General features: G+C 35.9%; 1 long non-coding RNA gene across 1 annotated transcript; it reads right to left on the bottom strand.

The window, feature by feature from the left end:
- Positions 1-47,669: 47,669 nt before the first annotated feature.
- Positions 47,670-64,987, bottom strand: LOC110208853 (uncharacterized). Its single transcript, XR_002324675.2, has 6 exons — positions 64,909-64,987; positions 60,043-60,327; positions 58,262-58,370; positions 57,352-57,387; positions 55,313-55,380; positions 47,670-47,959 (listed from the first exon to the last, which is right to left on the bottom strand). It is a non-coding gene; the product is annotated as an uncharacterized LOC110208853 (long non-coding RNA).
- Between the last annotated feature and the right edge of the window lie 7,102 nt (positions 64,988-72,089).

Raw genomic sequence — 72,089 nt, 5'->3', positions numbered from 1 at the left:
GCTGTGTGATCCTGGGTAATTCACTTCCCTGTTTGCCTCAGTTTCCTCATCTGTAAAATAAGCAGGAAAAGGAAATGGCAAACCACTCCAGTATCTCTGCCACAAAAAAAAAAAATGGGGTCAGGAAGAGTTTGGACATAATTGAACCACAACAACACTTAATTATTTACATTCTATCTTGCTCTCTCCCCCACTAAAATGTAAGGTCCTTATGTGCAGGGAGTAGTCTTGGTCTTACTTTGTATCCCCAGTATTTAGCACAGTGCCTGGCCCACAGTAGGTGTTTAATAGGTGCTTGATGATTAACTGGTAAGATGGAATCCCTGCCCCCAAAGACTTTATTATATAGTGAGGTGGGTGGGGGATAGCAGTAACATCTATTAAAACCTATACCAAAAACCTATACTACTAAATGAAATATGAAAGTTCAGTAACAGAGACATAAATAAAGTGCCATGGGAGTTCAGAAAATGTAAAAACCACAGAATCTTCGAAACCCTGTTTTGGACATGGCCTTAGAAGCTTTTTAGACCAACCATTCCTCAACAGACCTTATAATGGCAAACAAGTGGTCATCTAGCCTTGAAGACTTTTAGTTGAGTTCAATCCACTACTTCTTTAGGTGGGCCGCCTACTCTACGTGGGTATAACCTTAGTTTTTGAGAGGTATTTTCCTATGGTAGGTCAAAAGCTGTCTTTCAGTTACACTTTGCTCCTCACTCTGGACTCTGGAGCCAAACAGAAGAGGTCTGATCCTTTTTCTATGTGACAATCCTTCAAGTACTTGAACATATCCATCACTCCTGTGGCTACACATTTTCAGTCTCTTCAATTGATCCCCATATTTCACAATCTCCAGATCTTAATCACCCTGGCCTCCCTCCTCTGGATGCTCATCAGCTGCTCCTTCTTAAAATGTAGTGTCTACAACTTAACTTAATATTAAAGATGTGGCAATCAGAACAGAAGACAGAAAGACTCTCACCTCCCTAGATCTAGACAATATTATCACCTTAATGGAATGCAGTAATGAATTCATTTTGGGGGCTGTTGGGGCATATTCTTCCTACAAGCACAAAGGATAATAAAAAATTATCCCAAATGATGCAAAGGTTCCTCCATGCAATTTGAACATATAATCTAATTTCTGTTCATTTGCATTTTTGATCCATATTTAGTTTTTAGTACACTACTGGCTGAATTATGCCACTAAATCTTATTAAGACGCTAAAAATTTTGTATTTACATGTGGCCTATCTTAAGTCACATTTCCTCCTTAGACATTTTAAAGGCATTGCCATTTTAATACAATATTAAAATCCAATGTTCTTTGTGACTGCTATATGAGAAATTCAAGCACAAATACATTTTCAAGAAAGACAACAAGCACGTAATGTTTTGGTTCAGTAAGTAGGTGTATTTTGCTAATTGATGAAATATTTGGTCAGATCTTCAAAGCATGATCACTTATAAACACAAATAGTTTTTCCCTATTTTTTGCTACATGGCCCCCTGGAAATTGTTATGAAGCAAATTATTGTAATATGTATTTTCCCATATGTAAAATGAATTAAGACTCACCAAGAAATAAATTGTAATATGATATCATTAACAACATGTCCTTTAAAAATCCCAATGATAATAGTGACTCTGAGCTACTATAATAATTTAAAAAATAAAACTCTCTATGCTCTAAGGCCTATGAAATGAAGATAATTGTACTATGTATATTGATTATACAAGGGACTCCAGTGTATTACAAAATGTTCATCTAACACATAAGAACACACTCCAGTATATTATAAATTTGTTTTAATATTAATTTGATAGTTATAATGAATACTAATTAAAATCCATTTTATAACTATTTTCTTTGCATTAGAAGAATTTTAAAGGGGATTATTTGGTTAAAAAAAAACCCAACAACTCTCTAGATGAGAGGCAGTGTGATATACAGGAAGCACAATTGGCCTTTGATTCAGGAAGATTTTAATCCAACCTGCCTCCTACACACATTGGCTTTGTGACCCTGGGCAAGTCTCTTAATCTCTCAATGCCAAGGTAATTCTAAGACTACAAGTTGCAGAAAAGGTACCAATATGCTTTGGTAGAGGAAATTCCTTACCACGAATTAAATGGGTAAAAATAAATAGAGGTTATTGTGTATGTGTGCATGCATGTGTGTGTGTGTGTGTGTGTGTGTGTGTGTGTGTTTTAAGGGAGAAAGGGGCTACATAGGGAAATGGGAAGCAAGTTTAGTCTTTCTACCATGATCAGCAAAGACAGCCACTGATGAACTTCATGATAGGCCTTTTATCTCTCTCTCTCTTCAAACAGATATCAATTCTGGCCCACAAACATGAAACAAGACTTATCAAATGAAGGAAGAAGACAGCTAACTTTAATCCCTAGTTCTTTAGTTATAACCTTGGTCATAGAATCTTGGAGCATTATTGCTGGTCTCCCAGTCTAAAATCATTTTTCAATCTGTTCCCATTCCTTGACTACTCTCCTCTGATTTGTCTGGACCCCTGGGCTTTGACACAAACAATTTATTTGGAATTATTGCACTTAATATCCTTTTCTTTCCAGCTACATAAGATCCACAGGCTCCTCTCCAGAGTACCTGATATTCTAGCCAAGTCTCTAATATAGAATCATAGCTAAGTGTTATTAACCAAAACTGTCACAGGGTAATGAAATTTCAAGTGTGGTGATGCAGCACTTGTCTTGCACTATGGTGTAAAAACCAATTAATTAAGAACCTCATTAGCAAGCATAATTAATTAAAATGAGAAGTAATCCCAGTTATTACCCTTTCTACCTTGCTCCATCCTATCTTTGAATTTCCTAGCAGCAGTTGAGGGGTAAAGGTTGATATCCCAGCATGTAAGGCTATTTGTTGCCAGAGTAGCTAGTTATAACTCAGCTGTTAGACTGTATTACATAATGAAGCAGCCTACACCGGTGGAAAGATCACTAGAAGACCACGAAACAAATGACTTAGGTTCTAGTCCTTTCCCTGCCACTAACTTTGCATGTGACTTTGGGCAAGTCACTTCAACTTTTCCTCTGGACTTCAATTCATTTATAAAATTGGGAGGGTGGTGGGAGATAGGATAAGATAATCATTGTTTCCTATTACTTCTAAAAATCACAGGAATAACTGAAACTCAACACTTTACATATTTTCTAGTCTATCTCAATTCCCAGTTGTGATCATTCCTGGACAGTCTAATCTTATGACTTCTCATGTCCCAGTAGTGATAATGGATTACTTTTCTTTCCAGAAAGTGGATTCAAATAAAACTTTTCTATTGTGAAGTTAGGACTATTGCCAAGCAAAACAAACAAAACAAACAAAAACCAATTTTAGGTGCCTAAATATTAGAAGCAGTCATTTAGGACTTTCATTATGAGGAAATCTCCTCATAGAGCAGAAATCTCCTGTATCTGGACATTTTTTTCATCCTTTTTCCTTTTTTGTGTCTCCTTTCTCTCAGCATTTCTTAAAGGCTGTCTGGAACTGGGAAACAAGACACAAAAGAACCACCTCAGGAGGCAGAATGAGAGAGGTTTGAATTAGGGAGGTAGTGACAATCACTCTCTTTTATCATGTGGAAGAGAAGGGATGGGTATGGACTGATGAAAGGATGTGAAGTGCAGAGGTTTAAAGCAAAGAAATTGGTAGACTCTGTCTTCTCCCCTCTCCTGCTGCTTCTTTGGCAGAAATCATCAACATAACAACAGTCCCAAAAGGATGGAAGAACTGAAGTATAGCTGTTAATTAAGGAGGACTAATGAGAGACATGTTGAAATTCTGAGCATCAAAAATTAGAGACTACTGCTTATAATTCAGACAATAAGCTCTGCTTTTACCCATATAATTGAAGCAAATGAAGAGTGTTTGGGAATGAAAGTATTGAGATAATGCCTCAATTCTTCACATTACTATTTAGTCTTTGTTTATTTCATTTTGTTTTTAACACAGATGTAGAGAATTCCCATCTAGGAATTTCCTATACCAGTGCAGATTTTCCCCTTCTCTATAATTTAGAAAAGTTGCCTAAGGCACAGAGAGATTAAGTGGGTTCCACTGGATCACACACACAATATGGGTTACAGGCAGGATTTGAATCCAGATCTTTCTGACTCTAAGATCAGCACTTTATCCATTACAATACTTCTCTGTCTTAGATTATAGTTTTAATGACAAAAAAGGAGGAAAGCCTTTCAATGCAAGTTGAACTTAGAGGAATGGAGTTGCAAAATATACATAAGGTCACATCTGTGCTTGCTCAGGAAAGTCAGACACAAAGTGCATCTGAGTTACTCTGGTACCTCATTCATAGGCATTTCCTTTTAAAAATCAAGCTAAACCAAATCAAATAAGCAAACAAAAATAAATCTTGCAATTGATTGCTCACCCCACAACTTTCCATGCAGAAGGGAGAAATTCTATTAGTTAAGCCACATTTTTGGTGTACAATGGAAAGAAAGTGTAGACATGCCTTCAATTCAGCCAGCTCCATGATGTTACTATTTGGAATAGACTTAAAAGGTCACACAGCTTAGTCAGGCTTCTTTTGATTAAGAATTTGGGTTAACAAGTCTTAGGAGAGTTGGGGGCTGAGCTGTAAACATGGCAAAAAGATAATGGCTGGCAGAACTTCATGATTTTGATCCCAAAACAAGAAAAACAACAACAACAATCTGAAAGGGTTACAAAGAATTTGTCATTGAAGGCAAGCAGCATAATGCAGCCAGTGAAAAGAATATTAAATTTGGAGTTAAGACCTGGGTTCAGATGCTGACTCTTCTAATTACTACCTGTGACTTTGGGCTTATCATTTAATGTCTCTGAGCTTCTGTTTCCTCAACTATAAAATGACGGTTTTAGACTAGATGACCTCCAAGAACCCTTCCAGATATGGTAGTCTATAACCTGGTAGTCTAGCAATGTATGAAATGTAGTCTAGCAATGCCATCAACACGGTGTCAAGATATCTAAAGGAAGGTCTCCATTTGTCCCTTAGATAACTTATGAATAAACCTATACAAGAGTTTCATTGAGTGAGAAGTCATGGAGCTGTTGGAGGGAGTACTCCCATTAATAAGATCATAGAGCAGAGGTGTACTGATAAATGTTTAACAACCAGCTCTCCAGGGAAAAAATGTATGCATAGCACACATTTAAATTTAATCTGCATCATTAACATATCCTTCATCACTTTTTTAAGTCTAGACAATCAACAAAACAATAAATCAATCCCTGATTTGTACCACTTGCCAATTACAAAGATATCAATGCTCACACTGGAAATTTAACAGTTGACTTTTCTAACTATAAGAGCTGGCTCCAACCCACTTTTATCATAGACCCATTAAAATAATAAGTATCAATCACTAACTAAGCATCATGATTAAAATTTAAAAACCTAGTTAAAGAGGAGAATAATGGCTTTTCCAAAATAACATGATTAATTTTTAATCAAACAAGGACATTTAGGGTTTAAAAAACACACCAAGAATCATATTAACCAACTTAGTCCTTTAAAAAGTCTCCCTCTTTGCCCATCTCCCTGCCTTGAAAATTCACAAAAATAAGTTAAAATTAAAAAGCTCAAAATTTTAATTTGGAATCATATTTTTGGAAATAAATCACACTAATGTTTCTTCTCTAACAGTTATTCACATCTAATCGCCATGAGCTCCAGTATGCTTTGGAATGACTAAGAATGTCATTCTTTGGAATGAGTCATGATCCCTGTGCTCTTTCAAAGCTTCAAGTGTCAGTTGGGACCAATTTAAGGATCCCTGGCACCTCTCAGAGAGTATTAAATGAACACTTTTTTCTTTGTTAGCATCCCAGGGACACAAAATGATTCATTCAATTAATTTCTTGTCCTAGGTTAATTTTTGAATTATTATTGAAACATAAAATCTCATGCCAAAAATGGATAAAGAAAGCAGATGCTCTAAATTAGCATTGGGAGGAAATAAAAAAAGGTATAGGGGTGTGGTGACATGCATAAGAATTTAAATGTTATCCAGCCTTCTTAAGTTTAGAATTTCTTTTGAGGTTAAGCTCTTGTATGGTATTTTTGGAGCACCATTTTTTTGGCCTACTTAGAAATTCAGCAGTAAAACTTCAATCCATCAGCATGGCTTTGTGCCTTAGTTCAAGGGTGATTTGGAAGCAAAAAAGAGAGCCTCGATGGACAGAATCTTCCATATCAGACAGAACAACAGCAAGGAATAAAAGGAGTACACATGTAGAAGAGAAAACCAAGAAGAAATATGCAAACAATCCTTGTAGCTGGATGAGTGTCATCACACACGTTGTTTGTGTTAAGGAATATTAAGTAACCCTGCACAGATATGCAGCTTTGGCACTTGTCAAATAGCTGAAGCTCCAAGAAAGACATTTATGAAAATATTATGCTTACATATCATAATTTCTATTTCCATTCCCCTCATAGTTTCTCTTTTGGGACTTCTGGCCTAAAAGCAGTCTTATTAACTGTTCATTCTCCTACACTTTTCCTTACTTTCACAATGGAAGCTTATGGCATCATCCTTATCTATACCTTAACAATTTTATGACCATTTGGCACTAAAATTTAGGAATGCAATACTGTAGTTTACCTTTAATATTGAACTCTAAAGTGCAAGGCACCATATAACTACATATTCCACCTCAGTCAGTGATTACTTGTTTGATCAATGGACAAGTCAACCATAGAGGAAACTACAAAGCTGTAGTTTCTTCATGTGTTAAATGGTGCATGTGATCCTTGCATCCTAGCTCCATTATCCAGAGATTTGCAAATCTTAAGGCATATAATTATCAGCTTTGCTATCATTTTTGCTGATGAATTTAAGTCTCCAGATTTATAAAGAATTTCAATAATCCAATAAAGTTGTGTTGGCTTCCCCATGTACCTTTCCAATTTTATCTATTCCAATTATTCCTTACTATAGGATAATAATTAATGCTTATACTAATTTGCCTTATGTTTTCCAAATAAATTTCATCACAACAATCGTGTTGAGTATGTAGTATAAATATTATTATTCCAATTTTATAGAATAGTAAACTAAGATTCAGAGAAGTTAAGTGACTTGACAACAAAGCTGATAATCATTGAATCAGAATTTGAGCTCAAGTGTCTGATTCTAAGTGGAAGGACTCTTTCCACTAAAATATAAATTAACCAGTATCTACATAGATTGAAGTATTACAGGCGATGGGGTTATAAGGTCAGGTTTGGAGTAAGGAAGACTTAGATTCAAGCCCTGATTCTTCCAATGCATACTAGTTGTATGATCATGAGCATGTTGTTAAATTCCCAGTTGCTTAAGCAACTCATTAGTATCTAAGCACGTGGAATTCCTCTACATCTTCCCCATTGTCTATAGATAGATTCAAAGCATTATCATTAGTATCAAAACAGATAAGAAAGTGAAGCACTTTGTAAACCTTAAAGCTCGATATCAATGTTACCTATTTTTTATGCTTTTTAATTAGGTCTAAAGCAGAAGTGGGTGTTCCCTTGATTCTAGCATAGTCACCTTTTGATAGATGGGGGTTATAAGACAGGCAACTATCTAGTACAGTCTCTCCTTCATGGTTCCTATATTACCCCAGTTACAAATGTCCCTTTTGAAGATGGCCACACTGCTTCATCCTTTCACTTCCTAAGCCAATGCTCTTAAAGAAAAGAAAAGAAGGCAATACCGTTTAGTTTTAATTTTGTTTTTTTTTCCTACCGAGAAGAATAAACATTAGACTGAAAAAATTGAACAAAAAAGTTGACAGGGAATTAAAATCAGAGACGGTAAAGTGGTGGTAAAGGGACCTGGAAAAGACAGAAAAAACTGATTTATGGGGAATTAAAATCATAGGATCATATTTAGAACTGGAAAGTATCTGAATGGTCCAAGATAGTAAGAGAGCATCTTTCTGAGCTCAGTGAGTCCAAGTCATCAAGTTTGGATATATACTGAGAGAGTCATGGATATGACTGTGGAGCCATTGCAGCCCTAATAAAAGGCAGTAGTTCAAGGATCATGGATTTAGACATGGAAGAGCCCTTAGAGTTTCTCAGGTCAAACTCCTTCATTTTCTTGTTTTCCTCATGAGGAAACTGAGGCCCAGAGAAGTTGAGAAAATTGTCCAAGGTTACTCAGGAGTAAATATCTAATAGAGGATTAGAACCCAGGTCTTCTCAGCTCCAAGTCCGATGCTTTACCAACTATTACACACTTCCCCCAATGTAGATCCTCCACCAATGAAGACCACAAACTCTTCTACCACTAAATAATTAATCTATCAAAGTTGATTTGGCCAAATAATGCATAAACCTATGGCAAACATAGGGATGAGCTTTTCTGAATTTGGCTAACTAGATCTCAGAATGCAGAAATATAGGTCATCAAGAGGTTGATAATCAAAGATTTTCCAGGGTGACAGGATTCACTAGAAATCACTTTCTGCTATAATAGTTTTTTTAACTGAGAGTCACTCTCATTTTAATGAAGCCTAGGAGTAGATCTTAAATGGAGAAAAGCATGTCAAGGTAGCCACAAATAGACTATCTAAATGAATGACTCAAGTAAATAAATTAGTGAATGGATAGATAGATAATAAATTAGATAGATAGATAGATAGATAGATAGATAGATAGATAGATAGATAATTTGATTTTGACTGCCTGTTTTAGGATTTTGATGTTCCTGTTGTTCCGTCATTTCAGTCATGTCTGACTCTTCATGACCCCATTTTAGGTTTTCTTAGCAAAGATGTTGGACTGGTTTGCCATTCCTTTCTCCAGCTCATTTACAGATGAGGAAACTAAGGCAGAGAGGGTATAATGACTTGACCAGGTTCACATAGCTAGTAAGGCCAGATTTGTCTGAGACCACATTTGAACTCAGATCTTCCCTACCCAAGATCTTATTTTCTATCCACTGTGCCACCTCACTGCCCCATAGCAAGAAACCATTTAAAGCAGTGCCATTATTATGATGAGGTGACTATAAACCATGCTGTCTTGGGATCAGTTGAAGAAAAATTGGGGATTAAGTGGAACATGATAGTGGCCTTTAAGTATTTGGAGAGTTGTCAAGTGGAAGGAGATTTATTTGTTATTTTGGCTCCAGGATCCAGACGTAAGAGCATTAGATGGAAATTGCAGAGAGGCAAATCTTGACTCAATGTGAGGAAAAGTGTCTTTATAAAAGCTGTCCAAAAATAAGATATGCTACCTCAATAGGTAGTGAGTTATCCATCCCTGCAGTTCTTCAACTTGTGGCTGGATTCAACTAGGTATATATTGTTTTTAGTACTTTTTGGAGTGCTTCAATGAGAGAAATAAGCTTTTATTTTCCTGAGGCCTAATTCCTTGAGGATAGAGGGTACTTTTTTTAAATTTTTGTATCCCACTCAGTACTAAAAACACTGCTTTTGAACATAATGGCCATTTAAGAAAAGTTTATCCATTTGAATTTCATTGAACAAAGTATTCTTTCTGAGATACACACATCAAGAAAGTCACACAGAATCTAAGAACCACAAAAGGTAGGGAACAAAAGAGAAATAGTCACAATATAGTTGGTTTTTTTAATGCAATAACAGCTCATACCTCAAAATAGCAGGAGGAAAAATTATTTGACTTGCTATTGGTTGACAAAAATTACGAGCAAGATGTTGCCGAGGTAAAACTTGGAAGAGAGAATGGTTTTAACATGTGGTGTGAAGCACTGGAGGATAAATTGAATCTTTCCAAGACATGGAAGAGAGGCAATATTTTTCTTACCATAGCAAAGAAAAAAAAATCTTCATGAACTTTTCATACCAAGGAAAGGGGAAGAATATTTTTAAATACAGATGGAGAGAGAATATTTATAATGGAAGAAAAAAAAGCTCATTTTAAGAAGCATAGAAAGTTGCAGATTTAAAGATGATATTCTCATTCTTTGACATTAGCTAGTTTGAAAAATTAGTTAGCCTAAAGGATGATTGTAACAAGAATTCACAAATTAGTATAGATTTCATGGCTTATCATTGATATTATTCAGTCAACTTGTAGCCAAGGCCCTATATCTGAGGATGACAGATTCATGTCACATTTTCCCATTTCTAAAACTTTACAAAAATCTTATTTCTCAGGGGCTCCCTGACATCAGAGTCAATAATTAAAATTCATATCCTTTGGAACTCTGAGAGAGGGGGCCATAATTCAGGGTCTGATATCCTGAATCTTAAGTCAGGTTTCTTCAAGACACATCTGTACACCAAATGAAAATGTAAGGCATCTCAGTGGACTGTACATCATTTGGCTTGGGAAACTTAATAGAATATTTATTCCTGATTAGTCCCTTTTCTATTGAAATTAAAATACTCTCTCAATTTGCACAATCCAAGATGGAGTTATGAGCTTCCCAAACTCACATTAAACACTTAAGTTCAAAATGAGACATTTTGAATTTACAAAAAAAAAATTGTCTTCATTTCTTCAATTTGAAGTGAAACACAGAAATGTTTGCCTTAAAATTATAATATATATCATAATAGTTATGATGACACATTTTTATGTAACACTTCAAGGTTTACAAAGCACTTTATATACCAATATATATATATATAAAACATATATATAACATATATATATATATTTTTAAACCTCATAGAAACCCATTGAACACACCTGTTTCCTGATGACGTTATAGACTATGCATATAGCACCTTTGTCATCAAGCTGAGAGATTCCTAAATTCCTATTTCTGTGTTTTTATTCTGCTTCTTGGGTACAGAAGAATGCCCTTGAAAAGTGTCTAATTCATAGAAAATTTATGTAGGCCTGCCAAAAGAAGACAGAGTAGAAGAGGACAATATCAGAGAAGCTAGAATTTTAGATCTGAGAAGTACCATATAAGATCATTTATGTAAAGCTGAATGAGACTTCTATGGTCATTTAATAAAATCCAGACTTGATTTCAGGGGTGTGCCAGTTAATTTAACTACCCGCTTTCCAAAAACATATACCCCTTTTAACTTTAATCTAGATTACTGATATTTTCTCCATCACTTTCTTAAGTTTATGTAATCAACAAAATAATAAATGAAGGCCTGATGTACAGCATTTGCCAACTTCTGAGGCATAAACGCTTACAATGAAAATTTATGAACCAGTTTGACCTGGCTCCAAGCATACCCCTGAATTAGGCCTAATAAAGTAAAGTGACTTGCCCAAGATCACACAAGTAGGAGAAATGGTGGGACTTGAACAGTGGTTCTTTACAGCCAATTTTCTTTCTATTGTACCATTATGCCTCACAGAGTATCTAGTCTGGTCTATTTTATGGATGAGGAAACTGAGGACTACAACGGTGAAGTAATTGTATGTGGTCACTGAAATAACTAGTGGCAAGGTCAGGACTGGATTCTGATTCTTCTATCTTTCAGTCCAGTGTTTTTCTTTCTCATTATATAACAAAAATGGAAAATGTACAGAGGGGAGAAAATGACTCTTACATTCTATACTATGTGTCTTATATATATTGGTCACACAATAAATGTTTACGGAGATCAGCTGTTTGAATTTGAAGCCAAGCTGGCAGGAAATGCCTATTTACTTGGAAGTACATGCAGAATCTAGCAAGTGATTTCTGAGTCCAATAAATAGAAGTAATAAAATGCACAGGCATAAGCCAGGCCCTAAATATGGATCCTTTGGGACAATTCTCAAGTGATTACACAGGATGAGATTATAGTACACATGCTTCTCTAAAATTAATTGTCAATAGTGACATTTAAGGAACACTTCCAAAAAAGACAAAATGATACAAACCAAGTACAAGCCCCCAAAGTGCTTTTAGATAGCAGAAATAACAATAGTTAAGCTTAAAATTGCAACAAAGCACCAAGGGAGGCCTTACAGTAATATTTTCTCTGAGTGTGCTCTTCTTAGAGAATATGAGAAGGTAACAAATAATGTCTACAGCTCCTTGAAAAAGATTTGCTTATTAGTCCACTCTGGAACAATTTGGGTTACTATTTGTTAAAATAGTTAAAATGGCTTGTTTATTATTGTTGTTGCTGTTAAAAATACAACGCTTTTTTATCTATAAAGTAGATCCACCACAAGGAAAGCAAAATTTTGGAATGTCACTTGGGGAAACTGAATCCCAAAGGTTTTTTCTAACAAGAATGTTTCTCTGGACATAGACACCATGCTAAATGTTCCTTGGTAGACAGGGTGGGACATTTGTTGGAGCTCACAGTAAAAAGGGAGAGATGTCCAACAGCCCAGAAAACAATTAAGCTCAATTCAACAAAGGTTTATGAAGTACCTATGACAAAACAGCATAGCAAGTAGATACGTCTGTCTCAAAGATAGAAACACCTCAGTTCAAATTCTGCCTCTTACACAGATCAGCTGTGTGTCTGTAAGCAAATCAAGTAAACTCTAGGTGCTCTAGACAATCCTTTAACACTGTAAGTCGCAGAGAAGGTGCCAACTTCCTTTGGTAGAGGAAATATCCCAGGTCAAATCCCTATCCCCATAATGCCAGACATTGTGTTTACATTCTCTCAGGGAAAAGAGGGAAGGCCACAGGGATAACACAATATTCAGATATACAAAATAATCCAAAATTACAATGGGAGTTCAGAAAAAAAAATTCATGCAGTGTGACAGTTAAGTATATGATTTCCCAATCTATACTTGTTACAAAACTACAATAAACATGGACTTCAAAGTTATCTCAATTTTTAAATGCATTATTTTGATAACTAATATTAATTGTTAAATACAGATATTTTAGTGATTAACTTCATACCAACAGCTAGAAGGGCAATGGAAAGGATCATCTGATGGGAATGCTCTATGTAATAGTTATTTAATTATTCTAAAACTTTGAGTTCTAAAAAGAACCGCAGGGACATCTTGCCATCTAAAAATATAAATTCAGCTTTTAACATCCTCCACAAATAGTCATCCAATTTCTGATATGCAATTACAATAGCTATCTCCCATATTTTTATGTACTCTCCCTTCTCACTTTGATATAGTGGCAATGTCCTTTTGGGTATCCACAAACAAGACACTCCATCTCTTGTTTCCAGACATTTTCTCTGGCATTTACTCTATGCCTGGAATGCCCCCTGACCTCCCTGTCATCCTTTAAGTCCCAACCTTACAGATCCCAATCCTTAATTCCAGTGTTTTCCCTCTTATTTCCTATTTATCCTGGGGAAAAAAATGCTTTGTATATATTTGCATTAGACTGTAAGCTCTTTAAGAGCAGAAATCTTCTTTTGCGTCTTTGTATATCCCCATCACTTAGCACAGTGCCTAGAACATAATAAATATTTAATAAATGTTTATTTAATTGAACTGAATTGCCTCATGGAATCCCTGATTTCCTTCAAGCATACTCTTCTACATGAAGGCTTTTCTGACCCTCTGAGTTATAAGTGCTCTTTCCAAACTGTCATTTATTCACTTTTTATATAATCCATACATATTTATAAATGGAATGATTTCTCCACCATTAGAAAGTAAGCTTGTTGAGTGCGGGAACTGTTTGGCTTTTGTCTTGGATCTCACATACTTAACACAATCTACTATATTATTTACATTAATAAACCAATTTTATTAATACAGCAATGAATACTTATGCCTATTAAGAAAGTTTTTGTCAGACAAAGACAAGGTTTATTAAAGATCTGCCATATTGACCAGACTCTTAGGAATCTGAGCATTTGTATCGCTAATGCAAGCAGGCCAGATTTTAAGAATTGGAGCCTTGGCTAGATTATAATAATATGAGCAAAGAGTAATTCTCTTTTTTTTTCTTTTTTGTGAGTCAATTGGAGTTAAGTGATTTGCCCAGAGTCACGCAGCTAGTGAGTGTTATGTGTCTGAGGTCAGATTTGAACTCAGGTCCAACTGACTCTAGGGCCAGTGTTCTATCCACTGCACCACCTAGCTGCCCCTTAAGAGATTATTAATAAATGTATTTGCATATTGATGAATGCTTATTGATAGATCATTGATTGATCTAGCTCAGGGGTATTTAACCTTTTGCACATCATGGACTCCATTGGCAGTCTAATAAAGCCTATGGACACCTTCTTAAAATAATATTTTAAGTACATAAAATAAAAGAGAACTACAAAGGAAAACAATTATATTGAAATAAAATATTGAAATAATTTCTCCACCTCCAAGTTCATGGTTAAGAAACTCTGGTTTATGTAATCCCAGACCCTATTTCACATGCATCTACTGGGAATGTCTAGCCTGGAGAAGAAGAGATTTGTAGGAAAAGGTGAACTGATCAATGTTTAACAATTAGTTCTCTGGGGGAAAATGTAAACAGGATCTACTTTTAAGTTTAATCTACCTTATTAACATTTTCCCATAACTTCTGTAAGTACAGATAATCAACAAAAAAATAAGCTTAGCTTTGATATACCCTGCTTCCAGGGTAAATGGTCATTGTTATTGGATCATAGGGTTAGAGCCATAAAATTTCTTAAAGACTACTAGTTCCTCCTCTTTATTTTATATTTGAGGAACATAAGGGGTAAAAAGGCAGGGCCATTTGCCCAAACCAACACAAGTAGTAAGGAGCAAAAGTGGGATTTTAGTCCAAGTCCTCTGACACTAAATGCAATGCTCTTTCTCTCATACTATACTGCCTATCCTTTAAGTATTTGTCTTTAAGTGTGAAGGAGGAATTATACTTACATATCTAGCTATGCTCTACACCTGGATCAGCTCCACCTGAACTTGAGACCAAACCTTCCTTCAGGAGAGAGTTAATCTACTCTGTCAGGAATTGTGCCCAGGGGTTAAACTTGATTTACCTATGAGTGAGAGCAAACTTACCTGAATGACAGCATATAGTTGACCTCAGAACAAAATTGCTATTTACCTATGATGAATATATTGGGGTATATTTGCCATTTGTTCTACTGATGGACCACTTTGTCTCCCTTTCCTCCTTCCCCAACTTTTCAGTTCTGAGATTAATAACCAAATTAATACTGTCATTTTACTTTGGGAAAAGGCATGACAAATTGACTGCCTCTTGATTCTACCTATCATTCCTGTGATTGTGTAGACAAAAACTTCCTTGCCTGGCCACTTTTCCCTTTATGTACTGCTATTCTCTATTAGAATCTATCCTCTTTAAGGGCAGTCTTCTGTCTTTGAATCTTCAAAACCAACCATAATTCCTGACAAGAAGTAAGTGCTTAGTAAATACTCATTCATTCCTTCATTCCTTCATTCATTCATTCTTCCTTCAGTGAGGAAGAACTCCCAACCTTTAAAGAAATAATTTCATTTTGGGTTAACTCTAATTGTTAGGGATTCCGTACAGTAATCTGAATCTGCCTATATTGAACTTTCATCTGCTGGTCTGAGTTTTTGCCTTCTGGGACTAAGCAGAACAATTCCTCCTTCACACTTAAAGACAAATACTTAAAGGATAGGCAGTATAGTAGAAGAGAAAGAGCATTGCATTTAGTGTCAGAGGACTTGGACTAAAATCCCACTTTTGCACTTACTGCTTGTGTTGGTTTGGGCAAATGGCCCTACCTTTTTACCCCTTATGTTCCTCAAATATAAAATAAAGAGGAGGAACTAGTAGTCTTTAAGAAATTTTATGGCTCTAAGTCTATGATCCAATGACAATGACCATGTACCCTGGAAGCGGGGCATATCAAAGCTAAGTTTATTTTTTATTGATTATCTGTACTTACAGAAGTTATGGAAAAATGTTAATAAGGTAGATTAAACTTAAAAGTAGATCCCGTTTACATTTTCCCCCAGAGAACTAATTGTTAAACATTGATCAGTTCACCTTTTCCTACAAATCTCTTCTTCTCCAGGCTAGACATTCCCAGTTCCTTTAATTAATCCTCATATGGCACAATTTTGAGGCCTTTCATCATCCTAGCTATTCTCCCCAGGACATACCCCAGTTAATCAATGTTCCTACTTAAATACAGTGGCCCAAACTGGATACTATGCTTCCTATTCCTGAGCTAAATGGAGCACAGAGGTATTATTACCTCCCTTATTATAAACAACTGCACTTTGATTACACACACACACACACACACACACACACACACACACACACACACAGTGCTACTGACATTATTGATTTATACTAAGTTTGCAAGTCCACTAAAACCCAGAGATCTTTCTCATGTGAATTTTTAGTCAGTCGTCTCTCTCCTATCTAATACAATGTTTAGGGAAAACTAGCACCTCTGCTGTGAAGACTTGCCAAGCCCTTTTCAGGGCGGCTCATCCACCTTTGGTGTCCACCTGATTCACCCAATTCTCACCTGTGGCTCCAAGAAGCTATGCACGCACAGCAGCCACACCCTAGTAAAACAATCTTGGCAGATGGGCTAAACCAGGTTGAAGGTAACCAAATGGCCTCAAACCATGAGTTAGATGACTGTCTACTCCAAGCACATGAAGACTTTCCCCAGAGGAATGGGTAGATGAGAACAATTTGTTCCAACAAGTAAGAAGGCAGCAGAAACAGGTGCTGTGCAGTGCTGAGAGTTTGGTCAGACATTAAAGATTCCAAGGTCATGCACTGCATCACTGACCATTGCCATTTGTCCTGACTTTTGTTTTGCCACTGGACTTTGATGACTCTGGATGAGAGAGTGAGAGTTAGGACTTTGTGCAAATCTCCCTCACTTAAATCCAATTTACACATGAGACAAAATGTCACCCCATGATGTCATTGGTCCTCTTCCAAATGAAGGACAAATGACATTTAATAAAGTTGATTTTTTTTAAAACATGAATTCAGGTCTTTACAATTATCCCTATTATATTTCATCATTAAAATACATGTTCTAGCTGATGTGATATACCTATGACACTTAGCATACTTATTAGGTCCCTACTCTAAAAACTGTTTAATTTGCATGTTACACACATTATCTAATTTGATCTTGGAATTAACCCTGTGAAGCAGTCTATGAAAGTATGATTATCTCCATTTTACAGATAAGGAAATTTAGGAACAGAAAGATTATGTGACTTGCTTAAATTGACAAAGGTTTTGAGAGAACCAACTGCAACCTAATGTTTGTCACTAAATCCATTGTTCTTTCTGCTATACCACCAAAATAGGACACTTTATTTAAACAGTTAGTCTCTCAGGTTGTATTGCCTGAAGATAAGAAGGCACTTAAATATTTCAATAATGATCTCCATCAACTCAAAGTTCTTTTATAGAGGAAGTTGAACTGTTTTCCATTTCTTCCCAAGGTTGAACAAAAGCCTATAGGTTTAAATATCTGGGTTAGATCTAAAAAGTAACACTTCTACATCAAGAGACAATATTCTATAATTTAAAAAACAAAGACAATTAATTTGGTACCAATCCAGAGTACCTTGGTTTAAATCCTGATTCAGCTACTTACTTCCTGTATATCCTTGGGCAAATTGTTTAATATCTCCAGGCCTCATTTACTCATCTGTAACAAGAAAGGTTTGTGCTAAATAGTCTTTAAGATATCTCTCAGCTCTAAATCTAGAGCCAAAAAATTCTGCTCAAATCCTGATCTAGACGCACTTAACTTGTTGAATGACCTTGGGCAAGTCATTTAACATCCCTGGGTCTCCGTTTTCATATCTGCAAAAAAAAGGCAGGGAGGGGAGGTAGTGGTGGAATTAAAGACCTCTAAGGCCCCTTGTAGCTCTAAATCTATGATGCTATGAATGGCAATTTAAATATTGAATGGGCAATTGAGAGAAGCTTGAGAATATACTTTTCTAAGGCTCTTTGAAGATTTTATCCCTCTTGAATTAGATGTGGCCTTTTATGAGAAAGGGAACTGGATCATACGACTTCTTGATGTCCTCAGCTCTAAAGATGTTCAGATTCTCAATCTGTAAGAATACATTTTTTCCTCTAACAACATAGGTAATAGGCTCTTATGATCAAACTGTAATAAACAGTGCCATCTACTGACTGAATCACGTAATTGTCAGAGACAGTAGAGAGGGGGAGAGTGGAAGGAAGAGGGGGAGAGAGACAGACAGACAGAGACAGAGACAGAGAGACAGAGAAAGAGACAGACAGACAGACAGAGATAAACACAGAGAGAGACAGAGATTGACAGACAGAGAGACAGAGAAGGAGGAAGGAAGGAAGGAAGGAAGGAAGGAAGGAAGGAAGGAAGGAAGGAAGGAAGGAAGGAAGGAAGGAAGGATTGAACTGCAGATATACAGCAATCACAGGGGTTGAGGATCATCTAACCTAATAATTCCAAAGCACTTAATGGAATCTATAAGTGCTACTGGTAAGAGGTCAGAATAGACTTGAGACAATTAAAGACCAAGGGAAATGGGGGAGGGGGGAATTCATATTTAATATTATAAGGGTGAAATATTACTAGCATTGAAATTTTCTCAGGCAATCATTATTAATGCCCTGTAGACTTTCCACTAGAAATTTAATGCAGAGAGTTTGGGAAATACTGATTTCAATCACCTCATTTTTCTAGCTGAGAATACTAAAACTCAGAGAAGTAAAATGACTGGGGTTTTTTTATATTTTAACATTTTTATTTAAAATTTTGAGTTTTAAATTCTATCTCTCCCTCTTTTCCTACCTTGCCCCACCCATGATATGGTAAGCAATCAGATGTAGGTTATACATGGGCAATTATGTAAAACATTTCCACATTTTGTACAAGAAGATGTGAATAAAAGGAAAAAAATGAAAGAAAATGAAAAATAGCATACTTCAGTTTATATTCAATCAATATGAGTTCTTTTTCTGGAGGTGGATAGTATGCTTCATCATTAGTCTTTTGGGATTGTCTCGGATCATTATATTGCTAAGAATAGCTAAGTCATTCATGGTTCTTCATTGAACAATATTGCTGTTACTGTGTACAATGTTATCTTGGTTCTGTTCACTTCACTATGCATCAGTTCATGTAAGTCTTTCCAGGTTTTTTCTGAAATCATCCTGCCTGTCATTTCTTACAGCACAATACTATTCTATTACAATCATATACCATGGCTTATTTAGCCATATTCTAATTGATGGGTATCCTTTCATTTTCATATTCTTAGCCAACATAAAAAGAGCTGCTATAAATATTTTTGTACAAAGAGGTCCTTTTCCCTCTTTTTTTGGATGTCTTTGGGATATAGATTTAGTATTACTGGATCAAAGGGTATGCGTAGTTTTATATCCTTTTGGACTTAGTTCCAAATCGCTCTCCAGAATGGTTGGATCAGTTCACAACTCCACCAACAATGCATTGGCTTCTCAGTTTTCCCACATCCCCTCCAATATCCAATATTTTCCTTTTTTGTCATATTAGCCACTCTGATAGATATGAAGTGATACCGCAGAGTTGTTTTAATTTGAATTTTTTTTTTTGCTGTTTTTGGTGAAGTGATCAAGGTTAAGTGACTTGCCCAGTGTCACACAGCTAGTAAGTGTTAAGGGTCTGAGGCTGGATTTGAAGACTCAGGTCCTCCTGACTCCAAGGCCAGAGCTCTATTCACTGTGCCACCTAGCAGCCCTAATTTGCGTTTCTCTGATCAATAGTGATTTAGAGCATTTTTTTCATATGACTATGGATAGGTTTGATTTCTTTGTCTGAAAACATATGTTCATATCTTTTGACCATTTATCAATTGGGGAATGACTTGTATTTTTATAAATTTGACTCAGTTCTGGCCTTTACCAAAGATACTTATCGCAAAATTTTTCCCCAGTTTTCTGCTTTCTTTATAATTTTGATCACATTGGTTTCGTTTGTCTTAAAACTTTTTGACTTTATATAATCAGAATTATCTATTTTACATTTTGTAATATTCTCTATATCTTTGTTGGTCCTAAATTCTTTCCTTATCTATAATATGACAAATAAACTATTTCATGCTATCTTAATTTGCTTGTGGTATTACCCACTATATGTAAACCATGTACTCATTTGACCCTATCTTGGTATACAATGTGAGATGTTGGTCTATACCTAGTTTCTTCCAAATGTTTTCCAGTTTTCCCAACTTTTGCCAAATACTGAGTTTTTGGTCCAAAAGCTTGGATTGTATACTAGATTACAATGGTCATTTACTATTATGCAATTTGTACCTAATCTATTCCACTGATCCACCACTCTATTTCTTAGCCAGTACCAGACTGTTTTGATAATTACTGCTTTATAATACAGTTTGAGATCTGGTATACCTAGACCACCTTCTTTCTCATTTTTTTCCCATTGATTCCTTTGATATCCTTGAGCTTTTGCTCTTCCAGATGAATTTTGTTATTTTTTTTCCTAGCTCTATAAAATAATGTTTTAATGGTTTGGTATGGCACTGAGTAAATAGATTAATTTAGGTAGAGTTGTCATTTTTATTAAATTGGCTTGGCCTACCCATGAGCAATTAATATTTTTCAATTGTTTAGATCTGACTTTATTTGTGTGAAAAGCAGTTTATAGTTGAGTTCATATACTTCCTGGATTTGTGTTGGCAGGTAGACTTCCAAGTATTTTATATTGTCTATAGTTATTTTAAATGGAATTTCTCTATCTCTTGCTGCTAGACCTTGTTGGTAATATATGGAAATACTGATGATTTATGTCAGTTTATTTTGTATTCTGCAACTTTACCAAAGTTGCTAATAATTTCCAGCTGATTCTCCAGGATTTTCTAAGTACAACATCATATCATCTGCAGAGAGTGATAGTTTTGTTTCCTTGTTGCATATTCTACCTCCTTTAATTTCTTTTTCTTTTCTTATTGCTATTACTAACATTTCTAGTACAATATTAAATAATAGAGGTGATAATAGACATCCTTGCTTCACCCCTGATTGTACTGGAAGGCTTCTAGTGTACCCCAATTACAGTTAATGCTTGTTGATGGTTTTAGATGAATATTACTTATCATTTTAAGGTAAGCTACATTTATCCATATGCTCTCTAGTGTTCTTAATAGGAATGCGTGCTCTATTTTGTCAAAGGCTTTTTCTGTATCTATTGAGATAATCATATGATTTCTGTTCATTTTGTTTTTGATATGGCTAATTGTGCTAATATTTTTCCTAATATTTAACCAGCCCTGCATTCCTAGTATAAATCCCACCTCACACATAGTATATGATGCAGGTGATATATTGCTGTAATCTCTTTGCTAGTATTTTACATAATTTTTGTATTGATATTTATTAGGGAAATCGGTCTGTAATTTTCTTTGTGTTGGCTCTTCTGGTTATGGTATCAGTACCACACTTGTGTTGTAAAAGGAATTTGACAGGACTCCTTCTTTGCCTGTTTTTCAAATAGTTATTTGGGATTAATTGTTCTTTAAATATTTGGCAGAATTCACTTGTGAATCCATCTGGTCCTGGGGATTTTTTCTTAGGCAATTCATTGATGGCTTGTTCAATTTCTTTGTCTAAGATTAGGTTATTTAAGTATTTTATTTCTTCTTCTGTTAATCTGGATAATTTATATTTTTGTAGATGTGTATCCATTTCATTTAGATTGTCAAATTTATTGGCATATAACTAGGCAAAATAGCTCCGCATAATTGTCTTAATTTCCTCATTGGTTCTGAGTCTGTCTGCTTCATTTTTGATACTAGTAATTTGGTTTTCTTCTTCCCTTTGTTAAATCAAATTAACCAATGTTTTATCTGTTTTGTTATGGTTTTTTTTCATAAAACTAGCTTCTAAATTATTTATTAGTTTCTTACTTTCAGTTTTATTAATCTCTCCTTTGATTTTCAGGATTTCCAATTTGTTGTTTAATTGAGGATTTTTTATTTGTTCTTTGTCTAATTTTTTTAGTTGCATGCCCAAATCATTGATCTGCTTTTTCTCTGTTTTATTGATGTAAGCAATTAGAGATATAAATTTTCCCCAGGGATCATTTTTGCTGCACCTCATTAATTTTGGTATGTTGTCTCACTGTTGTCATTTTCTTTAATGAAATTATTTATTGTTTCTATGATTTGCTCTTTGGCCCAATTTTTTTAGGACTAGATCATGTTTTCCAATTAATTTTTAACCCCTCTTTCCATCGTCCATTATTGAATCTTTATCTCTTTTAATTAGATCTCTTTTTGCTTTTTCTTTGTCTGAGATTAGCATTGCTACCCCTGCTTTCTTGCTTCAGCTGAAGCATAGTAGATTCTGCTCCAGCCCTTTACCTTTACTATATTTCTTGTAAACAACATATTATAGGATTCTGGTTTTTAATCCATCTTACTATCTGCTTCCATTGCATGGGTGAGTTCACCCCATTCACATTTATAGTTATAACTAACTGTGTATTTCCCTCTATGCTGTTTTTCACTTATTTATCCCTCTCTCTGTCTTACCCAGCAACCTTTCCCTCCTCACAAGTGTTTTGCTTCTGATCATTGCCTTCCCCAATATACTCTCCCTTTTATTAGTTTCCCTTTCCCCCTTCTATTATCCCAATCCCTTATTACTTCCTTATAAGGTAAGATAGATTTCTATATCCAACTGAATATATATGTTATTCCCTCTTTGAGCCAATTTTGATGAGAATAAGGTTTAAGGATTGCCCACCACTCCCACCAACCCTATCCCATTTCCCTTTTTCATTCTTCTTTTCTGCAAGATAATTTCCCCCATTCAATCTTCCCCCCCCTCCTTCCAGTGAAATTTTCTTTCTCACCCCTTTATTTTGTTTTTTGGGATATCATCCCATCAAAGGAACCTTATATCCACACCTCCTGTCTATATATACTTCTTTTAATTGCGCTTATAATCATAAAGTTGTTAAGAGTTACAAATACTATCTTCTCATACAGAAATATACAGTTTAACCTTGTTGAATTTCTTATGTTTTCTTTTTCTTGTTTCTTTTTCACCTTTTTATGTTTCCCTTGAGTCTTGTATTTGGAGGTCAATTTTTTTTTTTATTCCACTCTGGTCTTTTAATCAGAAATGTTTCCCATGCTACCTTGCAAAGAAATTAGATCACTAAGAAGTTAAGTGACTTGTCCGTATAACCAATGTGTGTCAGAGGTGATATTTTACTGAATGTCTTCCTGACTCCCAGGTCAGCTCTCTAGGTTAGTTTGGCTGGGATGTAGAATGCCTGAGGTAGAGTAATATGTAATCAGCCTAGAAGGCAGGCTGGAATCAGGTTATGAAAAGTTTTTTGGGCCAAACAGAGGTATTTGTACAGTATTTTATCCTAAAGGCAATGGGAATCCACTAAAACTTCTTAGCCAAAGAAATTATAGGATCAGATTTCCACTTTAAGAAAACAAATTTCATTGCTGTGTAGAAGACAGAGTAGAGAGGGGGTAAATTGGGTATACAGGACCAATGACTACAAAACTGCACATGAAAACATTAAATAGGGATTGTGCTATGAATAATTGCAATAATCAATCTTGTTCCTGATAAACAAATAATGAAACATGTCTCCCTCTTTTCAGTATAAGGGTGGGAGGCTAAGGGAGAGGAATGCTAAATACACAGTCAGGTTCAATTATTATTTTGATTATGTTTGCCTGATTTTGTTCTTATTTCTGTTTGTTAAAGGAATGGAACAAAGCTAGAGTGATGGTGAAAATGGAGAGGATATATTGAGAAGGTATAAATGGTGAGATAAAAAAGTCACCTATGAAAATTATCTTTAAAACAACATTTTTTAAAGAAAGAACTCTAAAAACTGAACTAAAACAATAACTTACTACCTCTCCCCATCTTAAACCAAGGAACAAGGGCTTATCTCTGCCATCAGTTACAACTGGGGTGGCATTTGGTGACCTCTGAAGTCCTTTTCACCTCTGTCAATGTACTTATGATCCTATGATCGTTGTTCCCTGCAGAAGATACTATATTTTAGTTGGAGAAGTAGGGTTGGTATTAGGTGCTGTAAGTAGTTGTAAGGCCATGCTAATAAATATATCTGAAAGTTTGGGGTTGCAATGATTGTTTGAATGATTTCCCATAATAAATGTAAACATGACCTAGCTTTCCTAGTTCCTAGGGATTTCCCTAAGGAAGGAAGATCTCCCTCTGTGAATTTACTAAAGCTTAAATTCTAATCCAGAGCTTCACTATTCTTCCATATTACATTTCATCAGTCATATGTGATTTCCATCACCACCACCACAAACACTGAGTAACCATTGTTTAAATTTTCCATTGTTTAAATTTGAGTCAAAAGGGAGTTCAGCAGCCACTTAATCTAATGCATCTACAAATGGAATATCTACTATGACATACCTGAAAAGTGATCATTTGACTTCTGTTAAAAGACCTGCCTTTAGAGGCAGACCATTCTACTTTTAAACAGCACTAATTATTATGAAATTGTTTTCTTCCTTGACATCAAGCATAAATCACCCTATTTGGAAATTGCATCCATTATTCCTGGTTCTGACCTTTGAAGCCACAAAGAATAAGTCTAGATTCTTCACAGGATAGCTTTATAAGAACTTTGATACAGTTCTCAAGTCACCTTCATGTCTTATCTTCTTTAGGCTATACATATCCACTTCCTCCAACCAGTCCTCATATAATATTAACTCAAGATCCTTCATATTCCTGATTGTCCTCTTCTGAGCATTCTCCATTTTATAAGTATTCTACTTAAAATATGTCCCCAAGAACTGAATCCAGTACTCCACATGAAGTCTGATTGAACAAAGAATAGAGTAGGAATATCATCTCATTATGACTAGAAAATGTGCCTCTCTTAATGACCAAAAGATTGGTTTTTTTTGGTGACCACGTCATATTGCTGCCTCATATTGAACTTGTCCCTAAGACTCCATTTTCTTTTCTTTTCTTTTTTCAAAATTACTACTATCTAATCATGCCTCATCAATTTTATACTTATGCAGTTGATTGTTCATACTAAAGTAAGTCTTTACATTTCCCTTTGTTGAGTTTAATTATACTAGATTCAGCCCATTGCTCTAGCTTAACAAGATCCTTTTGGACTCTGACTCTGTCATACATGGTGTTAGCTAGTCCTTGTGTCTTTGTGTCTTCTCCAAATTTGATGAGTATGCCACCTTTGTCTTTATCCATGTCATGATAAAAAAAACGTTAAGCAGCTCAGAGGCTGGTACAGATCCTGGTGGTACTCCACTAAAAATCTCTTGCCATGCTTCTCAGGAAGCTTCTATGGTTCCATATTACTCTCAAAATAAAATTCAAATTTTTTTGTTTGGCATTTATAGTTCCAGGCTATTTGTATGTTACTATTCCTTTTGATGCACTCTTTGCTTTAGCCAAACTAACCCACCAGCTATTCCCCATAGGCTATTTCCCATTTCCCACCTCATGGCTTTTGCACAAACTGTTCCCCAACTGCTCCCTCCTCACTTCTGTCTATTGGAACCTCTAGCTCTGTCCAAGGCTCGCTACAAGTGTCACCTCATTAAGGGGCTATTCCTGATTCCCCCAAATGTTAGTGTTTCATATGTTACCATTTATATATTGTACATATTTTGTATCGACTTATCAGTGAAAGTGTTGTACCCTATAGTAGTATGTAAGCTTCTTGAAGGCATACAGTCATACAGGCATACGGTCATATGCCTAGAATTGAGCACATACCTGGCACATAGTAGAAGCTTAATTTGTTGTTGTTCAGTTGTTGCTCAGTAGTGTCCAACTCTTTGTGACCCCATTTTTTTTGTTTTGTTTTGTTTTTTGGCAAAGATACTAGAGTGTTTTGTCATTTCTTTCTCCAACTCATTTTATAGATGAGGCAAACAGGGTTGGTTGGTTTGCCCAGGATTACACAGCTATTAAGTGTCTAAGACTAGATTTGAACTTAAGTCTTCCTGATTCCAAGCCCAGTGCTCTAGCTACCATACAACCTAGCTGCTCCTGGCTTAATAATGTTCATTAATTGGCTTGCTCATAGAAAGAATTCTTATACATCTTATAAATTCTAAGTCAAATGATATCTGTTCCATGAAACCTTCTAGGTGCTGATGCTGGTAAAACCTTCCTCAGGCTTCACATATCACTTCATTTTGCACGTCTTTAATGTACTTATATATCAGTGGGTCTTTCATTTCATTGGTGTAAATTCTACTTTCAGTGGCACAGATCACAACTAAGCCCATGTCAAGAAAGAAATTCTAAGAGACAAAATTTTGAACACAATCCATTAATCAACATTAATTAATTAGCAATTGCCAATAGATTAGGTCAATGACCTCTCAATGACCAAAGACACCTAGTGAAGGCTGACAGGGTCTTTTATAGTGATTAACAGGATGACAGAGAAAATTTTCAAATAAGATAGGCATGCCTTCTGATTAGCTAGAAAGAAAAATCTCTCTGACATCAGCTTGACATTATATCATTTGGACCTCGCCTTCTAAAACTCCCTTAAACAAATTAGGAGTGACTACAACAGCTTTGATTGAATCAGCTTGACCTTTAGGTTAAGTAAGTTTTCTCTAGAACATGGGTGATGGGTGAAGTTACAAGGGTGGAGGTATAAGTTATAAGAATAAAATCTTGACTCAAGTGACCTAAAGTTCCCTGAGGAGACTCACAAGGATAAGGAATGGAGAAAGAGAAATGTTAAATCTAGCTTGACTAAGTCTTAACAAAATAAAATTTAAAATCAATTTTCAATTTCACACCTACCCATATTTCATTAGCTTCTGTAGTTCTTGTCCATGTGTCCTTTCATAAATACTCCATACTGGAGTCACCCACCATACTGCCAGCCTTTCTCTAGATCCCTTGCCTAGATATCAATATAATTGTAGTAAGCTTATGAATAGAATGGTTCAGTATTCTAAAGCATTGTGTTCCCCCAGTTCCTTAAGGCTGTGGATTTGGATCCTGGAAATGGTAGTTATAATACACTTATATTTAACATTATATATTATAACCGTGTTTTTGTCTAAGCCCCTTACTAGATTGTTGGCTCCATGGGATGCTGACATGAGGAGCTTTTTTATTCTGTAATAAGAACTTAATAAATTCTTATTGACTCTGTGTTCTCTGACAAGTCAGAAGAAAATTAGAAATACTTGAAAGCCCTCTATGTCATTAAATTTCCATTTTCCCCCTGAAAGATTATATTAAATTTTGCTGCATAGGTAATTCTTGGTTGGAATCCTAACTCCTTTGTCTTCTGGTATATCACATTCCAAGCCCTCCAGTTCCTTAATGTGGAAGCTGCCAAATCCTTTCTAATCTTGACTGTAGCTTTATAATATTTGAACTATTTCTTTTTGGCTTCTTGCAATATTTTCTCCTTGATCCATGAGCTCTGGAATTTGGCTATGATGTTCCTGGTAGTTTTCATTTTGAGATCTCTTTCAGACAGTGATCAGTGGATTCTCTCAATTTCTATTTTGCCCTCTGGTTCTAATATATCAACACAGCTTTCTTTGATAACTTCTTGAAAGATGTCCAGGCTTTTTTTTTTAAATCATAGTTTTCAGGTAGTCCAAGGGGTCAGGGTCTCATTGTTGGCCAGCTCTGGTGTGAGGCTTCCCTACTAGTCAGCAATGGGGTCAAGGTCTTGGAGCCCTGCTGCAGATCCCCTGAAGTGAGGCAGACTGGCTGCTGCTGCTGCTGCTGCTACTGCCCTTGGACCTCACCCACTCACATTCACCCCAGTGAGACAGACTTTTCATGGCAGGGCTGGTAAGCTGCTTCCCTGCTCCTAGACCAATTCTGCAACAGTTTTCTAGTTGTTTGGAGGTGAATTTGGAAGGACTTCAGAGTGTTCCTTCTTTGCTCCACCATCTTGGCACTGGAAGTCCTAAAATTGCTTTTCTAGTGATTTGAAGTCAATTTTTCAATGAGTTGAATTGTGAACTTGAACTGGAATTTGGTAGGAAACCAACTCACATTTACATTTTCTTTGGGAGAAAAGCCTGACAAAGTTGATTAATGAAATTGTATGAAATCAGTTTAGCAAAACAAGTTAAGAAATTCTTAATGCAAAGGTTTGGAAGAAAACAGGATTCAAAAACTGACTGAAATAGAAATGCTGTAAACACACAGTAAAGGTATAGACAGGGTCAGCCAGAAGAATCACCAACCTAAGAGTTAGGAAAACTATCTTCTAGTCCCAGTTCTGCTACTAAAAGGTATTTAGAGATTGGGAAAATTATTTGTCTTTCTGAGCCTCAGTTTCTACATCCACAAAATAAAAGTCTTTGACTAGATCCCTTCATGCCTTAATTCTCTATGAGCTTGTGATCTTTGCTTTCATACTATGAAATGAGGATGTTTCCTGGAAACATAATTCCTTCTCCAAAATCACAGGAAGAGTCCTGTAGTTTAAGACCTCCTCCAGCAATAGCTACATTCATCAAGTGAAAAATATGAAGTGGTTTTTTAATCATTTTATTGATTTATCTCCTGAACATTTAAGTACAGCTGATCAAAATAGGTGTAGTTTTGTTATCGTTGAGTTGTTTCAGTCATGCCTCACTCTTCATGACCCCATTTGGAGTATTTGTGACAAAGATACTGGAGTGAGTTGTTTGCCATTTCCTTCTCCAGCTCATTTTACAATGAGGAAACTGAAGTGAAGTATTAAGTGTTAAGTGGCTTGTTAAGTCACACAGCTAGTAAGTGTCTGAAGCCACATTTGAACTCATGTCTTTCTAACTCCAGGCCCAGCGCTCTATCCACTGCACCACCTACCTGCCCACACACATAGTTTTACAGAAGTAAAATAAATGACAATGTTTCCATTCTCATCCAAGAAAAATAATTACTTTCTGAGAATTCAGTTCTATGTTCAAGATTATTTTGTATCACTTGTTGACTCAAAAGTTGCATTCATGTGAATTTGATACATTTGAGTACTTGCGGGCACAGGAGATGGAGAACTGGCCTCAAAGTCAGGAAGACCTGCCTTTCAGTGGATCCTCTGAACTGTGCGATCCTGGACAAGTCACTCTTACTGCTCAGTCTAGGCAATTCTCTTAGACTAATCAGTTGGACAGAAGGTGTGTGCAGACTTCCACCGTTAGAGCAAGTTCCTCACTAGACTCTCCCTACATCAGTGAAATCTCAGGTCCAGTCCCTATCCCTACTTTAGATTGTAAATTGCTAGCCCAATACTGGTATGACCATGTCATATCTCCTCCGAAAAAAGCCTCCAGTGCCTATCTGCTGCCTCTAGGATAAAACAAAAACAACAACAACAACAACAAAAAATACACATCCTCAGCCTAGCTTTTAATAGCCTTCACAATATGGTTTCCACCTACTTTTCTAATCTGGTTTTCTATTACTAACTCCCCACTTCACATACTCTCCCTTCCAGATTTCCCTTCTAGCTATTCCCCATAAAGAACATCCCATTTCCCATTTCTACGCCTTTGAGGCACATGTATATGAACAGGTGGATTCCCCTCTATTTGCAACACATTTTTTCCAGATTATCATTTTTCTATGACTTCAGTCCTCAGCATTATTATGAGGAACACAGAAGATAATACATGTAAACCACTTTTTAAATCTTAAAGTAATATAAATGTTACTTAACTACATACTACATGCTACACTTGATTTTAGGTCAAATTCAGCATGAAAAACTGATAAAGCACAACCACCTGAATAATGTATCTCACCCCACCCCCCACCCCGCCAGCTGCTTTTTAGTTCTTTAAATTATTTTGTATGACTTTGCATTTACTTTATATTCATTTAGCAGTGTTTCTGCTGAATCCTCTCAATAAGCTGTTGGGTTTTTTTGCTGTTGTTTTTATTCATTTTTGAAGAGGACCAATGACATCGTGGGATGATATCTTGACTCAAGGGTGAATTGAATTTACATGAGGCAGAGCTGCACAAAGTCCTCAGCCTCACTCTCTCTTCCAGAGTCATGGAAGTCCAATGGCAAGACAAAAGTCAGAACAGGATATAGAATACAAGCCTAGAGTACAATACATGACTTCAGCGTCTTCAATGTCTGACCAAGTTCTAAGCGCTTCCATAACACCTGCTGCATCTGCCTTCATGGATGTTGGAACATTGTTCTCATCCACCTATTACTCTGAGGGAAGTCTTCACATGCTTGGTATAGACAAACCCTAACAGCTTTGAGGCCAGTCAGTTACTCTCAACCTGGTTTAGCCCATCTGCTAAAGCGGTTTTCCCAAAGCGTGGCTGATGTGCTTGCTATAGCTTCTTGGAGCCTCAGGTGAGAGTGGGTGAGAGGTAGACACCAAAGGTGGATAAGCAGCCCTGAAAAGGCCTTGGCAAGCCCTTACACCGGAAGTGCTAGTCGTCAGCATTATCTCAGTTTGACCTTTGTATCCTGACTACAGTGGCTCACCAAAAACAAACAAACAAACAAACAAAAACAAAACAAAACAAAACAAAACCCCTATTTATTGCCCTCACTGCTGCTAGCCAATCCTACTACTACATATTCCTCTCTTATCAACTCACTATGCAGTTCTCCACAGCAGCACTTTCACACTTTTTCATTTCTCCTCAAACCTCTCATGGTTCTCCTTCTGCCCACTGTCGGCTGAGAACCTTGCTTTTATACTCCATAGGAAAAAAAAATGAGGCCATTCACCATGAGCTCCCTCTTCTTCCCTCTTTCTCATCTCCTACCACTCAGATGCTTTCTGTCACTATCTCCTCCTTCACCCAGTCTAACACGATGAAGTGCCTTTATTCCTTACCAAGCCTAACCCCTCTGCTCATTCAAGTGATCCCATTCCATCCCATCTCCTCCAACACATTGCCTTCTCTACCATTTCTACTCTTTTACCTATTTTCAATAGTTTCCTGTCTACTAGCTCATTCCCTTCTGCCCACGAACATGTATCCCTTTCCCCTAAAACTCTGACTTGATCCTTTCAACCTCACTATCATCCTATGTCTGTCATCTGCTCTTCGTGGCTAAACTCCTCAGAAAATGTTATTTATAATAGGTGCTTCCACTTTCTCTATCTCCCTCCTGCTATTTTTAACTCCTTAAAGTAATATAAGTATTATCTAAGTATAATGCTACATGCTACATTTGATATTAGGTCAAATTTTTCAAAATTAGGTTATCCAGCTCCCCACTTTATTATTCCATCTAAATGGGTCTCTCCAAAGTTACTAAATGATCTCTTAGTTGCCAAATCCGTTGGCCTTTTCTCTGTCGTTATTCTCTTTGACCTCTCTTCCAGCCTTTGACACTTTCGAACATTTTCTCTGCCTTTGACACTCTTTTTCTCTCTAGATTTTCAGGATACTACTCCTTTCTGATTTTCACTCCACCTATCTGATCACTTCCCTGTCTCTTTTGCTGGATTTAATTACCATTTCTAGACTGCTGATTCCCAAGTTATCTATCCTGCCCCAAACTCTCTGCTGACTTCCAATAACACATCTCCAGCTGTTTCTCAGATATCTCACACTGGATGTCCAGTAGACATCTTAAACACATCCAAAGCTGAACTTACAATATTTTCCCCTGAACTCTCCTAACTCTTCTTCCTACCCTATTACTGTAAAGGGAATTTTTATCTTCCAAGTTCTTTATGCTCACAAACTAAGCATGATCCTGCACTCCTCACTGTCTCTCATCTCCCATATCTAAGCTGTTTCCAAGGCCTGTTGACTTTACCTCAGCAACATCTGTCCAATACCCTATTCTCTTTGACACTGCTACTGCTCCATTGGATGCCCTCATCACCTGATTCCCAGATGATTATAATAGCCTACTGGTGAGCCTGCCTACCTTAAATCTCTTCCCACTCCAACACGTCCTCCATTTCACAAGAGATTTTCCTAAAATGTGGGCCCAACCATGTCACTCCCCTATGATATAAACTCTAATGACCCCCTATTGCCACCCAGAACCACCTGTCACATTCTTAAAATGTATTATGAACTAAATGCTTGATCTTTTCCAAGGTATTTGCCTTTCATAAAGGGACAGCTGGGAGTGGGCAATGCTTAATCAGAGGAAATGGTGAGAAGAGGAGGAAACTAGAGATCAGAATGAGCAGAAAATTTCATGCCATCTACCTCTACTGAAGCTTCTCAACCCAGCCTTCTCAGTTGTTACCTGTACCCCCATTTTCATTGCCCCATTATCCCTCCTTTCATGTTCTTCATCCACATCCAGTGACACTGGCCTCCTGGCTATTCCACAAACAAGATACTCCATCTCTCAGTTCCAGGCATTTTCTCTGCCTGTCCTCCATGCTTGAAATGCTCTCCCTTCTCAGCTCCAACTACTAATCTCCTTGGTTTCCTTTCAATCTCAAGTAAAATGTCATCTTTTTACTGGAAGCCTTTCCTAGCTCCCCTTAATTCTAGTGCCTTCTGTAAATTGTTTCCTATTTATCTTGTGTATAGGATGTTTTATTTATTTATTTGCATGCCTTTTTCCCCTTTAGACTGTAAGCTTCTTGAGGGCAAGAATTGTCTTCTTCCTCTTTTTGCATCCCCAGCACTCAGAAATGCCTGGTACATAGTGGCTCTTAATAAAGTTTATTAGTTTATTGAACTAAATTTAAATGAACATATATCTCTAAATATGAGGCAAGGACAAAGGGTATAATAAGAATTCTGAGTAAATCATAACAGGTGAATCTGTGTGCTTGTAATCAGGAGGAGACCAGCATGCAAATCTTGCCTCAAACCTTCAAACTCAACAGCCAGTGCTTAGAACAATGTCTGTCACCTAGTAAGTGCTTTAAAATGTTTATTGATTGACTGACTGGACTTTATGGTCCTTTCCAGCTCAAAAAAAAACTATAACCCTATGAAATAATTTACCTCATCAGTGGAATGTGAGGTTTGAGTTTTCTAAATGGAGAAGCGAACATAAGTATAACAACAAAGTAAAACATGTCCAACATTCAGAAAGTGAGGGCAGCTTACAATGTGAGAAAATAATCTGGAGCATTCTACCCTAAGTAAGCCTATTCTCCCATTTGATGAGCTTCCAAAAAAAAAAAAACCAAAGCAAAAATGGAAACAAAACAAGACTACTGAAAAGAAGGTTTGACTGGAATTTGAGGTCCTGGAAAAGTCTAGGCTTTGAGGTGACAGGGCTAGTAGTCTTGAGTTTTCTTTGTGTATAGTCAGAGCATAATACCCAAGGAAACTATAGTGCCCAAAATATGATAATAAAGCAAAAAAGCCTCTCAGAAACGTGTTTACATGTGATATTCACTGTCCTGAAGCATCTGTGATAACACTGAAAGTGACTTTGGAGTCTAGCATGAGAAAGACATGCTAAATTTGAGGTAAAAAGACTCTATGGCATCTTGTTCCCTCTCTCAATGCAGAATCAGGACAGGCATCCCAAAATGCTGACTACATTTCCTGGACATGATCCTGAAACCACACTACCAGTCAAATAGAACACGCAGATGCTTGTTCTCAAGCCATAACATTCAGCTACCAGTCCATGTATATTGGGGTTTGGATAGGATTTCAAAATAACTCACACTCAGCATCTCCTTCTTCCAAATCTTCTTTGATGACCCCCCCCAAAAAATTGAGCAGAATTGGAGAACACCACATTGCTGACTCTTTTGTGGGATTCTCCTACCTCATTTTTCTACCATACCAGGATTCATTTTTTTATGATTTATCAATTTGACATTTCCATTCTTTTACTGTCTTGTTATGCCTTAGCAACGTATTGGTGGAGTCAGTTTTCCTAATTTCAGGCAATTTTGTTTATTAGATTAGGAATTTTTTAGATTAACATAGTATGATATAGCTCTCCTACCTTCTATGATTCTCTTCTCAACCACCACCTTCCTACCCCAAGAATGAAAGACACTGATCCATTGACCTAACATGTTAGGACTACATTTATACTGCCCAATTTAGATAACTTTCCTATTGGTGAGGACCCATGAAACTTTAAGCTTAAAATGTTAACAATCCTTCAAGGAATTAAACTATTAGCAAAAATGGAAAGAGAGACAAAGAAATGGAGACATGTACTTATTGAGACATAGCACAAATCAGCAGAGAGCATTCACTCTGAGAAAACTGAAAATAAACAAGAGATTTTCAACAATCTTCCTGCCCAAAAAAGTGCCATTTTTGCTAGTGCTTTAAAAAGTAAGTCTATTGATATCTTTTTTCATTACCTTCATTTCTTAATGTATTCCTTCTCTTTTTCCAACACAGAAAGTCATCCTTGCAAAACAAATTTTAAAAAAAAGAAAAAATAAAGAAAAAATAATTCTGGGAAACTAGTCCACACAGTATCAGAAATTACATATATATATATATATATATATATATATATATATATATATATATATATATACACATATATATATATATATATATATATATATATACATGTAATGTTTCACACCCACAGCCCTATACCTCTTCAAAGAAAAACATATGCTCTCATTTCTTCTTCAGTTTCCAGTGGTTTTTACTCTTAACTGTAAACCTAGTTATGAGAGGATTTTAAACTCTTACTCAGCTTTAAGTATCATGTGGACAACATATTTGAAAAATAAAAATCAGCTTCCTGAAAAAAAACAACAGACCATTAAGGATTTTCTGGAACAAATCAGTCAGTAAAGATGACTGTAAGTACTTCTCCATATGTAAAATTTATCTCATGAAGCATTGTTCTAGAATCTTTCCCCCCTACTAAATCTCTGCCATTTTCATTCCTCTCCTCCCCCTGGCCCTTCAGAGTTTCTATAACAAAAATCAAGAGTTTCCACATCATTTTGAGGTCTTTCATCACGATATTCTCCACTATGTCACACATTTATAACAGTTCAACATCTCTTCTGATTTTAAAAGGAAAACTCTTCAGAGAGGACGAAGAAATTTTTGTTTCTCTCTTCTTAGAAAATGATTTTTACTAAATCCAAAACTTGGCAAATGTGGAAAAGTCTCTGCAGGAACATAACAGGCTATTTCTTGATTTTTTTCCCTCTCTGATAAATCCCTTCTCTTCATAAATAGTCTCTGTAATTATCTCCAGGATAATATCTAGGTTAATCAAATTAATCTACTGGTAAATATGTTTAGACCATGGTGGGAGGGAAGAAGAGAAGTAAGGTTACCAACTTATTCATATGAATAAAATATTTCATTTTACAAGATTTAAGAGATAAATTGGACCCATGGGATATTCAAGAAACTTCTGTAAAGAGCCATTTCTAGACTTAATTCTGGCACCTTTAGATATTGAGTGCTTAGCATGTGAAAACAGTGTTCAAAGTTGTACATCAAATCCCAATAGACCTTTTGAAAAAAAATGACAGAGCAGATGTTCTGGAAATCCTCCTCCCCTTCAGAGGGGTCAAGCTCTTTTAAGGGTCTTGTTTTCCAATACATTCTTAAAACTGTTTTAGAAAAAGAGAGAAAATAGCAGTTTTTAGCAAGAAGTCTTTGTGCTATACCTTCACTAAGGTGTATAACTAAATGATGTGACAAGGGAAAAGATCAAGCTTCCTTTTTTTCCCCTTTTTTTGGCACTGTGTGGCCTTTCTGATTGCCACGTGTGGTGCTGAATAAGGTCTGGATATGAACTGAAAAAAATTGAAACAATTTTTTTTTTGTTTGTGTGTATGTGTATGTGTGTATTTCAAATAAATTTTAACGAATGTTATCTTCAACTCAGTCTACATGGTAAACGAACCTCTTTCAAAACAGGGAAAGAGATGGAAATGCAAGCATATTTGATAACTTTTCTTTTGTCAGATTGCTTGTATACCTATCTTTGACCTGAACCCATTGTTTATATGGCTCTAATTGTTCTTACTGTTATAACAAAATGTGCTGTTGTCTTTTGCCTAAGGTAGGCACTAACTCTGCCTAGGGTCTATTGACAGTGGTCCCTATTAGTGCTAGTTTTGCTATTTTGTGCCTTCTCATCTCAACATTCAGGAATTGTGTTGGGTTTGATCAATTTTTTCAAATATCTGTCTTTTTCCCTCCAGAGACCAAAAACGAAAAGGTATTTGAAAAAGTTGGTCAAACAACAAAATTGAGGCCAAATTGACAGATATTTACCTTTGGTTTTCTCTGAGCCAACTCTACAGAGAAGAAAGCCCAACTCTAACTTCTCTAGAAGTGTAAAATGGAGGTGATGATATAGCAAAGGTCACATATGTACTATGTGACATAACAGAAAAGCCACTGACCTGTGTGCAAAAAAATCAGATAGCTTTCTAGGTGGAACATACAGTTAACTAGGTAAAGGAAATGGTTCGGTAAAGTGGAAAGGATTCAGGATCTGGAGTCAAGAGGACTTGGTTTCAAATCCTGTCTCTGACACTTATTGCCTAGTGCATTTAAATTCTACCTTTAATATTTACCATTTATAATACCTTGGGTAAAATGCTTCACTTTTCTGAGACTCAGTTTTCTCATCTGTAAAATGAAGGATTTGGACTCAATAACTTTCAAGGTCCCTTCCAGACCTAAATCTATGATCCTGTGACATTAGATGATTTAGAAAAGGCTATAGTTAGAAGGTATCTTAAAGATTTTCTTTTCTTTTTTTTTGGCCAGGCAATGAGGTTAAGTGACTTGCCCAGGGTCACACAGCTAGTAAGTGTCAAGTATCTGAGGCCAGATTTGAACTCAGGTCCTCCTGACTCCAGGGCCAGTGCTCTATGCACTGTACCACCTAGCTGTCCCTTAAAGATTTCTTAGTAAAAAAATAAAGAGTAAAGAAAAAGATAAATGAACATTATTTGGATGCATTATACCCCCTCTGGTTAGATTATAAATTCCAGGAGGGCAGGGGCTATGTCTTAATTATCTTTGTATCTCCCCCAGTATATAATTTGTGCACATAAGTAGTTACATGTAATGGTTCTTGGAAGGAATGGAGGAAGAGGGGAAAGGAAAAAAGGAAGAGAGGAAACTAAAAAAAGGAGTGAGGGAAGGAAGGAAGGAAGGAAGGAAGGAAGGAAGGAAGGAAGGAAGGAAGGAAGGAAGGAAGGAAGGAAGGAAGGAAGGAATGGAAAACTCTGAGATTATATTTTGTTCAGTACTGTGACAGAGCCTACAACAGATCTTTCACCTTCAAGCTCCTTCTACCTTCAACCTCCTTCCACCTACACTTCTCCAGGAAAAGAGTTGTAGCAATGTTACCTGTGAGATTTAGCAGAGTTGAGGGAGAAATAAGACAAAATAGCTACACTGAGCAGGACAGTTCAAGTAGTAAACCATTGGTATCACCTGCTGGAAACTGAGAAGTACTACGAAGAGTTACAAACTGGGCTTTAGTTGTGGATGGGTTGCCTGCTAGAAGCTACAGAGGGGTACAATGAGAGCCACATACAGAGGAACTAAAAGAGGATATGCTTACTAGGAGCCCCAACTAATACATGACTAGAAATGACTGAGACTATCAAGATGTAATCAAGTTTGCAAATGACACACAGCTGAGGAGAGTTAATACCATGGATGACAAAGTCAGAATCCCAAAAGATCTTGAAAGCCTACAACACTGGCCCATCTCTAAGAAGATTAAACTGAATAGAGATAAACAAAGTATGAGACACGAAGTGTTTTTTTTAAATGGCCTTAATTTTCCTACTAAAGAGAATATCTCTTCCAAAGATTATCTCACTAGATATACTGCTCAGTTACTTCTATTAGGCTGAGGTGTATTATCTTTAAGGTGTAGAGAATCATGAGAAACAGAACCTTTTGGGCTTCTCAGAAAGGAACATACACCTCTTTTCCATAACTCAGTACTCTGCTGATGTTATTCGGTGAAGGGGGTGGAAAGAGATCACTAATATATACCCCATCATCAATTAGGGCTATCTATGAGACAGACAGAGGTTGAGTGACTTTCCCAATATCACACAGCTAGTAAGTATATGAGCTAGACTTGAACTCAGGTCTTCCTGACTGCAGGCTCAGTGATCAGTACACTGTGCCACCTAAGTGCTGCTGAAAGTTGAAATAAAAATGAGCACTAGGGAGCTTGTGCCTAAAATAAGTAAAAAGATAGTATTAAAACACTGAGATTCCCTTGATGAGTCCAAGTTACTTCCTACAAGTGAAGTACTAAGAGAACTGGTAGATGTGATTGTAGAGGCACCGTTACCGATATTTGAATGTTCATGGGGAGTGGCAGAGCCAAGATGGTAGAGTCGTAGGAAGTAGTATAGAACTCCCTTTCACAAAACTCTTCCAAATAGATATAAAAATGTACCAGGTCAAATCCTGATGGAGAAATCCTGAAAAGTCACAGTGAGTCCTTTGTCCAGCCCAGCTTGGCTTAAGGAGACAGAAATCTGTGAATGCCAGGGATAGGTGGAGCCAGGGGCATGCTGCACCAAAGCAATCCAGCACCCTGAGTAAGGCTGAGCCTCAGGGCAAGAGGATGTCCTAGACTCATACTGAGTGAAGGAAAGTGAGGGAAAAATCATCTCACATCATTAGGGTATACAAATAAGCAAACAACAGTACAAACCAGGAGAAAGGTGTGGAAGGTACAAAGGACATTCAACTCTCTCTCTCTCTCTCTCTCTCTCTCTCTCTCTCTCTCTCTCTCTCTCTCTCTCTCTCTCTCTCTCTCTCTCTCTCCCTCCCTATATCTCTCTCTCCCTCCTTCCCTCTCCCCACCTCTGCTTCTCTCTGTCTGTGTCCCCCCCCCACTATAACCCACACACAAAATTGGGTACAGAAAAATACATTTCACTCAATAAGGAAATAAGAGAGAAAGGGAAGAGGTGAAGAGGGGAGAGTTAGAGAGAGAGCAAGTTAAGGGAAGGATTAGTTCTAAGCAAAACGAACTCCAAGGATGTACAAAAGTATTTGTAGCTTTTTTGAGGTAGCAAAGAATGTGAATTTGAAGGGTTGCCCACAAATTGGAGAATGGATGACAAGTTATGCTATATGATTGTGATGGAATTCTCTGATGCTGTAAGAAATGATGGAGATGGTTGCAGAAAAACCTGGGAAGACTTTTATGAATTGATGAAGTGTGAAGTGAACAGAATCAGTAGAGCAATTTATACAATTAGAACAATATGGTAAAGGCAGAAAATTTTGAAAGAATTGGGAACTCTTATCTGTATAATGACAACCACGGTTCCAGAGGATTAATGATGAAACATGCTACCTTCCTCCTGTTAGAGATGTAAAGATCTCAGAATGCAAAATGAGATGATTTTTTTTACGTAGACAATGTAGAACATTATTTTGATAGATTACATGTTTGCATTTTAAAGTTGGCTTTGTTTTTCTTTTGCTCTCAATGAGAGGGATTAAAGTGGGAAAATAATGAGGCAGATTTTGCTGGTTGAAACAAGTAAAATGTTATTTTAAAAAGGAAAGACCACGGAGATTGAAAAAAAATGCCCCAGGATTGGAGAAAGTCAAATGTCCCTCATTTCAGAAAAGGGAAGTGAATGGATTGAGCAACCTAAAGGCTAGTGAATTTGACTTTGATTTCTGGCAAAGTTCTAAAATATATAATTAAAGATATGGTCAGTAAACAGCTACAAAAGGAAGTGGTGATCACAAAAAGCCAGCATGGCTTCATCAGTAATAAGTCATTATAAGCTAACTTTTTAAATTTTATTTTACTTTTTACCTTTTTTAAAAGATTATTAAACCAGTAGATCAGGGGAATACTGATAGGTAGATTTAATATATCTAGATTTTAGTTAATTATTAAATAACATCCCTCATGTTTTCTTTTGTTGTTGTAGAAAAGATGAAAAGGTATGGAGTAGATGAAAGTGCAATTAAATGAATTTAGAATTGGTTGGATGGTCAGATTCAAATAGTTATACATATACCTACACACATATGTAGTTATAGTAGTTATAGTTCTTTTTCACACTTATTTATTTTATTTTTAATTTGTGGAATAAAACAAGCATTTCTATAACATAATATAATTAAAATATTATTGCACATGAAGTGCAAATCTATTATGTATAACTTGCTATCCTTTTTAGATAATAGTAAATTAAGTAAATTTATTTTTTCTTTTTTTCTTCCCTCTCCCTCACCCTAGAGATTGCTACCACTAGACACAAATAGGTATTTTTATATAAAGTTATTCTATACAAACATCTATCAGGTTTTTTTCACTGCATGCAGATAGTGTCTTTCTTCATATGTCTTTTATAGTTAATTTGGAAATATGTAATACTTGAAATGACTTATTTGCTTAATTTCATTCTTAAAATAATATTTTTGTTACTGTATACAACGTTCTCTTGGTTCTACTCATTTTGCTTTTTATTATTTCATGCAAGTCTTTCCATGTTTTTCTAAGATCATTGAGCTCATAATTTCTTGTAACACAGTAGTATTTCATCACAAGCATATACCACAACTTGTTCAGCCATTGTCCAATTGATGGGCATCCCTGCAATTTCCAGTTCTTTGTCACCACAAAGAGAGCTACTATAAACATTTTTAGAACACATAGATTCTTTTCCTTTTTCCCTAACAATCTTTGGAAGCATACCTGATAGTGGTATTGCTGGGTCAAAAGGTATAAGTAGCTTAATAACACTTTGGGTATAATTCTGGGTTGCTTTCCAAAATGATTGGATCGATTCATAATTTCACCAACAATGAATCAATGTCTCAATTCTTCTACATCCCCTCCAACATTTTTCATTTTCCTTTTCAATCATTTTATTCAATCTGACAGGTGTAAAATTATGTCTTAAGGTTGTTTTAATTTGCATTTCTCTAATCAATAATGATTTAGGGCATTTTTTCGTATGACTATAAATTGTTTTAATTTCTTCATTGGAAAACTATCTGTTCATATCCTTTAACCATTTATTGATTGGGGAATGACTCATATTTTTATAGATTTGACAAAGTTCTTTGTGTAAAATATCTATTGGTTTCCCCCCAATTTTCTGCTTTCCTTCATTTAAAATAACTCTAGACAGTATAAAATATAGTAGTTATCATTCAATGTATACTTGGCAGGATTATCCAGTGGAGTGTCTCAGGGATCTGAACTAATCCTTATGCTATTTAATATTTTTATCAAGCTTGGATAAAGGAATAAATGGAATGTTTGTCAAATTTTCAGATGAGACTAAGATGGGAGTGATAGCTAACAAATTGGATAATAGAATTGAGATTTCCAAAGAAATTGACAAGCTGAATTGACTCATCAATTAGAAGGGCTGAATATAATGTTGAAATTTTATAGGGACAAATGTCAAATCTTACACTTAAGTCCAACAGATCATTTTCACAAGACAAAATAAAGGAGATATGGTTAGACAATAATCTCCCTTTAAAAATCAGGGGGATGGTGTTATTGATTACAAGCACAATTTGATTCAATGGTGTAATATTGAAGCTGAAAGAGCTAATGGGATTATGAGCTACACCAAGAGAGGTATAATGTGAATGAAAAGGACATTATCCTAGTTGTAGTACATATTGTTAAGTATTCACCTCTCAAATCACATTTTTTAGCTAAGAAACTGATAGAGAGTATCTATAGAAGTTGAGAGAGCATACATAGAAGGTCTTTCATCTCTAGTTAAGTGTTTTTAATAGACAATCATCATCACTATGTAAAAAAGAGTCTACTGATATTACAGTTGAATTATTCCTACCCTGAGGAATTGATTTTACTCTTTCAAATTCAGTACTGCATGATGAAGAGACACTATGAAAGAGCTTATGGCTCCTGTGAAGTTTGCCATGAGTTTATCATCACTTTGTCACACACAGAGTCCAAATTAGGAAAGACTGCATGGGGTTTGAGAAATTCTCTTGACAAGGGAGGGATACAGTGAGAAATATAAATGATGCAAAAACCGAGATACTGATAAAAATTGATTAAAATATTTCATACTCTTAGACATCTGCTATTTAAATATCTTAATATAGTCCCCTGTATTTAGCTTTTATCCCCTCTCCCTGAATTCCAAAAACTGGTTTTTCTACATTTGAGGAGAAAAGATAATGCAGTATTTTTCATGTAACTAATAGAAGACAACACAAATTGGATTTGATATGGAAAATTTTATTAAAAAATATTAGAAACCAAAATATTTCCTGTTAAATGCCTTTACTCCATGTCAAATGAAAATTACAATTATATATGTATGTATGTATGTATGTTTATCTATATATACACATATATACCTACATACATAGAAACACACATATAAGCTTAAAGCACATATGAGTAATTTCTAACATTGTGCATTACAAGATTGATCTGGAGCCCAATTTGTACCACCAGTTATGGCACTTAAAGGACATGACAAAAAGAATCAAATAAGCCAACAAAACAAAACAATGTCTTTTAATATGACATGATTTACTATGCCCAAAGAGCTCTAAAACTCATGCCCTTTGATCCAGCAATACCACTACTAGTTCTGTATCCCAAAAAGATCTTTAAAAAAAAGTTGGGGGAGGACCTATCTACACAAAAATATTTATAGCATTTCTTTTTGTGTTGGCAAAGAATTGAAAACTGAAGGGATGCTCATCAATTGGGGAATGGCTGAATAAGTTATGACAAATGGTTGTGATGGAATGCTATTGTGCTATAAGAAATGATGAACAGGAGGATTTCAGAAAAACCTGGGAAGACTTGAATGAACTGATGTAAAGTGAAATGAACAGAGCCAGGAGAACGTTGTACACAGAAATAGCAATATTGTAAGACAATCAACCTTGAATGACTTAACTATTTTTAGCAATATAATGATCCAACACAATTCCAAGGGACTGATGATGAAAAATGGTATCCACTCCAGAGAAAGAATAGAAGTCTGAATGCAAGTCGAAGCATACTATTTTCCACCTTACTTTTTTGTAGGTTTTTGTTTAGTCTGTGTTTTCTTTCACAACATGACTAATATGGAGATGTTTTGCATTATTGCACATGTATAACATTTAGCAAATTGCTTACCAAGGGGAAGGAGGGAGGGAGGGAGGTAGAGAACTTGGAATTCAAATTTTTAAAAAATTATTTTTATTTATAATTGAGAAAAATAAAATATTCAAAAAATTTTAAATATGGTATGTATTAATTCACTCAAGGGGAGGTTCAAGTCCTCAAATGAAAGACTTGGGAATAAGAGAATGGAAGGACAGAGACAACAAAGGAAGAATAAAATCACTGGAAACTTTAGTACATTAATACTTAGACAGCAGTAGGAGAAAGAAGAAAGATTACCACCAAAGGTCCTTCAGAGAGGGCATGTCACAGACAGCTCAGACAAACTCCTTGCCAATCCTCCCTTTTGGTGTAGCGATGCCTAAGTTATGTTTGATTTCATGATGGTTTACTTACTGAGGCAGTTGAAGGTTATGGATTTTATAGTCAGAGGACATGTTCTCTGTCAGGTATTTCTAACTGTTATCTCAGAAGTCATAGATAGAAAGACATTAGGGAATGATCAGCAGACAAAAAGAAAGTCTATATGTAAGACTCATACATGTCCAGGAAAGAGCAGGACAGAAGCCTTAGGCAAAAAGGAGCACATGCAGCGTCCAGAGATGAGATTGTGCCTTGCAAGTGAGCCACATGGATCTCAGAGAGGCATGTAGGCTCTCAGATTTTTGAGCTACTTTAATATGCAAAGTACAGTGTCTGACTTTTGAGTAACTAATTTTCTAAACTTTTGTTTTTTAAATCTCTATAATTAATTTATTCTACATACATGGCATAGAAGTTATGGAATATCTAAATAACCCAGTGAAAATATATGCACAAAGATAGTGACAACAGTGCTGGCAACAACTACGTTTTTGAAAAACATGTTTTGTCTTCAATAACCCATGAAGGGGAAGCTAGGCGGAACAGTGGATAGAGTGCCAGGTCTGCAGTCAGGAAAACCTGAGTTCAAATCCATCCTCAGGTACTTGCTAGTTCTGTGCCCCTAAGCAAGTCATTTAACCCTGTTTGCCTCAATTTCCTCATCTGTGAAATGAACTGAAGAAGGAAATGGTGAATCACTCCAGTATCTTTGCCAAGGAAACCCCCAAAGGGGTCACAAAGAGCTGGACATGACTGAGAACAATAACATATCCATGATGACATTTTCTACTTTGATAAAATTTTAAATATGTGTATTGAGAACATATATCAACATAGCCATCATGTTCTAACACATCCTGAAGTGTTTCCTCATATATCTGTAATAGAAAAGGGACAGAGACTCATTGAAGACTCTTTTAAACCTCTCATAAACAAATATCTTTATTGCTTTTTATTGACAGTCATGCTCAAAAGACAGGCAAAGTAGCTAAAATATTCTATCTTGTGGAACAATAGGCTGAGGGCCTGTCAAAACTGAGAATAATACATGAAATGGAATGCAAACTGCCTCATAAAAGTTGAAGTTGTGGGAAATGACTGGGTAATTAAACTGAAATCTCTTTCAACTATGAAACATATAGCTCAAGCCATGTTGATCTCTGAAAGGTTTTTAATCATATGCAAAATAAAAAGAACTCTATGAAAGCCTTGAATAGGTGAAGGAGATTCCAATAACCAGGTAAACCTTTAATAAATTTATTAGTGACAGATGTTCTGCTAACAAAACAACATGGAAAATTATTATTGATATATGAAATAGGATAAATGTTTTTCAGGAATGCTTCCTGTGTCTGGAATATCTTCTCACTCTCTTTACCTAGTAAATTCCTACCCAACTCAATTGAAGCCCAATTTAAATGCTATCTTGAAGCATTCCCTGATAACCCTTATCCATAATGACTTTCCACCTTGGACCTTGCACATCACTTTTTTTAAGCTCTCCAATTTATTATTGCACATTGTAGTTAATCTTTACTTGTGCCTTCTGGTTTGTATATACATGACATGAGGTCAATGACAAAATCTTATCAAACTTTATATCTCTCCCAGTGCTTACAACAGTCCTTTACACATGGTAGGCACTTAATCATGTTACTTTGTTCAAACAAAGATTCTTAACCTGGAGTCTATGAACTTAAAAAAAAAATTGGATAACTATATTTCAATATAATTGGTTTCTTTTGAAATCCTATGCATTTTCTTTTATGCATTAAAAATAAAGATTTGTAGGCTTTACCAAACCCCAAAAGGTCACTGACATGAAACAGTTTAAGACTCTCTGGCCTTAGAAGGTTCTAGAGTGGCTTTTGATTGCATATTTTCTGAGATATTTGCAACACATTACAAAGGTTTTAGTAAGTTTCCTCTTAGAGGATATCTTTAATTATCTAATAAACTTAGACAACCTGAAGTAGACTTTGCCTACCACTAGCTTTAAGTCATCATTGCCTTTCTCTGCTTTTCAGTTTCTATGAATAATTTTGAGTGGTTGTCCATATATATGTAGAACCTTAAAGGAAATTAAAGGAATTCTATAAAACCCAGTAGTTTATATATAAATACCCAAATTAACTACAAAGGACATATGAAAGAAGCTACCTGAATCCTGAGAAAGAACTGATAAGTAGAGGTATGTATGGAATGATTTTACATACATGCACTCACACAGAGACACACAGACACACACAGACACATACACACTTGTTTCTAATGGTAGCCATCTCTAGAGTGAGGGTGGAAGGAAAAAAAGGAAAAAAATTTACATGATAACTTTAAAAGGAATAGCAAGCATAATAGATTTACAGTTTCATGTGCAATCATTTTTTTACTATACTATGTTATGGAAATGGTTGTTTTATCCCATAAATTAAAAAGTAAAATAAATTTAAAAATTTAAATATATATATAGTGAAAAAATAATAAAAATCAGCTGTGCTTATAAAAAACAAGTAGTAAACTTAAGAAAAAATTAATTAAAAAGGCAAAACAGCTTTTCACGTACCTGCATGTATTCCCTTTTTTTTTTTTAAGTTTTCAGGACAGGAGTAAAGAGGTTTACCTCTACCACTACTTTGTATTGTATGTTTGGATATTTTAAAGGAGAAGCAAATGGGTTTGCTCCAAGGAGAAGTTGATGAAAATGGGGGAAGTGCAAAATTTTCTAGCCCAGTCAAATATTTTTAATATTTATAATTTACAAATTTACAAATGTGGCCCTTTTATGTCTACTCTATTTTAAGATATTCATATCATTACAGCTTGTATTGTCTCTATCTTTTCTCTGGCTTAACTCCCCTGAGCTCCCTAAATAAAAAATATAAATGTATAGGAAGACAGACAACACATACCATATGTAGATCTGCTGTAGAGTAATTCACATAGTGTGGTCTGCCCTTTTCATTCAAGTCTCTAGGCTCTTTAAAAAAAAAAGTTCTTGAAGGGCTTTTATGTATATTTTATACATTTGTAGTGAAAAACAGGGCTTTTTTGGTTGCTTATGAACTCCTTTTCTTGTTCTATATTCTCTCTAATGCTTGTTAACATTGCTTTACTTTTGTGTAGCAATGATGTTGTGCTATGTCAATGATGAGCATAGATAAGAATCTAAAGAAATCAATACTGTTTATTAAGTTGTAAATAATACGATAACTCAGACCAATGAAAGATGGGACCAGTCACTCTGACATTAGAGAATCATAAACTAAGGTCATAAAAATACTAGAGCTCTCCGTGGATAAAGTGAACAACTGAGTAGATTATATTTCAGTACTTGTCATCTGCTCTTTCCTACATCAATTTATCAGAGGTTATTTATATTATACTCCCCCACCATTTTTCCTTGTTGCTTAGCAAAGTGGTGATTACTTTCATACACTTTCTGTCAGGTTCACATATGAATGGTAGAAAAAAAAGCCAAGAAGAGGAGAGCATATATATGCATTTCCATGTACAACAACTGAAAAAGATGTCAAATTTCCCCAAACCAATCAAATGGGATTGATGAGGGGGTGAAAATGGCATCTGCTGTGCAATGACCTTTGATGGAATGGTGGTTTTTACTCAGAAATAATTTTCAAGCCTCATTTTATCACATTAAACTGCAGTTGAACTGAATATTGATTTTAGGGGAAAGGAATTACTCTGAGTTTTTTAAAAAAAGTCCCCTTTGCCCCAATACAAAAGATAAACTACTATTACAGCAATAATAGGTTTTCTAAAATGTAATGTTCAATTTATGTAATGGCTTAACATAGTTAATTGTTTCTATTTGTCTCCAATTGGCCTTCAAAATAACTTTGCTTGAATTATTTTTATTATCCTTATCTCTTGACACCATATTCTTCTTTGTTTATGGGAAGAAGAGAAAAGTTAGACCAAAGTCAAAGCTATACAATTCCTTGTTGTCTCTCTCCTGAATCTTTCACAGTGCCAGGATTATCACTGCCTGGATAGAAACTTCTATCTTAAATGCTGACCCCAGTTTCATATTGCTTTTTTGTCACTAGTAAGTTCTAGAGATCATTAATCAAGAGCTATAAAAGACTTTAGGAAGGTTAGGCCTATAGAGGTTAAGTGACTTAAGATCACATATGTAGAGCCTACATTCAAACCTAGGTCTTCTAATTCTAAACCCAGCATTCCTTCTATTGCATCATGCAGCTCCTCTTTCTTTTCCTCATTTAATTCAGCAAATATGTATTTATGACCTAGTATATCCTCAACCCTGGGTTCTGGATATTTGAGACAACCAAAGAGTCTAATTAGTTGATCAAAATGTATTTTATTTTTATTTTTTTAATTTATTTTTAGTTTTCAACATTCACTTTCATAAGATTCTTAGTTTTAAATTTTCTCCCTCTCCCACTTCTTCCCCCACCAAAGATGGAATACAATCTGATATAGGTTCTATATATACATTCAGGTTAAGCATATTTTCCCATTAGTCAAGATGTAAAGAACAATTAGAACTAATGGAAGGAACCACAAGAATGAAGCAACAAAACAAAACAACAAAAGGAGAGCAAATAGCATGCTTCCATCTGCATTCAGACCCCATATTTCTTTCTCTGGGTGTGGATAGCAGTTTCCATCATGAGTCTTTTGAAGTTGTCTTAGATTCTTGCATTGCTGTGAAGAGCCAAGTTTATCAAAGTCAGTCATCCCATAATGAGGCAAAATGTGCTTATTTAGCAAGTACAATGTGAGCATCATTGCTCTAGACGCTCTAGGAAATAAACAAGAAATAAAAAACCATGGTCTCTCTTCTCACAACTCGAGTTTATAATGCCCTTAAAGAAAAAGATTTTATGTGTGTGTGTGTATATATGCATATATACATATACACATGCATGCATACATACATACCTAGATGATACATTGATTCATCCTTGACCTCAAAAACAAGGTATACTTCCCACCAATAAAGAATCCCAACTCATTTCATGAGTTGCTATGGTGAAAAGTGAAAACAACGGAAAGAAGAGGAGGAGAGAGGAGGGAGGAGAGGAGAGGAGACTAGGCAGAAATCAGTACATCAGAAGGTGGGGAAGTTGAATCTGCACAGGTGGTGATAGAAATCTCTCCCTCCACCAACTTTCCCCTTCCTTTTCCCTCAAGGGACAGGCATAAAAGAAGATAGCATGCCTGAGGTCAAGGTGAAATTTGCTCCTCTTTGTACTAGAGGTTTTCCACAACTTGGTTGGGAGATCAGGCTAGCATCAGGAGGTAGATATTGCCTTGTGCTGGCACAGATGGAAGTCACTTCACTGGCCTCTAGCAGTCATCCCCAGGGGATATGCACAACAGGAGATGGAAGGCAAGTGGTCAGAGAAAGATTTTGCTTCTCTTCTCACCTGAGACTAGAGATAAGGTAGGCATAGCAGAAAGTGGAAGCTAGATTATAAATTCCTTGAGGGGAAGGACTGCTTTTAATTTTGCATATCCACATGCACACATATGTGCTGGTGAAGATGCTAAAACAGTTTTTTGTTTGTTTGTTTGTTTTTATGTGTCTGTCTATGCCTTGGTTTTCTATTTGTCATTCTTAGAAAACCATTGCCTCTAGGACTTTACTTCTATATGCTCTATAAAGTCCCCACAATGTTCAATACTGAAATGCCACTATTAAGCACTCCCTCTTTTAAAATTGTTTTCATTATATTTTCAGAACCAAATTTTCTCTCTCCCACCTCCTCCTCCCTCCTACTTGAGAAAGCAAGAAAAACAAGATTCTTTTTTGAGTCCATTACTTCTCTTACAGGAATTAGGTACATGTTTCATTGTGAATCCTTTGGAATTGTGGTTGGCTGGTCATTGGGTTGATCGAAGTTCCTAAGTCATTCAAAATTGTTTATCTTTACAAAATTGCCACTGTAATATAAATTATTGTCCTCCTTCAACTCATTTCACTTTGCACCAGTTTATACAAGTCTTTGGTTTCCCTGAGACCATACCCACCATCATTCCTTATAGCACATTAGTATCCCATCACATACATATCCCATAACTAAGCTGTCATCTATTTTGCCATTCTCTAGCACCACTGATTATGCTTGATGTTCTTTCCACTCCCTGCTATTTCATTTTATCTATTCATTTTCCCCCCTTAGTGCAGTCCTCTTACAAAATCAAGATATTTTTCCTTTGAAATAGCCCAATTTCTTCTAAATAATTAAGCTTAGATTTTGTTTTCTTAAAATAGATAATCCCTCCCTGTCTTCTCCGAACAAATAGGAAGAAAGAATAAATAAGTGGGTTAGCAGATAGAATGCTGGATTTGGATTCAGGAAGACAGGAATTCAAATCCCATCTCAGATACTTACTAGTTGTGTGACCCCAGCCAAGTCACTTAACTTAAGGCTCAGTTTCCACATCTGTAAAGTGAGAATTATTTCATAGGGTTATTGTGAGGATAAAATAAGATTATGTGTGAAGTCCTTTGTGAACTTTAAATTGCTATATAAATATTAGCTATTATTAGAACTCTGAAGGACAGACTGGATTTAATTGGGAGTTGAATGCAGATAAAATCATCAGTAAAGTGGAAAGAGATTATTTTTCTGTTTTTTTTGTTTTTCCTGATGGTCAAGACAATAGGAGATGATTGGTCCTCTTGCCATTCCCAGAGATATGCATAGATAGGAGGGGGTTCAGGTCAAATAATAAATTAGAAGTAAAAGGGAATTCTCTTTCTTATTTATGACCTTTATCTAGTTTCATATTTTTCACCTTATTTATGTTAGACTTGGAAGTTTAAGTCTCAATATTTTTTGGGTATGATGAGTAAAGAACTGATCTTGGAGTCAGGAACTGCCTCTGACCCATACTGGCTCTGTGACCCAGAGAAGTTACCAAACCTCTACTTTGGTAAAAGGGAGTTTTTTACACAACTGAACTCATGCACCTGTTTTTCAAAAAATCATTACTGGTTTTCTGAATTTGTGTCCAAATCAAAATGCTACTATTTTACCTGAACAGGGGATGCCTTAGGCAGTGATTAAGTGGTCAATCTTAAATCCATGGTGCTCTCTGAGCAGATGTGATTATGTTTACAATCAGGGGAAATTGTCTCTGTAGCATTCTGTTGCTGTTTTTACAGAAATGAAATCTCCCAGATGGTTGCTTTCTTTACCACTCTCCTCAGAGAAATTTTAGATTCATCTGTTTGCCCAATTGATATATTAAAATTCATTTGTTCTCTTACAGGATGTTTGGTCTCCTGAGCCACTATGTTTTTAATTACATCTGCTTTATATTCTCAGTACTGCTATTTGGGATTGACATAGTACCATACCTTTCCCCCTTTCATTTTGTCACAACAGCAAAATACTGCTAGGCAAAAACAAAGCAAAAGAACTACCATGCTGTGCACATAAATGTGGGGAGGAGAAGGGACAGGAGAAGGAGTTGATTTTGTCTTTTATTCTTCACAGAAATTAGATGGTTGAACTATCATAAATACCACTCCTTTAAAATGAGCCAAATATTGTGAATCAAAATGAGGGATAGTAGTGTAGAAATAAATATTCTTTTTTCACTTTTTTTTTAAAATTATGAACTTAATAATTAATCATCAACAAACATTTCCCTATACAAAGAAAAATAGGAAAGAAAATTGTGTTATATAGAGTGTTTTGTTTTTAATTCTCAACTGGCATGTAGGAAAGTATGAGATGAACTGGGTGAGCTCAGGTGTCCTTAGATTTAGCAAATAAGAAAATGAGTTAAATTTTATCAGCCACTTCTATGCTTAAATATAGAGTCAAAGACTTAAGATGGTGGAGAAGATCTTAGAGATGATTTAGTTTTTGCTCCTCATTTTACAGATAAGGAAAATGAGGTCCATACAGAAGAAGTGACTTATTCATAGTCATGCAGTCAGTAAAACACACTCAGAGTTAAACCCAGGTCTCCTGGTTCTTTCTCTCTGTCTGTATTATTTTTATTGAAAAATATTTTATTTTTCCCAATTACATGTAAAAAGAATTTTTAACATTGACTTTTTAAAAATTTTGAGTTCAAAATTCTCTCTCTCCTTCCCTCCCTCCCCCCCACCTCCCTGTGACAGTAAGCAATTTGATATAGGTCATGAATGTGCAATCATGCAAAACATATTTCTATATTAGTCATGTTGTAAAAGAAAACACAGACAAAAAAATAATAACCAAGAAAAATTCATGTACATTCAGACTCCATTAATTCTTTCTCTGGAATTAGATAGCCCTGGCTTTTTCAAGACCAATCAGTCTTGATTTCACACACTCACAGCAATACACATGAATATATGTACACACACATGTTGATCATAGGCAAAACTACCACCCAAGCAATTCCTGTAGTACCAGGTGCAGAGCATCCAATTTAATTTGTCACAATGGCCTAAAAATGGTATTTAGGGCAAGGGTAGAAATACACTTTTTGTGCAGAAGTAATATCATTTCCCAGAATTGCAATCTCCCTCTCCCACACACACACACCACACATTGCATTGTGTCCAGGTGGTACCTGGAGCATATATGGGGATTGCATATAGGTGGTGTTTCCAGAAAGCTAATTAAACACTTTTCAGGTGGTATCCATGAAAGCTACTGGCAACTAAGTGTGTATATTGCCCTCTAGCTGAGAAGAGACTTCTAAAACCAAGGAGGGGAGGCATTTTCCTCTTCCTCATATGCCCAAGAAATATGAAGACATATAGAGATAGACTATCTCTATGTCTCTCTATCTCATTATCTATGAGATGTATATCTATATGTGTATATAGGTCTATGTTCAGTCTTTTTTAATCATGTCTGATTCTTCATGACTTCACCTGGGGTTTTCTTAGCAAAGACACTGAAGTGGTTTGCCTTTTCCTTCTACATCTCATTTTGCAGATAAGGAAACTGAAGCAAACAAGGTTAAGTGACTTGCCCAAGGCCATACAGCTGGTAAGTGTTTGAGCCTGGATTTGAACTCAGGTTTTCCTGACTCCAGGCCTGTCACTCTATCCACTCCATCACCTAGCTTCCCTATATTAAAGACCTCCAATTCATTTTCTCTCACTCTCTCATAAGCATTCTGCAATGTCTTCAAACTCATTACTCAACTGAAATTACTTTTCCCAAAGTTACCAATTATTATTTCTTTGATAAATTTAATGGTCTTTTCTCAATCCATATCCTTCTTGACCTCTTTGAAACTGGATAACATTGACTACCCTTTCCTAGACACTCTCCCTTCTCTAAGATTTTGTGTCACTGCTCTCTCATGGTTATTCTCCTGCCCATTCAATTCCTTCTCATTCTTCTTCACTGATTTTAAATCATGTCTGTCCCAGTAACCATAGATATAGTCTCAGCCCCTGCCCTGGGCCCTCCTCTTTTCATGTGATCTCAAGATCTCCCATGGGTCAAATAATCATCCTCATTCTATATATCAAATCCAAATCTCTCTGCTAAGCTCCAGTTCTTCATCAAGAACTGCTTTTTGGGGGCAGCTAGGTGGAGCAGTGGGTAGAGCTCCAGTCTTGGAGTCAGGAGGACCTAAGTTCAAATCCAACCTCAGACACTTGACACTTAACTAGCTTTGTGACTCTGGGCAAGTCACTTAACCCAGATTGCCTCACCAAAAAGAAAAAAAACCTGCTTTCTGGATACATCAAACTAGATTTCCTGTAGGTATCTATATGAATGAAAATGATGATAATGAAGATTATTATGATGATTATAATGTTAGAAGAGCCTGTCATTGTCCCTTCTTAAAAAAAGAAAGACTTTCCTTTTTTACTGCAAGGATTTCTATGGTGACTGAGGCTAAGAGGGGCAGTTCTGTCTTTGAGTGCTAAATAAAGATTAAAACAATGAAAAGCTAGAAGTATTTCTACATGAACTGACAGGATCCAGGACTGTCAGAATTCGTGGATGAATTTTTTAAAGGTAGTTGCCTTTACCAATAGAGGATAACCCTAAAAATCTTGGCTTTTGCCACAAGTTCCTTTTCCACTGAAGGGCCAGGGTTCTGTTAATGTGAACTACTGAAGCGTGGCATCTTGTAAGAATTTTTCCTTCAGTGGAAAAATGTGTGGGGAGATATGAGGATCAATATGAGTCATACGTTTTTAACAGAAAATTTAAAGACTAAAAGGTCTACTATATACCACCCTCTTAGGGGCAGCTAGGTGGCACAGCGGATAGAGTGCCAGATCTGAAGTCAGGAAGATTCATCTTCCTGTGTTCAAATCCAGTCTCAGACACTTACTGGCTGATATTAGAGACTAGGTAAAAAACAATATATGCAGATTATGATTTTAGACAAGCAAAACATGGCAGTGCTGAGCAAGGAGTGTCATTCAAATTGTGGATAATGTCTTTTAAAAGAGGTGTTATGTATTATATGACATATGTCCTCCATTATCTGCAGTATATAATTGGAATTTCATTACTTTTATTGGTTTCAGTCAGGCCTTTAAGAAAATAAGTTTTCTTTGTTTTCATTAATTTATTTGGGAGATAATGTGGTCTGAGGCAGACTCTGGAGCCAAGAAATCCCTGAGTTCTAATACCACCCTTGACTCAATGTGTGGAGCTGGCCAAACCGACCAATTATCTAAGCTCCCTACCCACTGAATCGGGGGGGGGGGGGTGACATTCAGGGAACATTGTGAGAAATAAGTAACTAAAGATGAGGAAACATCATGCAGGGGAAGAGTCAACAGGCCAGTGTGGCTGGAACATAGCGTACATGAAGAGGAGTATTGTGTAATCATTTAGGAAAAGGATGGAGCCAGATTGTGAAGGACCATAAATGCCACACAGAATTTCTTTCCTGAGGCTCAGACCCAAATCACCAACTATGTATGAAACATCTCCAGTTAGACATTCTATAGGCATCTTAAACTTAATGTATCAAAAATGGAACTCACAATCTTTTTGCCCCATACACATCTCTCTAATGCTGTATTTCTCTGTAGGGTACCATCATGTCCAGTTATCCAGATTCACAATTTCAGTCATTGTTTTCCCTTTATTCTTATTCATGGTCCCCTTCCCATACCCAATCAGTTATCAAATCTTGTTGATTCTTTCTCTTCACTCACTCAATTTTAGTCAAGCATCACCTCTTACCCGTACCACAGCAATAGCCTCCTAATTAATCTTCCTGTCTTCAATATCTCAGATTCTAATTCATCCTCCACACAGTGGCCAAAATGATACTCCTAAAGCACATATACAACTAGTAAAGTCCCTTATTCAAGAGTTTCTGTGCCTTCCTATTATTGTGAAGATAAACTATAAATTCATCTATTTTCTATTTGAATTTTGATTTTTCCAGAATAATATATTATATTTCCTTACAGCTTCCTTGTTCTAGTTAAACAGGCCTACCTTCAGTGATCCATAAATGATAGCTATCTTCTGCCTTCAGCCCTTTATATTGACTTTCACCTGGAATATACTTCTCATCTTTTATCTTTTAGAATCTCTACTTCCTGTTCAAGAATTTTCTCATCATTATTAGCTTCATCAATATGACAGGAAACCAATAATTCAATGAGACACAGAGAAGTTAAATGACTTGAATAAAGTCACACCACTAGTAAGTAATAAGACCAAAATTGGAATCCAAATATTCTGGTTCCATATCTAATTCTCTTTTAGCTCCACCATACTTGAATTCATTGTAATCTTAAATTTTTGAAACAGCCTTATTATTCTAAAATCTCTAAAACTGGAAAATACAGATAGTGTGATTGATCATATTTAAAAAGGCTGATTAAACCAAGAACACAGGAATAGGGTAACAAGTGATATGGAAGGTAATATTGCCAATCTGTAACCTCTTTTGGATTTTAAAAAAAAATTATTGTATGGAAACTTAAACTTATCTATTCAGAATGCTGTTCTTATGTTTTCCATGCCCCATAAAGTTGGCTCAAGGTTCTGAATAATGAATATTTCATTAGATAAAATCTAATTAAACAAACATTTTTAAAGCACTTACTATGTGGAAGTCATTCTTCTAGGAAGGATGTAAACATGAAAACTTGCACAGTCCTTGCCCTGTAAGAGCTAAAAATATAACAAATGGAAAAGAAAGCTTTTGGTTTAAGAGGCTTTCCACAATACTTCACAGACGGCTCTTTCTGTATCATGATGTAATAGGCTATAAATAATAGGTTCCCTGCTTTATTCTGGTTCTAGGGCACTCCAAGGATCACCTGAGTCAGTATAGTGGCCATTTCCAGGTGATTATGTACCTATCCACTGAAGGGTTTATTGCCTTAGAATGATGCAGTAAGCCTGGCCTACTCCTAGTACCCCCCAACAGTGATTTTTGGGGGGATTACATCAGAGAGTATTGACTGCTGAGCCAAGAAAATCTACCTACTAAATACAGGAGAAAAATTTCATAATCTCACTCTCTCTCTCTCTCTCTCTCTCTCTCTCTCTCTCTCTCTCTCTCACTCATTTTTGGAAAATGTGTGTCAGGTAGTTTTCCCTCCCTGGATTTTCTGTAAGACTCAGGTGCTCTTTCCACAATCCTGGCAGAAATGGTGAAATGGCAGAGCTGTTTGCATTTCGCAGATAGTATATGTATCGGACTAGAGGAGCTTAAGATTGGATCTCAAAATCCTAGCTCTGTCTTTTGATTTGTATTTTCTTTTCTAAGTAGGGATGACCAGGCAAAAACTCTGTTTTCAAACATGTAAGTAACCTTCTGAGTTGAAGAGGCTGGGAGCTCCAGGGCCTTCAGTCAGTACTGCAAGCACCATGGAAGGAGGCCTCAGCATCTCCAGGCAAAAACTCTGTTTTCAAACATGTAAGTAACCTTCTGAGTTGAAGAGGCTGGGAGCTCCAGGGCCTTCAGTCAGTACTGCAAGCACCATGGAAGGAGGCCTCAGCATCTCAGTTTTTGGAGCTGACAACTAGCATAAGGAGGAGCATAATCCTTGGACTGGCTTGCTAAAAGACTGAAACTTGAAAGAAAATGTCTGGATGGTACAGAGGCAAGGTGAAAGTGAAAATCTGGTTCAGCAGTCTCAAAAAGTGCTCTAATGTTTTAAGTATCAACTTCCAGAAGATTATAACAGCAGTCGTTAGTTTCAGATTCTTGTTTAAGGTTGTTTGTTGGTTTCAGTCAGAGAGCACTTAGTTCTTTAGCAATTTTTCGTGTTGAAGAAATACATAGCTTTTCTATACTTGATTCTATCCCCCAATCCCCACCCTTTGGCAACTTCCTAGACATAACCCAAACCTAAGCTTTAAGTAATTCCTTCTGGGGCTCTGGGGTAGAGTGTAGAGAGTTAGACAATTCAATAAAAAATGTCTTATCCCTTTGTTTAGAGGCCATCTTTCCCAGGATTGAGCCCAGTCTTTGTACATGGATCCAGAACTGAAAAGGGTCCCTTAGTGAGGAGAAGGATGAGCATCAAGCTCTGTCTGGCTCAACAGCAGCTATGTGTTTTATTGATGCAATGAAAAAAATCAAGATTCAGAGTCATTACCCCAAATCAAGATGCCTCTGTAAAGAACTCCAACTGGAACTGGAATTAATCATAATAACAATTATGATGATAATAACTCCAAACTCCACTCAGAAACTAAGGTAATATACAAATATTCTGCTAGTATTGTCTATGGATGTGAATCAAAGAATATTACAATCTCTGAAGAATTAAAAATGAATACCACACAGAAGGCAATGTGGAGGTTCATGGTGAGTGTAAATGGGGTGAAACATGTAACAACTAAGAAAAACTGGAGTAAATTATATTATCTGGGAAATTAATGATTCCAAAATGATGGGTTGATCACCTGGTAAGAACAAGACATAACAGAGGGACAGCCTTAGGGCTCCACTTATACCCTTATAATGTCAGAAAAGAATCTAGAAGATATGATGGATGGATTCCCTGTGGCACTCCTATATGAGATCATGAAAAAGAATTGCATAATTATAATAGTTATCATGGATGAAATGTGTTTTTGAAAAGGGGAAATGAGAGCTTATATTCTAATAATAACATAATAATAACTCACCTTTGGTAGCATATTAAGGTTTTCAGAGGATATTTCCTGTAATTAGAAAAAGCTTGTGAGGAAGGTCATATACTTATTAGTATTCTCATTTTACAGTTGATGAAACTGAGGCTAAGAAAGGTTAAGTGACTTGACTATGTCACACAATTTTTAAGTATTAGAGCCAGGAATTGAACCTGTGCCAATTGATTCTAAGCCCAAAGATTCCTTCTGCTATTTCATGAACATATATAATATATTTAATGCTACTTGGCAGTCCTACATGACAAAATAACATTTTGATTATACAGGACAATAGTCCAAGTATATATAATTTCACACAAAATCTCAGGATTTTCAAAGTAAAATGAATTAGGAGGAGGTACATGTTGGATTTTATTCAATCACTATCAGTAACAGGTTATTTAAATCATATAACTAATCTGAAGCTTATCTTGGTAATTGCCTATCATAAATATTTCAAAAACCTACATTTTAGTAACAGAAGAAATTATACCAGTTCTCTTTTCCCTCAAAAGCTGATGATAAATTCTCTATAACTCTATGTTAATTTATCCTTTAAAAATAGTAGCAGATATGAAACCCATGAAGTCCTTGAATTAAATTCTCATGGTGCCTAAGCTTTCAAAAATAAGCCAGAATCCATAGGGAGAAAATTAAAATAAGGCCTGAATGGAAAGAAATTGTTAACATCATCCCATCTTTCTTCTTTCCATCTTTTTTTCCCCTTCCTTCCTTCCCTCCTAGCTTCCTTCTTTTCTTCTTCATCTCTTCCTTCCCTCCTTCCTTCCTTCCTTTACTCCTTTCTTCTTTCTTTCCCTCCATTCTTCCTATCATCCTTTCTTCTATCCTTCCTTCCTTCTTATCTTCCTTTGTTTTATCCTTCCTTCTTTATTTTCTTCCTTCTTACCTTCCTTTTTCTTCTTCTTTTCTTTCTTCATGCCTCCTACTTTTCTTCCTTCTTATATTTCTTCCTTCTTTTCTTGCTTCTTTCCTTCTTTTCTTTCTTTCTTGAAGGACTGTTGAGGAAGACATTTCACCCAGTGTTTATCAATAGAGCTGGATAATAGTTTAATCCATATCTTAAAATTATGCTCAATCCATTCTATTTTCAGAATGCTTTCCCAGACTCTTCAAAAGACTTTCCTGAGTAGAGGTTGTCCTCTCTTTCCCAACCTCCCCAAGGAAAATATTCTTATCTATTCAAACAAAACTGCCTTCACGCATGTCACCACTACCTCCTCAGAATGTCCTAGAGATTATGAAGAAAAGACACTCATTTAATCATTGTAACACTGTGAAGAAGGGAATATTATTTACATTTTTATTATAATAGGGATAATCATTGGACCTGTGATTTCACTGGTATAGGGGACTCCCTTGTGAGGAACTTTCCTATCAACTCAGTTCTGTCCCTTCTCTGTAACTTATAATCTTAAAAAGTTGCATAAATCACTGAGAGTTTAAGTAACTCTTTCAGAATAACACAACCAGTACATGTCAGAGGCAAAACTTGAACCCGTTTTCCTAGTTCATGGGTGACCTCTCTATCTGCTATGTACACTGCCTCTCTTTAATACTAATAACTAATATTAACATAGGACTTTAGGGTTTGCAAAGCATTTTGCATATATTTTCTCATTTGATAAATTTTGCAGATGAGGAACTTAAAGCTTAAAGACATTAAATGACTTATCCATGATCACATGTCAGAAGCAGGGCTCAAACCTAAGTCTATTGACCCCAGAAACATCATTTTTTCCACTACACATTGCTGCTTTATCATCATCATGGCTATCCCTAGTCCTCCCTTCTTTAATCTTCTCTACTGCATATGGAACACAGGCGAAGTATGACTATAGAATAAGATGACCCACTTTTCACGTGAGGCTTATGGAGTCTCCTCACTTTAGCCTGATACTTCAGTTATAAAAATGCAATTGTAACCTAGGAAATCAAAAAAGAGATTTTCCCCTAACTTTTTTATCCAAAGGTATTGTGTTCTATTCATAATTTATAAAGCAAATTTCATCAATTATTCAATGCCACACATCTAATTTAATTCTTGCTTGTGAAATATTTTCTGAAGAATTCCTAACCAATAATTAAAAATATTTAGGTATTTGACTCAAACTAAAAGTACCTTAACACATTAATTATTCAGGATAATAAATTAGATACAGTCATTTCCATTTCTCTCTTGCCTTGTAAAGATGATCTTTATTCCTGAAGTTTGTGAAGTTATCATTAATCTAAAATAGCTGAGCATCTACTTGGGCATGCAAGTATGAAAGGTGCTATATAATACTAACAAATTAAATAAACTCTCTCCAACCCTCTATAATCTGATCATAAATAAAGAACAACAAACAAAAGAAACAAAGGAAACTGAAAATGGTATAATTTTTTAAAACTAATGCTGTTTACGTGCAGTGTTTCTAAAATCTAAAAAAAGTTACTATGTATCCATATTTTATTAATAGCTTATTTAAATATATATTTAGCTGTTCAAAAATACATTTCTCTTTATGGGTGTATATAATATATATATATATATATATGTATATATATATATACATACATATGTATGTGTGTATGCACATATTTATATGTAATTATAGTGGATTTTAACTCATTTGGGATAGAGGTGGGCATGGGGAAAGGGAGCTGATAGATTTCATATAAACATACCTGAAACTTATTTCTTCAATACTTTAGGGATACACATTTTCATTAGAGTACACATTTCATCCACAATGCACTTTGTAACTTAAAAGATATTTTCAAGAATTGGAGTAGTAGCTGGATATGATGGTGCACAGCAGTAATCCTGGATACTAGAAGAGTCTGAGGCTGATAGATCTCCTGAATTGGGAGCTTTGAGCTGCAGTAGGGCTAAAACAAGTCAGGTGTCCTTATTAAGTCCAGAGAGAGCTGAAGAGAAGGATGTAGCTGAATGGAGCACGATTTTGAAATCTGAAAGATAGAAACAGAGCTGTGAAGAGAGTGAAAACCAGCCTAGGCCCCTGTGTAAAATCTGGAAGAATTCACCAATGGGAGAAGGGCATGGGCTTTATAGGGAAACATTCCAAGTTAAGGATGTTGCAGGAGTGGTTGATTGTCCCGGGGTAAGGGGTCCATAAGAGCAGAGGGATGTTCTAGGATGAAACACTTTGCCAGAGAAAGGTTTTGAAGTCTAAAAGCAAGGAAAAGGACTGGGAGGAGATTAATGAAGCATCAGAGACAGGATTTGACCTAAACCCCTTGATTTTAGAATTAGTATTCTTTCCCTCTTTCCACCATACCACAGTGACGATGAGCCTCTCCTCACTTTAGCTGTTCCTCTGACAGCAGAATTCTAGACCATCATATCATCCATAATGGAAGTCTTTACAGAGCTTGGATTGCAGTGCAAGTCTTTAAGACTCTAGGAGAACCTTTATGCCATGAAGCAAATGAAACAAATTTATGAGGAAGCATTTCCATTATAAATGTGGCTATACTATGGAAAGCAAAGGAGCTTTCTCTGCCATATGAGAGATTCATGTGGCTCACTCTCTAGAAGCAGTGGAGAGCAGCATCTCTTTTAACCCCAGCTTCACCACCAGTCCTGCCCTCTATTTCTGTTCTGATTCTTCATCTGTAGCTTCTCCTATTCAGATCTCTCTAACCTGAATTTTATTACCCTTCATTGACTCCATACTACCACATGGTTCCTCATACACAGCCTGGTGACATATTGACCTCACTGACAGCTGGTGGCACAATGGAGACAGAGTTGGACCTAGAGTCAGGAAGACGAGTTTAATTTCAGGATTACTAGCTGTGTGACCCTAGGCAAGTGCCTTAAACTCTGTCTGCCTCAGTTTCCTCTTTTGTAAAATTACAAAGCATAATTAAAACACCTCCAATGAGTTGTTGTGAGGATAAAATGATATATTTATAAAGCATTTTGCAAGCTTTAGAGTGCTATATAAATGTTAGCTGTTATTATTCTTGCCTGTCACCCCCTCCCCCCCAAAAAAGCAAAGCAAAACAAAACTCCCTCTATTTCCTTTCTGAAAAGCTCCAAATGTCCTTGGGGTTGAGTGGCCTTCACCTTATTTGCATAGACATGATCACAGAATGAATTAAAAAATTCTGAGATGAAAAGGACCTCCAAGGCCAAATGTTTCTAGCCACACAAGAGCAGGAATCCCCTCTACAACATTTGTGACCACTGGTCACCCATTCTTTGCTCCAAAGAACAGGATCTCACTTTGTCACAAAGCAACTAACTATATCTGGGACAATTCTGAATTCTTAGGATGCTTTTCCTTAGAGCAAATCAAATTTTTCCTTTTTGCAATTTTGACTCATTCTAGTGTGCCTTCTGGAGCCAAACAGAAGTCCAATCCCTCCTCAATGTTTCAATAGGGACAGCTAGATGGTGCAGTGGATAGAGCACCAGCCCTGAAGTCAGGAGGACCTGAGACCAAACACTTGACATTAGCTGTGTGACCAAGTCACTTAACCCCAATTGCCAAAAAAAATAAAAGTTAACAATAATAGTTAACAAGAATATTCCATTCTGGAGGAGGTGTAGAAGGAAAGACACTATTGTATTCTTCATGGATATATATATATATATATATATATATATATATATATATATATATATATACATACATAACATATATATATATATACATAACATATATATATATATACATAACATATATATATATATGTGTGTGTGTGTGTGTGTGTGTGTGTGTGTGTGTGTGTGTGTGTTAATACAACCATCCTGGAAAGTAGTTGGAATTATGTGAAAAAGAGATGAAAATGTCCATTCTATTAGCTTTGACAGTCCACTGCTGGGCATATTCCTCATGGATATAAATTATGAAAAGAAAGTTCCCGTATATATCCCAATATGTTTATAGCAGCATTTTTTTTTGTTGGCAAAGAACTAGAAATAAAGTAGATTCCCATCAACTGGGAAATGGCTAAATAAATTATGATACATGACTATAATGGAATATCATGGTAGGTAAGAAACTGTGAATAGAGAAGCATGGAAAGATTTACATGAACTACTGCAAAATGAAATAAGAAGAGATGAGAAAACACTATACACAATGACTACAACCACATGCATGGAAAGAAAAACTGAATGCATTAAAGTGTTAAAGAACAAGTCTGGCATCTAAAAGATACATATGAGAAGAAGCCTCCCCTACTCTATTGCAGAGGTTGGGGTCCATAAGTATAGAATATTGAATAGAATGTAAGAAGCTTTTGGTCTGTTGTATAGTTTTGCTGATTTTTTTCTTTTCTTTTTATTATAAGGGATGGCTCTCAAAGAGGGACAGGGGAAGGATATAGGGTAAAAGCCAGGCAATGTTTTCAAAAATCAATAAACACCGACTAAAACCAATAATAACCAAATCAAATATATCATAAGGTGGTTGTGGTTTAATCTTTTTTGTAAGCAACAGTTTGAATATTTTTTCTTTATCTTCCAAGGAGTTATTTCTTGTAATATAGACAAGTCCACATCACTATTAGGAAAGCAAACACTTTTTGTATTAAGTGCATAAATTCCTATCTAAAGATCATGACTACACAGTATTTATAGTGTGTACTTAATCATTATTACTATGTTGATACAATTTAGTCTCTGTATCTCTCTCTCTCTCTCTCTCTCTCTCTCTCTCTCTCTCTCTCTCTCTCTCTCTCTCTCTCTCTCTCTTTCTGTTTCCTTGGCATGCAATTTAATTGGTGTAGAAAACTATCAATGATAATCAGGTAATTCTCTCACTTAATGTCTAGCAACAACTGTACTGCAACTTAGAGTTGCTACAGGTACTAAGAGATTAAATTACTTATCCTGAGTTACCCAGTCAACACCAGAGGACTAGCAACCTATCCTTTGGTGAACAAGTTCCTGTAGAACTGAGGTTTGAGAACTAGCTCTGATTGGGTTACTATATACTACTGTGGCAGCTAGTTGGTACAGTGAATAAAACTCTGTGCACTCTGTGCACTCTGTGCACAGTTTCTGGTACATAGTAGGCACTTAGCAGTGGATAGAGTGCTGGGCCTAGAGTCAGGAAGACCTGAGTTCAAATCCAGCCTCAGATAGTTACTTGCTTTGTGAACCTGGGCAAGTCACTTAAATCTGTTTGCCTCAGTTTCCTCATCTGTAAAATGAGGAGGGGTAGTACTAGCACCTGCTTCTCAAGGTTGTTGTGAGAATCAAGTAAGATAATAGCTATAAATTGATTAGCACAGTGCCTGGCACTAAGTAGTATAGACATATTAGCTCTTATTATTGTTGTTGTTAAAGGCCTGTATTTTTCCCTCTAACTGAAATTTACCATTGTGTATCTAAATAAGGAAAGATAAATGAGAAAGTAAAAAAGTGATTGCTGACATATCAAGGGAATAACAAATTGACTTTCAAGTGATCACTTAAGATATTCAAAGATAATGGGACTGAGATTCTTTTAACACCGTTGTTTTGTCTACTCTTTGTGTTTGGGACATAGCTGTAAAAATTCTGAGAATTCCAAAGCAGAATGCAGGGAGTTCCTACCTCTGAGACAGAGGAAAAGAAGTCCTTCGGTTTCAATCATAGTCTCTTCTGCCTGAAGTTGATAACACACTACTAAGATGTTCACATAATCAGACCTGTAAATTCAACCTTGGTTTGATATTGGAACATCTAACTCATTTTCAAACAGTCTGGATTTGGTAAAATCCAAGACAAGTTTTGCCAAGGATTTTTTCCCACAATTTAAAAAACCACATGAGGTTTAAAGGGAAAAAGGGAAATTTAATCCAAATTTTTCTGATTCATTTACACTTAGACTCATCAAAAGTTTTTTTGTAAGAACTATCTGGTGAGTAACAGGCATTTTGAGGATTTCAAAAGAAGTTTTAAATCCTTTTTCCCCCTCTGTACGTCATGATTGGCCAAGGGTAAATGAATTTGGCCCCCTGAAAATTCAAGGTTGATTGGAAACCCAGAAAACACAGCATTCAAGTGTGTTCTATATCTGGCAAAATATTTTCTTTTATGTATTAGGAACACACATAGGTTGAGGCAAGAAAAATTCTATGATTAAAAAAGCATGCATGGTATTTTGGTAATGATACTAAAAAGAAACTTCAGGGGAAATTGTAATTTTTGAAACGGTAGAAACCAAATAGAAAATCTTCAGGATAATTATTTTCATACATGAATTGTAATAGATATGAGGTGGAAAATCAAACTCCTCCAGAAATCTGGTAAAACTCCAAACTTTAATCACATAGATGCAAAGATTGAGAGACAATACGTGCCCTTTTGAGTAGAAGGGGAAGAACATTTTCCTCTGCACCCTGCTGTAATTTCATTCAAAGGTTTTGCATGACTGAAATTCCAGTGCTTGTATCAAAGTATTTGCCAAAGTTTTGGAATCTAAAAATTATTTCTAGGCTAAATGGGATTTGTAAGAAAAAAAGCTAGCAATTTTTAGGTGCTTTGGGGGTAGCATATGTGAATTTGAAATAAAAGAAATATTCAATTACCTGGAAAAATACAGTCGTCCAGAGCTCACTTCTCAAAGAGGTCATAGATGGGCCAAAAGATCAACTTTGCCTTCTCCCTACATCATTCAAACAGTTAATCGATAGAAAAGCATTAATTGTGTGCCATTAGCACATACTAAGTTTTTGATAAATGCTTGGTGATCTTCCAGGTACTATACTAAGCACTGTGGATACAAAAGGGGAAAAACAGACCGTGACCTCAAGAAGCTTACAGTCTTATGCGAGAGACTTTACATAAATCAGAACATACAAGATAAATGCAGTGTAGATGGAAGATAATCGTGGTGGGAATGACATTAGCAGCTGTGGGAACCGGGAAAACCAGGAATAGTTTCCTAAAGGAGATAGCACTTGAGTTGAGTGACTGACTCTGGAGATAGCCCTGTTAGAGGGGAATGGGAAGTGTGACTCCTTTTCTTTGAAGATTTTTGCCCTCTTTTGGCTTGGTTGTCTTGTTAAACAGAATCACTTTTCCTCTCTAACATGTCAATCCAGGTCTAGAGGTAAAAATTGGAACCTGACTGAAGACTTGTGTTTTTCCACATGTCTACTGCACTGGCATTTTAACTCTTGATCTTGTTTACTTGAATTGTTTATACATTTTATTAATCATTTATTGAAACTGCTTTGAATTTAGAAAAAATGGTCATTAAATAGAATTAATTTGATTACTCTATGTTGAATAAGTTTAAACCCTAAGTATCTCGGTGTCAGGGACTGGAGAGTACAGAGTATTATCTGTCAGAGCCTGTCCATAAAGCTGGTGACAGTGGGGTTGGGGGTGGTCCTCTCTGCTATTCCATTTTGGCACCTGTCATCTTCCCATTATTGTCATCCCTGTGTAACAGCTGCATATTCATAATACTGCTAATTTGATCTAGAAATTTGAAACTTAGGTGGTCTTTATTTTGTTATTCAGGTCCCTGGTAAAAATCATATCACTTTAAGGCCTATTTGTAGAAAGAAGGGTCAGGATCTTTCTATATCAAACCTCATAGAATATTTATTTCCTTCAAATTCACATATATTAATCTCAAGCACCCAAGACTTTCTAGTATTTTTCTTAGAATTTTTGCAAAAAAAAATATAGTATTACATTTTGTCATAGCAGAGAATTGGAAATAAAGTGATTGCTCATTGGAGAATGGCTAGATAAGCTGTGGTAACTAATGATTTTCATCTTCAAATATTACTGCATAATAAGAAACTGGATTCACAAATACAGAAAAGCATGGGAAAACATGAATTCAAATAGAAAAGCAGGAACAAGAAAGCAATGTACATATCTATAAAACGTAAATGAAAATACAGCAATAATGATATAAAATCATAATAAACAAGATGAGATATAAGAAAGTACCTCTCTCCATTTTTTGCAGAGTTGAAGGACTACAGGTGTGAAATAATGAATGTGATTTGATACTTTAGCTGAATTTTTTTCTTTCTTTAAGTCTTATTATAAGAGTTGGCTTTCTGGGATGGAAAGAAATGAGAGCTACATTGGGAAATGCATGTGACATAAAAACAAAAGACATCAATTAAAAGTTACCTTAAAATAAAATTTCATCACTAACTATTGAAGAGGAACAGAAGAGGAAAATGTATCTGATGAGTGACACTGTTGCACAGGGATGACAATAATGGGAAGATGACAGGTGCCAAAATGGAATAGCAGAGAGGACCACCCCCAACCCCACTGTCACCAGCTTTATGGACAAGCTCTGACACATAATACTTCTGTACTCTCCAGTCCCTGACACTGAGATACTTAGGTTTAAACTTATATAAGGTCCTGAACAAAGATCTGATATGGCACTAATAAGAAGCTACCCTAGAACCTATGGGACAAGGAAAGTAGGAGAGTCTAGACCCTTGAAATCAGGGTATTTTCTGAATTGCCTCATAAGGAATGAGAAATGAGGGGCAGGAACCTAGGGAGAAAATCTAACTGTTCCTTGGCAATCAAGTGGGGAGCCTAGGAATCTAGGTCAATTGAGTCTTAGCAAACATGCATGGGGGTGGGGGGGGCTGGGGTAGAAACATACCAGTCAAAGCAGCTTTCATTGCCTCACAATTATTTCAACACCTGATTCTTAGATTTCACATATAATTTCTAAAATGGGCCAATTTTAAATGTAAGCAGGGAAGTGCTTGTGCTCATGACACGATTTAAAGAATTCCAAGAATGCCTTCTTGCCTGTTTCCTCCACCCAACAGTCAAACTATGTGAAACTCTGATATTACAGATTCATCTCATTAACTAATGATTTTCATCTTCAAATGCCTCCTGTTGATACTGCAAATATACTTTATCAGCTATTAGCTGATCCAATTGATGAATAATAGAATCTTAGAGGTGAAAGTGAACTCAGAGGTCATTTATTCCAGACTCCCACCTAAAGCCAGTATCCCTTCTACAATATTCCTACTAGGCAGTCATCTAGTCTCTGTTTGGACAATCCTTAGGTTAGAGAACTATCCCTCTGACAGCCATCTCATTTCTTTTCTTTCTTTCTTTATTTTTTTTTGAATGAGCTAATTTTTATGAGTTCCTTCTTTATATCTAATCAAAGCAGAATCCTAATTGTCAGTCCAAGTCTGGAATGATACAGAATGCCTAATCTATCTCAGATAGATTTAAATATTTGAAGTCAATGATCGTTTTCCTCCTCAATTTTCTTTTATCCAGGCAAAATTTCCTGGTTCCTTCCATTGATACATAGATGATATAAGTTTTGACAGCTGTAGTTAACCCTCTTCCAGACACCAGCTTATAATTGTATCTGTTTCATGGCACCTAAAAAGAGCCATAGTATTCCCAATGGGGATTGGCCAGTCCAGAATTCAATAGACTTTTCTTTTTCCAATTTACATCCCTTGTACTTGATACTATGCAGCCATTGAATTTAACTCAAATTAATAATAATTATTATTATCATAATAGCTAACATTTCTACAGAGCTTCAGGATCTCACAAGTGCTTTACATATATTATCTTGTTTGATCTTTACAACAACCATGGTAGGTAGGTAGGTTATTATTCCCATTTTTCAGATAAGGAAACTGTAGGTGAAAGATATTAAGTGACTTGTCTAGAGTCACACTTCTAGAGTGTAGCTATATGAGTCTAGAATTCAAATCCTATTCGAATTTTAGGATTTGAATTCAGGTCTTCCTGACTCCACACTCAGTGCTCTATCCATTATGCCACATAACATGAGCTTTTTTTTGCTAGCCAATCATTTTGTTGTACCACAGTTTCCAGGAATCAAAAGCCTTTAAGTCCTTTATGCATAAACTTCTATGTAAGTATGTCTTCCCATATCTTTAACTTATGTAAATTATTTTTTTAACTATGAAGACACATCCCAGTGGAACCCAGAATGTAAAGGATTCTGAGACAGCAGAATTTTATCACGGAAGACTGTAAAAACTTAAGCTCAGACACAAGTAAAAGCAACATCAAATAACAAGCAGGTCCTGACTGCTGCCTTTAGCATTATCTGTTGTAGAGGAGAATAGATTACCAGGGGATATGCAAGCTTTTCTGCATTTCCAAATCAAAGCTATTCTTAAAACACAAAAAGGGACTCTAGTTACTCAAGTCAAGAGGCCAGGTCCAAGAGGAAAAAGCTGAGTAAGCAGGTGAGCAAGATTCAGACTAAAGAAAAAATGCTCATATGGCGGCAGCTAGGTGGCACAGTGAATAGAGCTCTGGCCTGGGAGTCAGGAGGACCTGGGTTCAAATCCAGCCTCAGATGCTTAACACTTACTAGCTGTGTGACCTTGGGCAAGTCACTTAACCCTGATGGTTTTCCAAAAAAAAAAAAAAGAGAGAGAGAAAGAGAAATGCTCATATGCCACAAACAGGAGTGATTAGAAAATATTAAAACTGATAGCATTTCTGTGAGCACAGTCACATCCCTTATAGCTCTGCTCTGTTTTAAACCTTCAAGTGACTTAATTGATTTGGGTTAAGTGCAGAACTTTACATTTATAACAATAGCTGATATTTCTATAAAAAATTTCAATCTACAAAGTGGGTTTCCCAAATAAGCATGTGAGGTAGTTAGTGCTAGAAGTTTCATCCTCATTAAAAAAATTTTGTTAATCTTTTGTTTTTAAATCACTTTCATTTTCCAATTTATCCTTCCCCCTTTCCTATGCAGAGATCCGTTCCTTATTTAAAAGATTTTTTATTTTAAAGGGGTTAAAAAGAAAAGCACCTCAGCAAAACTACCCAGTACAAAATCTTATGGGGTAATATATGCAATGATCCACAAAAGTTCCATTAAAGAATGGAGGGAGATGCATTCTCTCATGTCTTTTTCAGGGACAAACTTGGTCACTATAATTACACACACACACACACACACACACACACATACATATATATGGTTAGGTTTAATTTTTTTTACCTTTCCATTTACATTATTGCAGTCATTGTAATATGTGTGCATATATGTCTCCATACATACATTTATATATTTCTCCCTACTCTGCCTTTCATGTTTGATTATATCATATAAATTTTCACATGCATTTCTGTATGTCATTTCTTATAGTATAGTAACATTCCATTATATTCTTCATAAGCTACATTGTATTCAATCATTCCCTAATCAATAGGTATCTACTTTGAACTCACTTCTTTGCTACTTCAGAAAAAAAAAACCTATAAATAATTTGGCATATATGGAAACTTTCTATCTTTATTCATATGTATAGCAATGGGATCTCTGAGCCAAAAGATGTGAACATTTTCATCACTTTCTTCAGATAATTTCTAACTGCTTCCCAGAATGTCTTGACCAATTCACAGTTCTATCAACAGTGGACTAATATGCCTGTCTTTCAAAAAATTTTTCCAACATTGACTATACCCACCCTTTGTCATCTTTTCCAATTTTCTCTGTGTTAAAAATGTCAGGTTTTTAAATTTTGCATTTTTTCTTATTAGTAATCTGGGATACTCTTTCATGTGGTTGTTAATAGTTTGCATGTTTTCTTTTGAGAGCTGTTTTTAATATTCTTTGATTATTTATCTATTGATAAATAGTCTTGGTCTTATGTATTTGAGTTAGGTTGCCTACATAGCTTGTATGTAAGACTCTTACAGATATATTATGTAAAGATTTCTTTCCCATTGACAACTCCCCATTATCCTACCAAGTTTGATTGATTTTGTTCATGATTTCTTTTTTAAATTTCATTATCACTATCTTATAAAAGAGAATATGACTTACAGAAATTGTATGAAGATTGAGAATATCAGGGAAAGGCAGTTGACTGTGCTGGGAAGGCATGGTTTGTATCCATAATTATAATCTTCCCCTGATATTTTATGAACATCAATTTGTGATCCACAATCCCAAGTCTTTGACGTTTGTGATTGTGGTTGTTTGTGGCTGGGAACTATAGCCATTATCTTTGTGATGGAGTGAGGAGTTTATAAGCTAAATGAAGAAGAAGCTAGGTGATGTTTCTTATAAAGTGCCAAGTTGGAGTGATTAGTTAATAAAATGGGTTAGAAACAAAAAAAGTTCTGTGTGAGTGAAGGTTAGAAAGCATGATGGATGTGGCTAGGACTGGACCATAGTGTAGGAAGCCCTAGAATGTGGAGCTTTCACTTATACCTGCTAGATCACTAAGATCAAAGTGACTCTGGAGGCAAGAATTTCTCACAGCTACTTCAGATATTGGTTATGAACCTTGAACTGATTCCATTGGGGAGGGGAGGGCAATAATAATTAGAAATTGTGTGGATTGAAATTTTCTGACCCATTTTTGTAGCCTCTTTAGGAAAATTAGAATATTTGAGAAAAAGTCAGCTAAGCCTGAATCTGGATGAGAAAAGTCTGTAGAGTAATAAAATTAATATCATTAGTTGCCCATGGTCACACAAAGCAAAGACCTGGAAGCTAAATTTTCTGACCCCAACTTCATTACAATTTCCACTATACAACATGGTCTGTTATTTAATCCTGACAAATTCAGGATTAGATTTTGTCAATTGCTTCATGATGCCAAAGTCTTTTCTTTTTGGAGACTGATTCTATTATCCCCAATGTATATTATCTCTCCCAAACTCAAGTCATGCTAAAGTTAATTAACATTTTTTATGTACCCTCATCCATTTCATCAAAAACAATGATAAAAGGTATGGAATACAGAACAGAGCTATGTGACATACAGCTAAATTTTTTCCACCCAAAAAGTAACCAATTAAATATTCACTCAATTGTGCTCTCATTCAGTGTAAAATTCACCATCTTTTTTTTAATGATACCATAAAATTCTTTGTTAAATGACAAAAGTAAAATGTAGCATATGTATAAGGTATTTTTAAAAGTTTCTCATTATATCCCTGGTAGCAGGAATGAAAGACGTGTCCAGGATAATAGTAAAGTGAAAAGAGATCAGAGCTGATAGATATCTTTGACCCCCAAAATGTGAATTAATAGTTTTATGGCTAATCTTTGTAGAGTTTGTCCTGCTTTATCTTCAGTTCTGTCATATTTAACGCTTTTATCAATACATTGTATGATGTTTAAAAAATTTGAGAGACATAGTTTCCGGGTAATTAATCATTTTATTAATAATGCTAGAATTTTATTCATAAAAGGAGTGGTCATTTGGCCATCTCTTTCTTGGACCAAAGAGTAGCTGGCTCTTGGCTTATATGGCTTTGGAAAAGTTTGTGTTCCAGAGGATGGCATTCAACTCTGATTGGTCAACAATTAATGAAAGGTGGACCTATTCTAATGAGGGGATGGAAGAATGACATCATGTCACTCTTGGACAAAAGGACTACTTCTACACCTAGATCACCCGCAGCCTTGAGCCACTGGACTGAGGATCTATCTCCACCCAAATTAGCTTGAGTGGAACATAATGGGCAGTAAGTTATTTTAGAGTAAAAGTCTGATCTAGTTGGTTGGAGTAGCAAAGCCCAGAAGAGGAGAATGTTAATCTATCTTCCATCAGCCCTGTCCCCTGAGAGACTAGGCTTCTGACAAAGAAATAGGACAAGTAAAAAAGCTTGTGCCTCCCCAATTTTAATAATTGGTTATTAATATGAGAAAGAAATAATTATTTCTCTCAATTGGATGGAGTAAACATCATTGGAAGATAGTAAACTTGCCAAATTTTTAGATGTT

Source organism: Phascolarctos cinereus, unplaced genomic scaffold (genome assembly GCF_003287225.1).
Source record: "Phascolarctos cinereus isolate Bilbo 61053 unplaced genomic scaffold, phaCin_HiC Scaffold_5;HRSCAF=322, whole genome shotgun sequence".
NCBI lineage: Eukaryota > Metazoa > Chordata > Mammalia > Diprotodontia > Phascolarctidae > Phascolarctos > Phascolarctos cinereus.
The sequence above is the reverse complement of the archived record's forward strand: the minus strand, read 5'-3'. Positions and strand labels throughout refer to the sequence as shown.